The sequence below is a fragment of the Pithys albifrons genome, chromosome 1, assembly GCF_047495875.1.
Source record: "Pithys albifrons albifrons isolate INPA30051 chromosome 1, PitAlb_v1, whole genome shotgun sequence".
Classification (NCBI taxonomy): domain Eukaryota; kingdom Metazoa; phylum Chordata; class Aves; order Passeriformes; family Thamnophilidae; genus Pithys; species Pithys albifrons.
This window is the reverse complement of record NC_092458.1, coordinates 23,409,116-23,464,850: the sequence shown is the minus strand read 5'-3', so window position 1 is coordinate 23,464,850 and position 55,735 is coordinate 23,409,116. Positions and strand designations below refer to the sequence as shown.

The window sequence follows — 55,735 nt, the reverse complement described above, 5'->3', positions numbered from 1 at the left end:
TGCTCACCCGAAGGGTTCCAATACACACAAATCTCATCACAACCGGGTGTTGGCAAGTCCTTTGAGTGACTTGTATCAGTCTTAAGAGTGTTCTCCTCTCTGTTAGAGGAGTATTTAGAGCTTCTTATCCATGCCTTTTCAGACTTGACTGCCATGGTGCAGCTATGCTAAAGTCTAACCAAAAAAGTCCAAGGATGTGTGTGTATGTATGGCCAGCCTTCATGAACGAAGATTTGGGAAGGGCTCTCCCCATGTGGGTGTCCCCTTCCAGCCTGCACAGTGGATTTTTTAGGTGAGGCACAGCGTGCACAGAACTGGCCCCACTGTTTAAATCCTGAGGTCCATCAGCCATGGCCGAGGGAGCTTGGACAGTGACAGTGAAGTCCTGGGGACTGTCACAGCACCTGGTACTAACCGGGGCTGACCCTGCTGAGCATCCGAGATGTGACGGGATGGGATGGCAGGGAGGCATTTAACTGCCCAGGCAACGGTCCCTACTGAGACTTGAACTCAGGTCCTTCGGATTCAGAGTCCAGAGTGCTCTCCTTTACACCACAGGACCACCCCTAGTCCAAGGATAATGCCATTGGTATGGATGCCATGGCCAACCTGTGGAGCAGAACAGGCTAATGCAAAAGTTTTAGCAGCCGTGTGTTCAGTGCTAGGCTGACTGCTGCTAGCCTCCAGTGAGGCAGCAAAAGTGTAGACCTCACTGGGAACCAGTGGCCAAAAGCCAGTAATCAGAAACCCAGTTTTCTGCCTGACTTTATATTTGTTTGTACCACCACTTTAGCATACCACATTCTTGTGCCTCCATTCCTCTACCTGTAAAGTAGAAACAGTGATAAATGGCATTTCATCATGGCTAGGCTTTGCAAATGAAGATTTTGGAAGGGCACTACCCATGCTTGCTGAAAGCATGCTGGTGGCTAAAAAGGCTGATATGGGATAGGCAAGTCCAGTTGCAAAAGGCACAGCAGAAAGTCTGCCTTAGGCGATATAGGCAGGGAATGGTTCTTTCTATGTGGTCTTTTCTCCTCAATACTGACTCTCTGTGCATTCTCAAAGGAAGCAGCAGTGTCGTGAATGGTGTGTCTCCATGAATCTCGATTGGAGGCCAGAGTGGACCATTGGTGGCAGTCAATATGGCCAAGGCTGAGGTGTTGTTTCAGGAGTCCTTGTATCTCTTCTTCGGGTCTCCTCTCTTGTGGCCGCCGGTGGTGAGTTCACCATAGAGCACAACCTTGGGGAGGTGGTGATCCTCCATCCTGGAGATGTGCCCTGCCCAGCGCAGCTGTCTTCTCATCAGCATGGCCTCGATACTGCTGATCCCTGCTTGTTCAAGAACAGACACATTGGTCACGTAATCAGACCAGTGGATGTTTAGGATTGAACGGAGGCAGCACTGATGGAAGCATTCGAGAAGCCACAGGTGGTGGTGGTAGATGACCCATGATTCAGACCCATATAAAAGAGTAGACAGTACAATGGCTCTGTAGACACTGATCTTTGTACTTTTCTTCAGGTGTTTATTGCACCAGACTCTTTTATGGAGTTTTCTGAAAGCTTTGTATGCCTTTGCTACCCTGTTGTCTATCTCTTTGTCAGTCTTACTGTCCAAGGAAATGATGCTTCCCAGATAGGTGAATTGCTGGACTGACTTAAGCTCTGATTCATCTATGATGATGTGGGGATGATGGAAGACTTCCTGAGGTGTAAGTTGGTAGAGAACTTCTGTCTTTTTCAAGCTGACTTCCAGCCCCAAAAGCTCAGCAGCCTCTGCAAAGCAGGATGTTAAGCGCTGCAGAGCTGTTTCTGTGTGAGCAACGAGGGCAGCATCATCAGCAAAAAGCAGCTTGCAGACAAGGTGATTCAGGGTCTTGGTGTGGGCCTTCAGTCGCCTTAGGTTGAATAGGCTTCCATCAGTACAATATCGAATGTAAATGCTGTTTTTTCATCAAGGTCTGCTGTGGCTCTTTGGAGCATCATGCTGAAGAAGATTGTCAATAGAGTTAGTGCAAGAACGCAACCTTGTTTCACACCATTGGTTATTGGAAAGGGCTCAGAGAGTGCATCGCCATATCTGACTTGTCCACGCTGATCCTCATGTAGCAGGATGATCATTTTGAGGAACCTGGGGGGACATCCTAAAGGTTCCAAGATCTATCACAGGCCTTTTCTGCTCACAGTGTCAAAAGCTTTGGTGAGGTCAACGAAGGTTACATAGAGACCTTTGTTCTGTTCCCTACACTTCTCTTGCAGTTGTCTGAGAACAAATACCATGCCTGTGGTACTCCTATTGGCTCTGAAACCACACTAGCTTTCAGGTAGAAGATCTTCTGCAATAGTGGGTACTAATCTGTTCAGAAGTATTCTTGCAAGGATTTTACCAGCAATGGAGAGCAAAGTAATACCTCAGTAAGTTGAGCAGTCTGATTTTTTTTTCCTTTCTTCTTGTACAGGGTGATGATGACTGCATCACGGAGATCTGGTGGTAGTTTGCCTTGTTCCCAGCAACACATAGCAAGCTCGTGAAATTTAGCGGGGAGTGCTTGACTTCCATGCCTCCAGACTTTGTGTGGAATTCCATCAATCCCAGCTGCCTTGCCAGTTTTCACCTGCTGTATGGTCTTAAGTGTCTCTCCCATAGTAGGGGCTGCATCCAATTCGTTTTTCACCAGTTGTTGTGTAATGTGCTGAATTGCTGAGCCTTGGGCTACACAATTGCCACTGAAGAGAGTCTGAAAATATTCAGACCATCAGTTCAGGATGGAGGTTTTATCTGTGAGAAGCATTTGGCCATTTGCGCTGAGTAGGGGGCTTTGAACCTGGTGTGTGGGTCCATACACTGCTTTCAAGGCCTCATAGAAACCTCTTTGGTCACCCAAATCTGTGCATAGTTGAGTCTTTTCTGCTAGGTCAAGCCACCATTTGTTCTGGATGTCTCAATTTTTCTATTGGAGCTTACTGCATGCAAGACAAAAGGTGTCTTTTCTTACATGGCAAGATGGCTGAGCAAGGTGTGCTTGGTGAGCAGTTCTCTTTTCTTCAACACTTCCTGGATCTCTTGACAGTTTTCTTCAAACCAGTCTTTGTTTTTCTTGGAGGATGTATTGGGAATTAAAAGTTTTGAGATTTTAGTCTGTGTTTTTGCTTATGCCACCTGTGAAAAGATTTATCCTTTTTGTGCCCAGCTCTAGGGAACAAAAGCTGATAGAGTGAAGGCTTCATCCTTGAAGACAGAGTTTGCATAAACTAAAGTTTCTTGAGTCTCTCCTATTGGTTGATAGTCTTTGAAGGAGAGCAGAGAGAGAGAGAGAGAGAGCAAGGAGGAAGAAAGAGAGCAGAGTCTGAGACCTCTATCTGGGAGGTGCTGGCCACACCTTCCTGGGTAGACGTCTCTACCAGGCTCAATAAACTGAGAGGACTCATGCTCTGGGGGTTTGGTGGTTTTTTTCCAAAAATGACAGCAGGGATGCCTGGTGTCTGCTAATGCCTAGAGAATGTAGCCCCTGCCTTCGGGGCGGGGGTGGGGGTGGGGGGGTGTCCTGAGTTGTAAGACAACCTTACATAAGTAACCTCATGGTGAGTGGGGTGCTTGCATGTTTGGGCTTATTGCTTTAGTCTCTTTCCCTCTCTCTCTCCCCCCTCTCTTTGGGTTCACACTATTCAGTCACTTCTGTTAATAAGGATACTGTGTTGTCTGAACTCTCAATAGTGCTCAGCTTCACTTTTCCAGCAACTGTAGAACCCACCCTGTTACAGAGGAGAATCCTAAAGATTCTTCAGAGGACTGCAGGATGCAATTTTTAATATGTTGCCAAAGTGCTTCAGGAGAGGGATCTATGGGATTATCTCTAAGTCTAGTTTGAAGGTTTACCTGGAAGCTGTCTCTCACTGTAGCTGTTTGAAGATTGTTAACTTTGCAGCCTCCTCCTTGGAATGCCACCTCTCTTAGGTTTAGGCTTCAAGTGGAGGTTAAGTTTGCAACATACAAGGTGATGGTCTGTTTGACATTCTGCACTAGTCATCATTCGGATATGACAGACATCATGAACATTTCTCTGTTGCACTAAGATATAGTCAATGAGGTGCCAGCGCTTGGATCAAGGATGCATCCAGGTTGTCTTCAAGCTATCTTTCTGTTGAAAGATAGTGTGATGGTGATGGTGAGCTGCTGTTCTGCACAAAACTCTAGCAGGAGGCGTCTGTTGTCGTTGCAGTTTCCAATACCATGCTTGCCCAGTACTCCTTTCCAGACTTCAGAGTTCTTACCTACTCTGGCATTGAAGTTGCCAAGGATTATGGTCTTATCATCTTCAGGAACCTTTTGAGTGAGGTGGCGCAGGTTGGTGTAGAATTTGTCTTTTTCTGCTAGGTCAGCTTGGAGAGTTGGGGCATATACACTAAAAAGAACAACATGTTGCTTGTTGTGGAAGCATAAGGACATAATGCGACTGGAATGACCTGTCGGCAAGTGTTCAAGTTTGGAGGCAATAGAGCCAACTCCTGAAAGGTGACTTTTGGTTTTGGGTTTTTGGGTTTCCCTGACCAGCAGAGTGTGTAGCCAGCACCATGTTCTTTAAGGCTGCCTTCCTCATGAAGACAAACTTCACTGAGAGCAGCACTGTTGAGTCGTGACAGTTCGTGGTCAATTAGAGCAGAATGACGCTCAGGACATTCACTACTGCACTATCAAGCACGGTTCTGATGTCCCAACATGCAAGTGTCAATTTGAACACACTTTTGGAAGCAGGTGTATGCCTTTGTCTCTTTGTTTGACCACATCAGACGATGTTGGTTGGCCGCAGTTAACCAGCTGGGTGAGGATGAGGAGATGAGCTTCGGTTAGGCCACCTTTGCTAGGCCCCTCTCCGTGTGGAGCAAGCAGTGCTGTCCCTAGAAAAAGCTGCTTGGTCATTCAGGATGCTGCTGCAAGGGACTGTCATCTCTGGGATCAGTCTCGAATGACCAATATCCTGAACCACCTGCATGCAGGGTTGGGTCTGCGGCTTCCAGCTGCTTCCTATCACCTGCCGTTTTCGACCCTCACCTGTCGCTACAGGGCTTTGCAATGTGGGTGAACCCTTCAAGCCTGCGCAATGGATTTTTTAGGTGAGGCACAGCGTGCGCAGAACTGGCCCCACCCTTTACTCCTAAGGTTCATCTGCCATGGCCGAGCGAGCTTGGACGGTGACAGCGAATACCTCAGGACGTAGGTTTGGTTAGAGTATCCTTCTCTTAGATGGATGGCCTTACAGGGCTAAATGAGCTCCATCTGCCTGGGTTTGGAGTTGGAGTTGTCCTTCTCCTAGGATGGGTTGCCAGAGGGCTAGCAAGCCCATCCTGCCCATGGACACACTTTGACTTTTCAGCTGAGACCTGTCTGGCATGGTAGACCCTACCAGAGGCACATACCACTGCCAGCATAGCACACAGCCTCATGAGGGCACACAAGCTTCTCCCCCATGACAAGGCGGTGTCCCTGGAGAAGTAAATGGCATTTACTTCGTTGGCAAAGCACATTGGATATCCATGACTGTCACCGGTTTGGGTGTTGCACAGGCTAGGAAGTTGCTCCTTTTTTCAGCCTTCAGAGTGATGACTACAACTGCAGCCATGCACAGATTTATTAATAAGCTCTTTCCAGCTATGGAACCAATTCCTGTCAGATTATCAGGCTCAGCTCAAGAATTTTAACCTTTCAAGTATGTTGTTACTGACATGTATAATAATTAATCCAGTACAAAAGAAACCAGTTTTCCAAACTAAGCACAGTTAATAAGCTTTATTGTCAGTAATTGGGCCTGAAAGTGTCTGATGAAGTCGAAAAATGTGTTGCATAGGCAACTGTAGTGTTGGATTATGCAGTCACTAGTTCAGGCCACAGGATGTTTGCTACTAATAATGTGAAATTGTAGTGGGATTTAGTGCTTTAAATAGGCAGCAGAATCAATGTTTTGGTGTGTGTTCTTCTTAATATTAGAGAACTTTCACATCGCCAAAGCCATGCAAATGCTAATTGAGCTGTCGAAAAGTCACTCTCCCCTCTCTGGGACATTCTAGAGGGACTTACTGAGAGATATGCCTCTGAAACCAATGGAAGTCATGCACCTACTTTTTCTTTAAGGACATAGACCTAAACCAAAAAAAATCATCTTAGTAACATGTTCAATATTTATGCCATAAAAATGTTTTTATGTCCTAATAAAATATGTCTTGTATAACTTTATTCCAGGTTTGACATTTCTCCTGGAAGATTCTTACTTGCAAAAGATCAACATTTGCAGCTTGGCCAGTCAGGGAGGACTAGGTGTGGCACTGGACACATGAGCTGCAGGAGTACATTCAAGCATTTTAAGAAGCTGTTATCTGTCAGTGGCAGGCTGTCTTGACTACCCTTGGTGTGGGTAACTCCAAATAGCATTTTAAGCACTGAAATCTTTAAACGAGCCACTCTCTTGGACAAGATAAATAATCATACATACTGTAGTTTACATTTGAAGCCATTCAGCCTAATCATACTGAAAGGACCCTTATTTTCCTTGACCTTTCAAGCTCATCCTATTCGGCAGAAGCCTAGGCTTGCCCATACTTTTAAACTTATGCTATGTTTATTTTTTGCCCTTTGCTGTTATTTCAGGTTTTAATCCCAGGCCAATTACTAGGATTAGTCTTGGCAGCCCTTTTAGTTGTGCTTTGTTTCCTTAAGAGCTGATCTTAAGACAAGTCACCTGGTTCAGCACTCAGGAAGAACAAATCTTATTTAAATCAGCAGGAAGATGTGCTTTTCCTAGTGCAGTGCCATTACTAGTAAAATCACTGATCTGCTTCATGACTGCATTTCTGAAGCATGACCGATCACCAAAGGATTCACCACCAGATTCTGTCTTTCTCTGGAATGTAAGGGAGAATATTTAAATATTGTTCTGGTTGATACAAGATGGAACATATAGAATACTTCATGGCCTCTATAGACACTATGAAACCCTGCAGAAATGAAAAATGAAAAAAAAATCAGGCCAAGGAATACAAGGACATACAGCCTCATACAGATGTAGGATTTACTAGTAGGCCCTAAATGTAATACATAAAGTAGTATGTATTTCCTGGATTATTTTTTATATAAAATAACTTCAACAAGAAATTACCTATAAAGTGCATGTCAAAAATAGCTGATGCATAGCAATGATTGAGGTGTGTGGAGTTAAATTGTTAAATCCTTGTGTATCATTATCCCATTGGGTGGTCCCGTGGTGTAAAGGAGAGCACTCTGGACTCTGAATCCCAAGGACCTGAGTTCAAGTCTCAGTGGGGACCATCCCCTGGCAGTTCAATGCCTCCCTGCCATCTGATCCTGGTGGGACCAGTTCTGCACACGCTGTGCCTCACCTAAAAAATCCACTGCACAGGCTGGAAGGGCACACCCACGTGGGGAGAGCCCTTCCCAAATCTTTGTCTGGCCATACTTACATACATTATCCCATTTGATTGCCCTTTGATAAGGAAAAAAAAGTTTAGACTGAGGTAAGTAGGTCATTAGCTGAACTATCTAGTTTATTTTACATTCTTCAGACACTAACTTTGAGCTGGTAGTTTGAAAAGCAAAAACAGCTTTGTGGGGTTTATTAATAGCAATGAACCAAACCTGCTGCTAGGACTGGGCTAGAGTAGCTAAGAACTACATTTAATTATCAAATCAATGTCAATTAAAATTGAACTCAATGATTCAAAATTAATTATGTAGGTCACACAATGAGTGTAGCCAACAAGCAAATTATCATGTCAATGTAGCAGGGTAAGTCAATTCTTTAAGTAAAAATCAGAAATAACAATAGAGTTTAAAGTCCCAGTTATGGGTGTTTTCTGAAGTAGAGAAATTAAGACAATTAACTGAATCGATTAGTGTTCAAAACAAGTTATTGTACTTCAAAGTAAGCTGCTATCCTCTTTTAACCCTCTGCTTTCCCCATGACCTGAATCAGACAGCTGGATTTACCAGCTTTCAGTTCTCTCTGTGACTGGCAGAGTCAAACTGGCAAGAAGCTGAGTCTTCAATTCACCTGCTGCATTCACCAAGAGACAATTTCCAGGTGAGAAAGTTGCTGTGATACTGCAGGTACAGTGCTCACCATTGCATCTGTGACTTAGGCTCCAGTGAAGGCAAGCTGCATGTACCCATGCACTGTGCTGTGCCTCAACAAGTCATAAGATTAGCGTTGCACAGACAGAGAGCACTGCAGTTGCTCTGTGCTCAGATAAAGAAGCAAAACAGGTTTGTAAGGTTTGGTCGTTTGTTTCCATTTGAGGTTTTGTTGTTGTTTTTGTTTGTGTTTGTTTTTGTTTGCTTTGTTTTGGGGTTTTTTTTGTGGAGGCAGCTGTGCTACTCTGAGCCAATACTCTTCCAGTATTTGAGATCACACTCTCAAATGTTGAAAAAAACACATAAGGACAACATGGTAAGCCAAAGACACAATTCCTGACTGATCTGACACCAATAGTGCTACTGTAGCAAGGCTTGGGAGAACTGTTGTCTTCTGTTTGATTATCACCACCTTAGAAAACTGACCAATTTGGGTATAAGCAGAAATAGCTGAAGGAAATTGAGGGTGACTTGGGTCACGGGAGTTTGAAGAAAAAAAAAAAGAGGTGGAGTCAGGCACAGAACCTGGGTCCAAGTTGCTAATCAGCGTGTGTAGGATCAGAGCGTTTTACACTAAGTGGAACAGCTTTCACAGGGACATTGAGTCCTTCAAATAATTTATAACTTGCTGGTTGCCGCTGGCTCTTGGGAGGTGGCAGATATGGTATCTATCAGGAGGAATGTGAGCCTTTTTTTTCCCATATACCAGTAGCTCAGTAATTAACTAGGAACAGTTACTACTCTTGTGAAGGCAAGAAAAAATGTTCGTGCCACAAATTCTAGGAGTTGCAAGTCTGGAAAGGTTATCCTAAAATGACAGTCATTGCTCTACAACCCAAACTGAGGAAGGCAAGTCGGTGAGAGCTGGGACTTCACTGCTCTTGACACATCCTCCTGTCCAAGGCAATGCAAAGGCAGACTGTGCTCTGGCCACAGGCACTCTCCTGCCATGGAGGGCCCATGTCCTCCTGTACACCCAGTCTCTGTACCACACCCTAAGACCGTGGTCCTCTGTGGGCATGCTCCTCAACTAAGAATGATTTTGGAGCTATTTATGTCTGACTGTTTCCCATGGAAATTGAGAGTTTATCACTTTACAGAATCTTGAGCTTAATCCATAGTTTCCTTGATTCTTTTTTTAAAAAGAAAAAGAGAAACACAATGTGAAAATTACTTGTGTTTTTAGGGGATTATTTAGCTGCCTTCCTGAATGTCAGCTGTTAATGATGTTACCATGTGTCCTTGAACTTATCCTGCATGTTCACATGATACGATATTAAAAAGACAAAAACAGACAAGGAACTTTCCCAGTCAACATGTAGACAGACATAGGGCTAGGAGGAAGAATTAAGAGGGAGAAATTGGAATATTTAGAAGAACAGGGCCTTTGGAGTTGCAACACTGAGGTCAATAGAATTCTTCAGTCATTGAACCTTATATTGAAACTTCTTGCCTTTAAAAAAGAGATCCGGCCCATAATACCTAGCTTTGCCTTGATTCCCGGTGGCAAATTTTATTTCCTTCAGCTTAATGTTTCCCAAGATATTAGTGCACAGCCAGTCTTGGACTGCAACAATAAAATCTTGCTCTCACTAAGGTGAGAACACATGGGAGATTGTCTGTTTGAAAATTCTCATGTCTACGCTGAGTTTATTTTAACCAGCCACGGCAACCACCATCAAGAAGAGCCCTGAAAATATGAGGGGCTGGGTAAACAGAAAGTTTTATTGTCAGAGCTTTCAGCCTCACAACAAGGAAAGGGCTTGAGAGTATAAGATTATTTCAACATTTAATGTGATGCTTTGACATCTCCCAAAGTATAACTGATGGTTATCAACCAGTTTCTCCATTTATTCAGGTCACCCAAAGAACAGTTGATGTTTTGTAACTGCAGGACCACCAGCCATTCATCAAACCTTATGTCAGGACTGGCCATGATAGCTCAACCATGAGAAGCATTATGGCTTATCTCCAGGAATTTCTTCATCCAAAAAGAGGGAGAATGATTTTACATCTGCTTGCTATGTATTCCACTTAAATGAAAGAAGACTAACAAAATGAAATCTGTGTTCACAGATAATCTCTGACAAGTATTATAAGATACTCAGTTTGTCCTGGGTTGAGCTTGCAAAATGCCAACTGTCCAGGATAGGGTGAAAAGGGTTCTTCCTCCCCCACAACCAGCTAAGGGAAGAGAAGAGGGAGAGGGAAAAAAAAACTTTTAAAACCAGGTTTCTGCTGAAATTAACTACATGTATTTATACAGAGAAGAGAAAACTAAGAGAGAACGACAATATAACACACACTTACACAAGTTATGCATATATAACAAGGAATAATTTCCCACTTCCCAATTAATACAAAGCCCATTACTCTAAATTCATAAGCACTCCAAAAGACACTCAGCAAGAAAGAGAAAGTATAACAACAAAATATTTCTACTTCCCTGAATGCAAACAACATGCAAGCAGAGGCAACAGGAGCAGGGCCCAGCATAGTAGAGGAGCTGCTAGATGTCCTCCTCTTAGTGCAGCCATGAACTAACCAAGCCACTCCCACACACTGGATTTTACACCCCTTTGAGATGATGTAGTATGGTACGGAATACAATATTATTGGCTGGAAGAAGTCAGCTGTTAGCTAGCTCAGCCCTGCTTAAATCAGCTGACAATCCTAGGCCTAGCTGAACTTTAAAACCTAAGTTTAGGCCTACCTGGCTAAACCCATAACACAGTTACAAAGCACACAGTTAAATGAGTAAGTCACTGTTACTATTGCAATTGGTCCTTGATAAATGGCAGTACTGAAGGTGCCGGCTTTATACTTCAAGCAAAAAAAAAAAGTCATTATTGTTTAATACTTTATATCCATCACCGTAGCATTCAAGAAAGCATCATGATGTGTTTTTTCAGGTGATATTGCTCTAAATTGCAAAATCTACATCTGAGCTCAAAATGATGAAATGAAATAAAAAACACGTAAGCCAAGCCATGATGTAGTTTTCAAACGTGAACTAAATATTACCACAAAAATTTGATTAAATGTGAACTAAATATCATCACAATAAGTAGATTTTTCTCTTTTTTTGTGGTTCAGGATACCATCTTGTAGCAGAGATCCAACTGACAGGACTTTTTTTTCAGTTCCTTTATAAATATTGTGAGTATCCCAGATCAGCTGTATTAAGCATTCCTCCTCTTGCCATCTAATATCATAAATTCTTATTAAAGACAATATTTTTTAACCATTTGGAGCCAAACCTTTTGTTATTTTTAAGCTGTCAGGTCTTGCTAAAGAGCACTAGGTCCTCTGTTCATCCTCAGGCTCTGCTCACAAGAGTCTCTGAGAATCACAACTATTTCTTTTTTAAGCAAAAGGGGCACCCCAACCCTGCATTTGGAAGCATCTTATCATTTAGGCATGTTTCCACAGCAACACTGTCTTAATTTTAAGTTGGATCATCAGAAAAGAAGGAGGCTGCCATCCATCCACCCACTTACCAACTCCCTCTAGACATTCTGTCCTTTTGTATTTTACATCTAAGTAGTGGACTTTCCCTGATTTGAAAGAAAAAAAAACCAAAACACCAGACCAGTTAGCATGTACTTTATTTGTAACATCACTCTGGACAAATCCTTGATGAACCCTCAACCACAGGTATTGATTGAATTATGCTGTGGGTTGCCTAAACAAAGCAGCACGCTGCTTCTCTGTCCAACTGGGACAATACCAAATAAAATTAAGCCAAGTCACAGTTCCACGTTGAATATCTTTTCAAATGTCTCAACATGGACTAATTACACTGAACTTTCAGTGCACTGTAGCCCAGTACAACTTATTGCCACAGTCCTATTTCCATACAGCATGACCTAGTAGGTGAAAATTGCTTTATTTCAGAAGAATTTACACTTCCCTGCCTGAATGTAACAGATTGTAAATCATGTTTCTCCAAGAATCTAGGCAAGAAACTATCCAAAAGAATGTAAATGTTCAGGTTTCTGGTCTAGTTTCCTAACTTCCACATTGGCATTCATCCTCCATTTTGATGCTCTTGGTTAACTTCTTGTCTTTGAGCTCCTACCCTACAAGATATACTTTTACTGATCCCCTTGAAATATTTACTTATTGGCCTAATCAGCTTCAAGACCATGGCTGTATATCTGTAAAGTATAGCAATCCAACTACACAAATGTAAAAAGTTAACTATTCTTTACTTACTTGACATTATGACAACTGAATCAGCACCCATAGTAGATGTCAATTTTACAAAAGTCTGATGTGTGCTTGTAAATCAAAGTTTGGGCACAAAGCTCTGAGTGCTGGGTAGAGCCTTGTCCATGTAAAAACTAAAATGAGATAATCTCTCACCGCTTGGACCACTTGTCTGTGCTGGAAAGGTAAATGAATGTTAACTAAAACCACATTAAACACAGCCTTTTATTCAGCATAAGTAGGCACTGTCATATTAAATAGAAGACAAGTTCATATTAAATAGAAGACAAGTAGTGGGAGATCTCTGCAGGCTTTGTGGTAGGTTTACCTGATAAATGCCCTCCAGTTTCTTTGTCTTTCCTCATCTTTTCAAGCAAGTCATGAGTGAGGCATAAAAAGCCCTTAGAGCAGGATAATGCTGTGTAGCAAGCACTGTTGAGCTGTGGAGGGGGAGAGGCATGTGCAAGCAGAAGCAGCCAGTTGGGATGTCATTTTGCAGACTCTGTCCTTGATGTCTGTGATGACTGTTGAATTCATTGCAAGGAAAGGAAGGAAGCCAACCCTTCACCCCTTTTGCCCATCAATGCCAAATATTCTTCTTATTCATTTATTAATCACAGCATATTTTATACTAAAATTATGGGTGTCATAATATTGCTGTTGCTAAGTATATATCAAGACTCCTTACTCACCATGAAAGACCCTCATTGACTCCCCAGTAAAACTTAATTTTAACTCATTTTTCAGTCACTGCGGGCACTGAAATTCACCCTATTTCTCTCTCTTTACTCATGACCTTAAAGCAGAAATTTTATTTGTGCCGTAAAAGTGTGGCTTGTTAATGGGGCTTGGTGTTGATATATCCATTGGCAGAGCTGCACCTTAGTTAACTGCTTTGAAATAAAATGTACAGCAGCAGAGGAAGTTCTGATTTACAGAAGCTGAATGTGTTCATAATATTACATCCTCATCTATTTGAAATTTTAGTTTCAAACCCTTTTCCCATTCTCTCATACTGCACACACTGTGATAAAATATTATTTTCAGTTTGGTGATAAGTTGTACTGATTTTTTTTTAATAGAACTTGAATGAGTTAATTTTTATCTCATCTTTAAGTATAAGCCTCACTTGATGCAAATGAATAACTCCACAGGCTTCACTGGACCAACACATAGGCAGAACTTGCTGAAGGAAGACACAGACTACATTTAGGGTACTCCCTAGGAAAGGGTGAATGAAAGCAGCATATTGTTTATTGTGCATGAGAAGGAAGGAGAAAAGGTTCAGGTAGCATCCAGTGGTTTATGTCAGGAAGAGGTAGATTTTACGCAGCTAACATGATCACACACCTATGCTCTTACAAAAAAAATCACACTCCTAAATTAAGATATGTTTAAATACTTTGAAAGGGGCTGCCATATAACTGGCTGTGTGGGAAAGAAATGGGAATTTAGGCAGGTAATGAGTCAACTGAGAAAGAAAGCAACAGATTGTGTCTTTTTTACCATTCAGGGAAACGAGAACCATGTCCCATTACAGTGAATAATCAGTAGCAATCTGCTAATAATTTAATAGTATTATCTTGAAAAAGGGTAACAAATAATTAAAATTTAAATGTATTAGTATCTCATAAGCTAATACTAAAAAAATAGTAATAAACAGTGAATCTATAATAACTCTCTAAGATCCCATGTTTCTGCAGCATGGGAGTGATTTGGATGCAAAATCTGTGATAAACATGACAAGAGAAACACTGTTGATGAACAATAATTTTCACTTTGGTTGAAGTGTCAAAATTCAGAAAGAACTCGGTTAATACGAAAATGTGCAATCCTTCAGAGGATCTTTATCTTCTCTCATTTTACCATCTACCTCTGATGGGCTCAGCTCCCACTAGTGGGGCTCTGCTTTCACATTTCTGTGACTACATTGGCTTAAATGAAATTACACCAAACACGAACCTGCTTTTTGCTGCCATCAAAAATAAAATACCATCCTCCTTTCACTCCAGGATTTCATGGGCTTGGGTAGAAAGCAGGGTCGTTGCAAAATGGAGCTATGGGATTCCTGGAACCCTGCATCTCCTTGTTACTCAAAGCCTGTGAGGATTTGCTGGGAAAAACCACCATCATAAAACTCTGCAATCTGCTTTAGCTCCCATAGAGGATAAAAATTATACAGTCAGAGGGAATAATCTTTTTTAATACTATCCTGTCTTGAAACTCTCATTTCCAGTTAAAACAGTGAGAAGCTGATAGCTGAGTGTCTGCTATAGGAATGTCTGACCTCTTTTGAGAGCTCCTGTCTCAGATTATTGCCCCCAAAGGGCTCTGAGGAGGTGAAGACCACTGTTTCTCTCAGGGAAAGGAACAAAGGGTGAACTAATGATGCTGGGGTCACCCAGCTCTTCCTATGCCTCTTTATGTGCTCAGGACACACAGCTGTGCAGCTGACAAAGGCACAGGAAGTCTGGCTCCCCTTTTCTTTGTAAGAAAGCAGGTGCATCTCCTCTCTGACTGCTCTGAGATGTTCCCCCCAGGAACAGTCCTGCCGTCATCCTTTTAGTGTGCAGCACAGCCATTGAGGGATATTATGAGATGAGGTGGGCTGCTGTGACAATAGTACCTTCTGCAGCTTTTTATGTCTTATATCCCACATTGGAGCCATTGCCTCCCAAGCATCTTAGTACATAGAATCACAGAATCGTTAAGGTCTTGGAAGGGACCTTAAAGACCATCAAGTTCCAACCTACCTATGTTAGAAGCTGGAGAACTCATTATGTATTTCTTTAGCACACCCAAAGACTCTGAAAAAAAAGATGCTGGTAGGACTCTGCCTTTCTCAGTCTGTGATCTGTTTAGGAAGCACTGCCCTTAGAAGTCTCACAGAGAAAACCAGGAGTTTTCTATAGTCAAACCCAATGATTAAATAGGGGAGAATAATCACTTTTTTTTTTTTATGAGCAGATCTATGTCTCGTCTACCACCCTACCGAATATAAAATGAAATAAGACGTGGGTGGCTTTCCTTATTTCACGTGAAGGTAAATGTAGTAAGATTGGCCAGCACTTGTTCAATATGAAAGTTCACATTCCTTCTGATTAGAAGGCAAACTTTATTTCCCAAGCTGTCCCGAGGAGAAGTATTTTCCAAACATTGAGCAAACTGAATTTTCTGCTTAAAATGAAACCCCAGCAGCCCTGTCACTTGACCACGCACAGCGTCTTACTCTCTTCCTTTCCTCCTTCCTCTATATCACCTTTTCTAGAAAAGCAGTTTGACGGAGGGTTCCAGAGGGCGGAGGACGAAGTGCCTATTGCTAGACCTTCCGCAGGTCTAGGAGAGCGGCAGGGGGTGGCAGCGCCGTGGCCGGCAGCGGGGGCGACAGTGGAAGCGGTGCTTGGGACCGCCCCGACGCCCATTGGCTCGGCGGCTCCATATGGGGCTCGGCGCAGCCCCATAAAGGCAGCCAGCCCGTCCGTCTGTCCGTCCCCGTCTCGCCATGCCCTCGCTGCCGCCCGCCCTGCCCTGGCTCCTGGCCGCCTGCTGCCTCTGCGCCCTCCCGCGGGGCTCAGGTACGTCCCGGCACCGGGAGGGGGGGAACACAACAGAACTCCGAAACGTTGCCGGGGTCATCTATCCTTGAGGGGCGCCGTCGGGGTTGGGCTCCGCGGCATCCCAACGCAGCCGTGTCCCCGCAGGGTTCCCGCAGCCTTTCTCGCCCTACCGGGACGGTGTGGAGCTGCCCCAAAACCAGGTACGTCTGTCATTGCCGTCTCACAGCGACGTGCGGTGGAGAGGTAGGGCAGACACGGTCCAGCCCGAGATGAGCTGGCCGGGAGAGATAGGAAACGAGCTTCGCCCCTGGCAGGGGAACGAGTAGGAAATCGGCAGCGGACTGACAATACCTTATGAAATCCCTGGGGTGGGTGAAGGGGGAGGCTGGCGCCCTTTGCTGCCCTCAGAGGTAGGTGAGACAGGTATGGACAGGGGTGCGATGTGCAGCAGGGTGCAGAATAGGATACCTGGGTAAAAGTAGGAGGCAGGCAGACTAATAACCACCCAGTCCCGACTCCCTGAGGGAAAGCACAGGTCCGAAGGTATGAGAGACACACTGTTAATATCTAATCTTTACTTTTTAAAGCAACTGGCACTGTGTTTCAGTCAGTGGATGGAAATGTCCAATGAACCTCAGGTAAGCTGACTCCTGGTAAGGTGTTCGACCTCTATTCCAGACATAGTCATCGTCCTCTCTAATCCGGAGCACCGATGTCTGCAGGTGGCAGAGCCTCTACCAGAGATCCTGCAGCTCTGGAGAGCAGGGAGTTTGCTGGTGTATGTGCTCCCCTCCCTGCGGAGCTAACACAGACTTAGTGAAAGAAAAAGAAAGTTCTTTTCTTGCTATCTCAGTAGTCGCTAACACTGAAGCAAGAAGCACTGGACAATGCTGCTGGAGTTATGGGTCCTGTCTGGTCCTCCTGGCTTGGTGCTTAGTGGGTTCATGAGTTTTCTCTGGGATGCTCGGAGCAGAGGGGAGTGAGGGGAAGTTTTCACAGCTTGTTTCTGTTCTAGTGTCTCTGTCCCAGAGGCTGGAAAATGTTTAGAAAAAAAAAATCAGTATCTGAAAGCCCAGCCCTGCTGCACTCGATATTGAGCCCAAGGATCATTTTCAAAGCAGAGAGAAAAATATTTTCAAGATCAGGAAGCTTCTGAAAATTTTAAATATTTTGTGCTGATTTTTTTCTTTCTGAAGTACGTCTTTTATGTAAACCAAAACCTGTGGAAAAGAGTTTCCAAACCCTTTTGTTCAAGTGTCTTCCATTTCACGTCCTTTGTAGCTGTAGTTATTTCTCATCTAATGTGATTGCAATAATAAGCAAATCCCTGTCCTGTAACAGTGAGTATGGGACAGTGTATTTCAGTATATATTTAAAGATTATAGTACTGGTTGGCTGAAATGCTTGTAGATAAAGATGAGCATAGATTAAACATGCCAAAATTTTAAATAATTTTAAATATAAGAGGTTGATTTAGATCTCTTTATAGCACAAGACTGTATCGACAACAGTAATATTGTGTGTATTCTTCTCATAAAAATCCCAGTTTTCCAGCTCATAATAGCATCAGTAAATCTTGCACAGCTCTGAGTGCTTTTAGTGAGCTGTGTTCAATCTAAATTGTGCTGGGATCAGAATCAAGCCTGGAGAAGAGGAGACTGAGGGGAAACCTCATCTCAGTCTGCAACTTCCTTGTGAGGTGAAGTGAAGGGACAGACACTGATCTCTTCTCTGTAGTGACCAGTGACAGGACCTTAGAGAATGAATGAAGTTGTGTCAGTGGAGGTTTAGGTTGGATATTAAAACAAGGTTCTTCACCCAGAGGGTGGTTGGGCACTGAACAGGCTCCCCAGGGAAGTGGTCACAGCACCAAACCTGACAGAGTTCAAGAAACACTTGGACAATTCTCTCATGCACATGGTGTGACTCCTGGGGATGGTCCTGTGCTGGGCTGAGGGTTGGACTTGATGATCGTTGTGGGTCCCTTCCAACTCAGCATATTCTGTTATTCTGTGAAACATTATACACCACATCCTTCACATATTACAGTTCTGTCTGTTTTTTTCAGATCTCCAGCACTGTTTTGGATCTCTGTTATTCCATATTCAACAGCATGCACAAAAATGAGGTAAGGTGTGATATCCTTTCTTTGGTTCAAAGCACCCCCTTCTTAAACTTAAAAAGCAACCCCTCCAAAACCAACTTTTTGACCTACCTGTCTGAACAAATGTATAATCTAATATTGCCATGGTTTAAGAGATGTAGATTATATAAAAGATTATTTCTTCTTGTTAGTAGTTTGCATGTAATTCTTAACTACATTAACTATATATGAAATTACTGTTTTTCACCAATTCAGAGCTCAAGATCCAAAACATTATCTTATAACCAGAATCAGAATTTTAAACTGACTCTCACTTTTGAATAATACAGGGTTAAATATGGTAAAAATATACATAACACTGGATCAACAGCATAATTTAGATCATGCTGAACGTGGAGGTATATGAGTTTCTTTACTGATTTTAATACTCTATTTAAGCTTGGGGTTTTTTTGTGTTTCTGACTCAGATTAAAAAGATTAAATTGAGGAGTTATTGAGTGTAGCTTTTTTCGTTGGTGCAGTCATATTAGGACCCAGCTCAATGTCAGTTCTGCTTTATATCACTTTTTTATTATCACCACTCTATTAAGAACCTTTCCCATAAAATTCACTCAGCCTCTGGGTATGTTAAAAAGGCCAATTTACTTTTTCTCTGTTTCAAAACAGGAGGAGATCTTTCAAGACTATAATAGAAAGTATTTTGACATGCATTTCAATATCTCTTCTTGCTAGCGTATTTAGCTTATTATAATTCCAAGCACACTTTCCTAAAGCAACCATAAAACTCTACAATATTGAACTTGATTGTATAAAAAATTCTAATATTTCAGACATAAATGTCTAATAAATTTTTTTGAGTTCAGTATTGACTCCTATGTTTTCACAGCTTAGCTATTGAGGGAACATCCAGAATCATCTGGTGACTTTGAAGAGAGTTTTATTTCTGTTTTTCTAGTTTAGTTAATGCCTTGCAAAAAAATAATACTCTGTTATGTGTCCTCAAGATTGGGAGCTGAATCTCATACAATATCCTTTCAAAAAAAATCTGACCAATATCAGCACTATATTTGCAATATAATTTCTAGATGTGGTCTATGTAAAGTGAAATATTGAATATAAATATGAAATATGGAAAAAGAACTATGTAAAGTTTTATACAGCTGATCAAATCTATTACATGAGGTTTTACTTTCTTAGCACACAAGGAATCTTGAAAAGACAATACAAACAGGAGTCTATATGTAATGTACCCAATGAAACACAAAATCCTAGTGATTTCAGTTGAACTTCAATTTTCTATGTTATGCCATGTGACAGTTAAATGCCTCCCTGACATCCGATCCTGTCAGATCTCGGAAGCTAAGCAGGGTCAGCCCCGGATTAGTACTTGGATGGGAGACCTCCTGGGAAATGCCGGGTGCTGTAGGTTCTAGTCCTGAGGACTTCACTGGCACTGTCCAAGCTCGCTCGGCCGTGGCAGATGAACCTCAGGACTTAAACTTAGTTAAATTTAGTTTGGAACTGCAGGCTAAGTCATGAGTTAGTATCTATCTTTCCTTCATATGTAATAATCATATCAGAACAAAGGTGGCATTCACATTGTCTCCTTGCTGTAGTCTCCTCCTTTACATCCTTTAAATCACCTTGATTGAGCAAGCAGTTTTTCCTTCCACAGTATTTCATAGCCCTGTAAGTTGATATCAGTTGCTCTATACCACCATTGTCTTGAGGCTTGAACCAAAGAAATCGTCTTCTCATACCCTGACTCGATGATCCTTGTGGGTCCCTTCCAACTCAGCATAATCTGTGATTCTCTGAATCATGATTCCCTCCTTTTTGCGTGTATATTTTGTCTTTTTGAATTCCTTCTCTCCAGTTTCCCATCCACATCCTTTCCTCTGTTCTCACCCCCTGTCTTTATGTCATTGCTCATTATATGTGCTGTTTTTCAAGCCCCCCCCCCGTAACTAAATCCATTCACTGATAAGATTGTGGCTGTGGCACACAGAGCCATCCCATTCCTGGCTGGCTGGGAGCACATGGCCTGGTAGCTGTCATGGGCTCCCAAAACAGGCTGCAAGTTCAGGGCTGCATTGGATGCTGAGCTTAGTCTGCTCACATGAAGTAATGAGAAAGTTTCTATTCCTTGATGTAAGGCTGAGTAGAAAAATGAGCAATTTTCTGAAGAATAAAGAGTGCAAGGAAAGGCTTAAAACCAGCAATCATTCTTGGGTTAAAACCAAGGGCAGTCTGAAAGGTGAAGAGCAGCTATATTTTAACAAGGTAAGAGCTATCAGTACAATTCAAGCCTGAGGAGCAGGGCTGCTCTGTTGTCTTCAGGGTGAGTTCTGCTTCCCCCTGCCAGAGCATGACTGTGCTTCACTGTACAGTGAGGGAAACATATTGAATGATGGTAATGAATGCAGAAACATTGATAAAGACAAGGCTTCAAATAAATCTTTAAAAAGATCCATTTGCTCCTGTTTCCGTATCTGAGATAAGGGTAAGGTTATCTCTCTTCTCATGTGGAGGCATCAGCCTCATCAGTAACAGAGGGTCCATAACACACCAAAGAAATGCTGGCATCTCGATTAATTTACACTGTCTGCTTGCAGGAATCACAGATTGCTTCTGCAAAGTTTATGAAGAAGGTATGTAAATGTGAAGACAAGTAGCAATGGACAGGGAAGTATGTTCCTTTCCCTGTTTCTTTTGCTGCTTTTTAAAAGAAATCTTGGTGGGGTTTTTTTCCAGTGGTTGGGAAGTGATCTGCGCTGACCCTGTTTAAACCTACCCTATGTGTAAAGCTTTCTTTTATACCTTTTCTAAACCCCGTGAAACTTTAGTTGTGGTAATTTAGTATATTTACACTAGACAGAATGGATAGTTCTTGACAATGCCCTTTGGGCATTAGTTTTTAAACGGTGTTTCAGATGAATGGGCACTGGGGACTATCAACACCTTGTTTGTATGCTGCTGTAAAAGGCCCTGAAATACCGATAGAATAGCACTGAAATTTGTCAACAGATCTACTGAACTGAGATTAAAGGATTTTGTTATTGTTTGTGTTTTATTTTACAGGACAGTCATGGGACTCTGGGACGGCCTTTTTTCCTTTTCAGGGTATCTGAATCCTTTACTTTTTACAGATTCTGAATCACAAACAATGCTATATGTCCATAGATGAGCAGATGTTTCCCTTCACAAATTCTTACTGCAGTTGTTTTGAGTAGAGGCCAAATATCCCTTGCTTGAAAGCTTAGGGAGCCATTTGCTTAAAAAGCTTTGATTTGACTAAAAGACGACAAGATAATGAGCTCTGGGGTAGTAATGGATTAAGCACTTTTTTTTTTTGTTTGAAGATATGCCTCTGCAAATGTTTTATGTTGACCCAAGTCATCCATGTGGCTTGTATCTCTGAGACTGTCAAGGTGCACTGATGCTAAGCACATTAGATAGTGTGTGTCAGCTGAATGCCCACTTGGTCTGAAAGGTCTGGCCAGGAAGCGATGTCACACTGCATAACAGGGTGAAAAAACAAAGAAAAATTATCACCATTTCTCTCATGTTTTTCACCCATTGGATTGCTGAGCTATGATATGGTCTAATGCCAAATGTGCTGGTTTAGCCGCACTCTGATTAACACAAAACTAACTTCTAGAAATATCTTCAACACATTAAAAATATTAAAAATATTATAAAGTAGATCGTATCAGGTAAACAGTGTCCGAATTCAGTTGTCATTTGCATTTTAGCTTACTTAAGTGTGTCCAGCCAGGTCCTTTCAGTGCTGGCATTTATATGTTCCTTTTTAGGCACGTGCATATAGTACCCCAAGGAACTGAGACCAAAACCCTGAATAAGAATAATCAAAGCCAGAATGTTTAGCTGTTTGAACAGAGAGGTGAATGAATATTTCTCAAATTCAAAGGCACAACTCACCCTGCATGGATTCCCTGGTATTTGATGTGTTGTTGCTTTAAAGGAAATTTTACTGCAGTCTTTTTATACAGTTCTCTGCCTGCTTGATGGGGATGTATTTTGGTGTGCTTATAAATCTGGCATCCAATACTTCTGCACAATCATCTAATTAAATATTTTTCAGCCTCGAAATGGAAGAACCATTGAAGGCAGTGGTAAGTGGGCATCAAAAAGTGACAAGAATTTGTTCTGATTTTTTCAATAATGGTGATCCTTATGACAGAAGGCGTTACTGAGAAGCATTACAAACCTAGATAAACACATGGATGTTTCATACTAGGAGATGTCTGGGCAGAAATGTGATTTGTTTTTTTCATGCTCAGAGACTTCGACTGTACACTCTTGACAAAGATTGTTTTCTTATCTCTTTAAGGTTCAGTAAGGAGATAGAAATGGTGCAGAAACTGTAAAGTTTAAAAACCGAGGATGTAAATTGTACTTAGAACACAAAAGCTTTTTTGAAGGTAAACATTATCTAGAAAGAGCAAGGATGGGAATGCAAGGAAGGAAGAAAATGAGATCTAATAATATCACCTAGCACTTGCATATCCATTTTCGTAAGTGTCTATTAAAGGTCTGTGAGCTTTAATGGGAAATAGACAATAAAGTCAATATATAGGTGTCCCCTCCTTCAGTCTCTCTTCTTCCAATCTTTTATCCAACAATAAAAGATCACCTTTTCCTGTTTGCAATCTTAGAATTATTTCCAGCTGTTGACTGAAAGGGTTGGTTTGGTTTATTTGGTTGTTGGTGGTTTTTTGTTTGGTTGGGTTTTTGTTTGGTTGTGTGTTGTTTTGTGGTTTTTTTATGATAGGACAGAAGGCTAGAAGAGAAATCTGCCAGAAAAGCTCCACAAGTAAAGAATACCCTTGCTGCATATTCAGGATGAAGCCATTTTGGAAAGAAAGGAACCAAAGATTTGAAAAAGTGTCATAGAGCAGCATCACTAAGTGCTTGCTCTGGTCTTAGGCACTGCCCTGAGCATCTGTTGCTTCCCATAGATGCAAGGAAGATAAGGAGCTAGATGGATCTCTGATTTGAGCTGGTGCAGCTGTACTTATTGTTAGGTCAACATGTGTGTGGGAAATGTTTCATAGCTGTGAAGCTTGTAGGGGCAGGTAGTGCTATCCAGATCTGTTCAGAGTAACTGGAAGCATGATTTGACAACCACTAAGATGAACCAAACAGGCAGAGAGTCTCTATAGATTTTGGTCAAAACAGTTCAAAAATAATTAAACTTGAATGAAAGTTCTCTATGTGGAATACTCTGGTGTTAGCAGAATTGATAGACTGTCAGATAAATCTCTTTAAAATGCTGGTGTAGAAGCCATTCCTCTATACTCATGCCCTAGTCTTACATACAGCAGTAAATTTTACCAACATGTCAGGCCCCTGAGCCAACCTGGCTGCAAGATGCTCTCCATGCTTCCGTACTCTACAAGGAGGTCATCAGAGTTAGGACATGGTGGGGAGAGGGGAACTGTGTGAGAAGGGAGGATTTGTGTTTGAGTATGAATAACAGATTTGGGTACTTAGCTGAACTTTCAGATACCTTAATCTTGTGGTATTAGAATTTGAAGCTATTTAATTTCAACTTTGAGAAGTGATATTCAGACCAACAGCTCAAAATATGACACTGTTTTAATTTGTTTCAGAATACCACGGAATATGAAGTTCATGGGTTGATTTACCAGCTTGCTGACTTGGTTTACATAAAGAAAGGAGACTTCCCATTGCACTGGTTCTCTACTGTGTGACTCAGTTGTCTGGAATTTGCTGTTCCATGTAATAAATTTGCAATCATTAATTTTTGTTGTCCTTTTCTTATTGAAGCTTGTACTGAACTTCCTTGGGCTATAGTGTAGCATTGCCTGGTGCCAGCTCTAATCAAAGGAAATCAGTCATCTCAATATCAACAATTTTCAAATCCAACAGTGCATTTTATAACATCTTCTTTAATAGGGTCATAAATTATAAGCTTGTCCTTTTGACTAGATAATATATTTCCCCAGAATTTCAGAATATGCATCCTGAACAACGTGATACTAAAATCATCATGGACATTTCAATGATTTATTTCTTATTTTGAATAACTAAGGGCCTGAGTGTGATGATTGATGAATCCAAAGCACTTTGAAGGGGAACAAGTACTGCTGTTACACACAGACATTATTTGATAAGATGATGTGGGGGTTTTTTTCAGCCTTGCCTTATTTGTTATCATAGAGCACAAATGAGGTACTTTTAAGAGATATTCTGAACATCTGCCCTTTTTGTCTGAAATCATGCATTTAAACCTGCGGTGCAGCCAATTGTGCTTGTAATGCATGGAGTGTTTTGGTAGGTGGAGACACTTCCAGGCACAAAACTTAAAATACTAAGCAGTTACTTCCGTAGGAACAAAAGAACATAGTAAAAGCCAGCATCTGGGGATACAAACGAGGCTGCAATTTCTGAACACAGCATTGGCTTCCTCAAGCCCTTTGTTACTGTTTCTTCTCTTTGGCTACTCAGTTGTAGTACCATGGCAAAGTACCAACTCAATTATGCTGGCATAGCCCCACATGAACTGGATTTAGAGATACTTTGTCTTTAACTTGTTTTTTGTTGTTTTGTAGGCTTTTAAAAGGGTTTTTTAAGATCCCAATTCGGGCTGTATTAACATGAGTTTGGCTGGTAGGTAGAGGGAAGTGATGATTTATTTGGCAATTGTTAGGCTGCATCCAGCGTGTCCGGTTTTGAGCCCACAATACAGGAAGGGCATGGACAAACTGGACGGAGCTCATGGAGAGCCTTCAAGGTGGTGAGGACTGTATCAGTATCACATACCTGGGGAGATGCAGGGGCAACTGGGCTGATTCAGCCTGAAGGAGGGATGCCTTCAGGGGCACCTAATAGACTTTCCAGTGCCTGTGAGGGTCATCAAAGAGACAGTTGGGTCCTCACAGAGTAGGGTGGGAGGAAAAATAGCAATAGGCATAAGTTGAAGTAAGAGAGGTTCAAATGTCCAGGCAATGCATCCAGTTTTCCAGAGAGGTTGTGTAGTCTCCAGTCCTTGGAGATTTTCAAAACCAGGGTAGACAAAACCTGGTCTGAATTCTTGCTTGGGACCAGACTAGAGAACTTCCGAGGTCCCCACCAGCCTCAGTTATACTGTGACATGAGTACAATTTCATACTATGTATTTCAGCCTCGAACAGGGTCAAGACCTCTGGCTTCCCAGATATTTGGAGCCAGCTAGGGTATCCCTGTGGAAGAAACAACTAAGACAAATGCAAGTGGTGGGGATGCACTGTGGTGATGCAAATAAATATGAGATAATGATACAAAAGCATAGCAATGATATTTTTGGATTGTTTCGTCTCAGAAGCCAAAGCACAGAAGAGTTCTTGTTCACTGCTCAGTGGAAATATTTGCTCCCTGAAGCAATAAAAATGTCACCTGTGAAACAGGAGAGCTTAACAATGTTGAAATGTAAAGGTCATCCCTGAACTGAAACTCTTTCTGGACATCCCACTGCAAAACCCACAGCAAAAATTGGAGTGCAGAAACAGGCAACAACAACAATTAGAAGCACAGAAATAATTCTGCAAGAAAAAGAGGTGAAAGCTCAGTTCCCATTGAAAGCAAGAGAAGAGACAAATAATCAAGAGTGACATGACAAGGTACACAAAATAATGAGTGTGTTTAGAAGAGTAAAGTGGGTGCTTATCCATTCTCTGGTAATAAAAAGCAACAAGGAGGGACACTCAATTACACTGAGAGGCAACACACTTCAGCTGAATGGGAATTTTTTTCTTCCAATCAACTCTTGAAACCAGTTGTGGCAGTTTAGAGCATGTGGTCAGAGGCATCTCTGTCAGCTCCTGAGAAGGCAGGCATGTTCAAGAATGCACACCTTCGTGCTGCTGCATAACTTGACTTGAAAATCTTGTCATGCTGGCCCAGGACATTAAAAACCTGGCCTGGCAGAGCCGGGCTTAGTGAGGCATTGCTCAGCAGAGTGCACAGCAAGGGACCTGGAAATGCACTCACCTGTGGGGGAGCGAGTGCTGCCTGGCCTCACGACATGCCACTCACCAAAAAGAGTCAGAGCACGAAATACAAGAGGAAAACCTTGGTGTTTTATTTCACTCCCTCTGGTCCCTTCATGATCTTGTGCCTCAGACAGCCTCACTCCCTTCTCAGTTCCCACAGGGAAGAGCTCACTTACTAAATCTTCAGGTGATGGCAAGCTGGGAGGGATGGCAAGTACTGGAGGACAGAGTCCACATTCAGAATGCTCTTGGCAAAGATACGTATGGAAAAAAAATATGTACAGCTCATTGAGGATGAAAAGAAGTTATTACACCTACTGAAGAAAAATCAATTGCAGCTTTGCAGCAAAGGGAATGGGTAGCTGTGGACAGTCAAATATCACACGGTTGAGGAGAACACAAAATTAAAATGTGGAATGAATAAGAAGCTATAGGAACTATCACACAGGAGGTGTTGCACTGCTGACTATAGGTAAGACTTCATGTACCGAGCAATATAAGAGAAGAAAGAGGGGAACCAACAGCAGAGAGGAAAGACAGAGGCCAAGAAAAGGTGGTACCCTGAACAAAGTGAGGTTGCTTTGCAGAAGAAAAGTGTGAGGAGGGGAATGATAAAATGCTTCATTTTAAACTCACCACTCCTGGCAGCATCCATTCATGCCCATGGATGGATACTGCTGGGAGAGGTGAACTTAAAATGAAGACAGGTTCATATTAAATCTGACAATCAGGAGAATGAAGCACTGACTAATAGGCAGAGTTGTCTCTTCCTGGTCATAAAAATTTTCCAAAGGAACTGATACCTCATTTGGACTCTAAGTTACAAAGGTCCCAGTTCTGAAACAGCTGTAAGAAGCATTTTCTGTGTTCAGTGTTACATCGTGGTGCAATGTTTATTCTTATGTTTCATTTAATGAAAGATCAGTACCATTGTATTATTTAATATAGAATAATAGAATCATTTACATTGAAAAAGATCTTTAAGATCATTGAGTTCAACTGTTAACCTAGCCCTACCATGTTCATCACTAAATCATGTCCCAAAGTGCCACATCTACATGTCTTATAAATACCTCCAGGGACTGTGACTCAACCACACCATTGGGCAGCCTGTACCAATGCTTGGCAAACGTTTTGATGAAGAAATTTTTTCCTAATGTTTTGCACACTTCAGATAGAAATTATTCTGTCTGCTTCTGGAGAAGTGGAAGTTTCAGTCTTGGAAAGCCCATCCCTTACACTTCACATACTTTTAATTCATGGTAACACCTGTCACACTAAGAGCTGTGAGAAGTGACACTGGAATCCCAGAGCTGCAGGGCAGTCCTGGGAAGGATAGTGTCTTTGCTTCTGATTTGCTTGAGTAAAACAAGAGAAAACATCCCAACATGGAAAAAGATTACAGGATAAATGGAAAAAACTATTTGTGGTCTGTGAACTCAGACTGCACACAAACTGGAGTCCTTTGCAAACACATTGAGAGGATTCAAATCACAGTGAGGAACGGCCAAGTACGTGTGACAGGAAACTAAAACCACATCAGCTGACTGCTTGTCTCATCATCACAATTCTCAGCAGGTAATGTGACTGAAGTAGCTGCAAAAATTGGAAATCTACCTACTGCAGATTAAAAGCCATAGCCAGTTGGGCAGAAGATACGGAATTGCCTGACAGGTTGGCCAAAAACTCCCAACATCCCATTCCAGATTTTCTAATGCATGTTAGGCTGCTGAATGACATCCAGCTCCAAGATGGATATGCTAATTATTCTAAATGTTTGTTTATTTGGGGAATCTTAGAGTCAAGCAGTGATCCCAGAATATGTACTGGATGCTTATGTGGAGATCACTCTGAAGACCTGTCTTACTTACCTGTCCCAGAAAACTGACACATAGCAATTAGCACCCCTCTACTTTATTAAACAGAGTAAAATCATATCTTACTGGGCTGGACTGCATAAACTGTCTTAATCTATACACTTTGATAGATTTCTGCACTGAACAACTAGAAGACGGTTCTAAGTCTTCTTCTCGAGCCATTTGTGAATCTACTTTTTTCACAGTGCTGAAACAAAAATGTGACTGATCTTGTAGCTGGTTATGATTCACCACCTAACATTTTGACATTTTGCTGGGGCAAAGAATCTTGTACACCAAACACCATCTGTCTATTAGCCTGCAACCTGGAAATCTGAATGTATGGCAAACTTGAAAGAAAAATATTTTGCATATCTTTACCACAAAGCTCCTGCACCCAGCGGTTCCTACACAGCAGTTCAGATACTACCTGCTGGATTACTGCATGGGGGAGATGTGCACACATAAATACATGCTTCTGGAGTATAGCTACCTAGACATCAACCAGAAAAATACCTAAACATGGAATACTACTTCCAACAGAAGAGGCAAAAATGTGGAAGGCACATGAACCAACCGCAGAGCACAGACAGGGAATCATGTGCAACCCACCAGAAAATATACAAAATCCAGGAGCCTCCGTGTAGCACCAAGGTCATATTTTTTTCTCAGGGCCCCAGAGGGAAGTGACTTGCTGCAGCCACCCACTCTGTGGGGCAGTGTGACCTCTCAAGGGACTACACCAGAGATTCTGCTATGTGAATAAACACCAAAACCAGACTTTGATTATAACTTGGAAGTCTTACACCACGCCTTTTCCTTCATTTTCACAGCTCTGTATAGCACAAAGTATAACCTCAGATTATAACCCAAATCCACTATTTTGTTATTTGCAATAGAGCACGCACTTGACTTCCAAGAGGACAGGGGTGTTTAGGAATTGCAATATTGGAATCGGCCAGCAGAGGGCAACGCCAAGACCAAATTTGGGACGTGAAAAGCAGATGTGGCACCCCGGGCCCTATCCTGCTCCACCGTGTGCTAGGCTTGACCCCCTCCCAGCACAGGTAACGAATGAGTTCAGGATTCCTTGCACTGACCCTCAGAGGCAATAATTTGGGATATTTCCTCTCCTTACAAAGAAAGTGAAGGTGACAGAAGATAGTAACCTTATAAACACACAAATCTCAGCCCAGAGCAAATTACAAGCACTCTGCACAACTGAGACATCTGTCAACAGCATCCAGTCCTCTAGACAAGTAAAGGAAGAAGAGCTTTCCCAGGCATCATTTCACCTCCATGCTTCCATCTGCCCAGCACTTCATTGAATTGTACACGCATTTTCTAATGGGTGTTATTGAAAACATCCATTTTCCCTGACAGACAGTTGTGCCATGCCGTAACTGAGTTAGGAAAGTAACACTACATCAAGATAAATGTGTTTTGCAGCACCAGTAACAAGAGAGATGCCACAGGAGCTGTGCTTTGAATTTTTTTTTGCTTTAATTCGCACTGTCACATGCCAGCCTCAGCTACATGTGGCTAAGTTGAAACCAGTAGCACAAGATATAAGAACTAGTCATGTGAAAAAGTACTATGCAATTATTGCCTTGTTTTAAAAAAATAAATGAGCACCTTGGTGATCAACATGTTGCCGTAGAAGTCTGTAAAAAAGACTCCAAGCCAAGTTTTTGTAGGAGATAAGACAAAGGGTAGTTACTTTAATTAGCAATCCCGCTCATCCAGGAATACATCGACATGCACGGGTGCAAGCTTTGATTTTCATGGCTTTTATAATATAATTTATCCAATCACTACTTCACACATGTCCAGTTCCACCTCTGTCCCCTCCCAGTCCCCATCCCCTGCTGAATTGAGGCTGGGGTCGTTGGGACCCTCTGTCTTCATCCACCTCTTCTTCAGCACGTAAAGGTCTTCTGGGCTCTCTCCAGTGCTCCGGGTCACTCTGCTCTGTGTTTATATTTCCCTCTGATATCCTCCAATCTTGTACCTTGAGAAAGAGACTAAATAGTTGGCAGATCTTAGCTGCCTGTTCTGGAGCAGGGGTAGAGATAGAAGAACCTTATATTTAAGCTGCTAAATATTAACCCCCTTAAAATCTACATTGCTACATCTACTGTGTTCCTAAAATCTAAAAAATATGAAAATTGAAAAATCAAAAACCTCTTTGGCATCAAACAGAACAAGCAAAATTGTTTCTATTAGATTTGTACTTTGAGGAGGATCTCCTACATTGTATTAAATGAATGATAGTTTTAATTACAATTCCATTAGTATAATCTCATGCTGTGGCCTTTATTTCACTCAGGACATATGTCAGAACTCTTTCCTTTTCAGAGCTACCTATTTCCATGTAACTGGTAAGGAATCAACTTATAATTTCAGCTCTCCATATTTGCCTAGAACTGCCAAGCAGATTCAGAAGTTAATAGATGAGGACAGGTGAATAAGCAAGAAAATGGTGTACTGACAAATACTGTTTTCTTAGGAGAAAGACTAAAAACTGAAGGGAGTAAGGCAGCTGAGTAGGGAATGCACAAAATGGGAAATAGGATTTCTGAGCTCTAGTTCTGGCTCTCTTCATATATAACAGTACCCTACATTTCAGTGAATTACCTAAGGGTATGATTTTCATACTTACCAAGTCCTTTACTGAACAAGGGCTTACATGTGGGTATGAAACTAAGCATATATATTACTAAGACAGCAACTTTTTACCTTCCTCCTTTGTGAAAAAAGGGTGTGTCTACTTAGCCTCAAAGTTTTGCTATGATACCCTGTGCTTTTCTGTTCATAAATAGCTCCAAAATCATCCAGAGTACCTATTAATCAACTTAGATACAACCTAAACTTTCCAAGGAAGCTAATGTTGATGACCTGGGTATTTATCTGAATTTGCTCCCAATCCCCATCTTTAGAATAAATGACATTAATTAGCATAGTAGGCTAGTACTATTTGTTCACAGAATATACCTGATCAAATAAGAGAATTTATCCTAAACTAAAACTTGTTTTCTGGTTACCCTGATGCATCATTTTTTATCAGCACAATTAGTGCAGTAAATGTTTAAGTACTCCTCAGTGGACATTTTGCAAAACTAGGTGCCAAAACAGAGTTCTGCATTTTTCCCTGTCAGACTAGCAACATCTCTAATAAAACAAAAACCCCAACCAAACAAAACCTTTTCTCATTGTTCCGTCTCCAGGTTTCTAGGTACCTACACTTTCTCTGCTGAGGTGTTGCAAGGCAGTAGTGAAGTGCCTGGACTCTGTTTCGTCTGCAGCAGCAGAGCATTTGATCCGTAGTGGCCCTTCCACCAGGGTTGGTTCAAAGCTTAGTGAGGTGCATTCACTTTGAACAAGTGCTGTGGAAAGAAGAACATGTCTAGAAAATATCAGTGGTCCTGTTGTGTAAGTAATGCAACAGCCAGAATGGCCAGAAAGTATCCTGGCACTCTCTTTAGACTAGAGGAGAGGAGGCTCAGAAGTGACCTCATCACTGTCTATAACTACCTGAAGGGAAGTTCTAGCCAGGTGGGGGCTGGTCTCTTATCCCAGGCACTCAGCCATAGGACAAGGGGGCACAGGCTTAAGCTCTGCCAGGGGAAATTTAAGTTGGATATCAGAAGAAAATTCTTTCCAGAGAGAGTAATCAGGCATTGGAATGGCCTGCCCAGAGAGGTGGTGGATTCACCATCCCCGGAGAATTTTAAATGCAGATTGGACGTGGCACTGACTGCCATGATCTGGTAAATGGACTAGAGTTGGACCAAGGGTTGGACTCGATCTCAGGGGTCTTTTCCATATGGGCCACTCCCTTAAGAGTTGGACTTGATGATCCTTGTGGGTCCCTTCCAACTCAGAATACAATGTGAAATTTAAAAAAAGTATATGGATTCACAGAGGAAAAAATATGGACTGGCAGGGTGGCGGGTTGGGGAAAAGGAGTAGACACCTTCATAAGTTCTTGATCATTTGCATACTCATTTTTACCATAGACAAAAACCAAATTTGTAACCTGTGTTGAGAGAAGACATGGCTTCACCAGTTTCTGCATCCTTTACCACAATATAGACTTAGTGTCATAATGGAGAAGCCTAAAGAAAGGCAGATGCTCACTACAGTTTTATGAGCAATAAGGCTTTAAAACAGAGGATTATTAATTTCTAAAGCAGAGTTAAACGACCTCCAAAGCACTGAATTATTGCACTATCACTGGTGTAAGAAAGGTCACAGGAACAGTAGTATATGTCTTGACTCTCCAGCTTGCTTTATAACTGTTGCCTGTAATATGTTTTCAAAATTAAGCATTTTACTTTTTGAAAAAAAGAAAAACATGAAGAGTTATTTAGGTGCTATGCTAGGCCTTTTTTTTTTAATATTTTCTCTGTTCCTCCATCTCTGAGAAAACAGGAAGGACCATTGTTGCATACTATAAACTTTATTACAAGCTTCAAAAATATCTTAATATTAGCAGAAAAAATACTTGACAAAGAAGCATCATGTACAAATTAGTGCACCATTCATAAGTGCACACAAGAGATCCAGAAAAGCAAGTTTCGCTGGCTACCATCTTTGTTTCTGAGAAGAACCAGTATATCTGCTAGTTTTTTTGGGAAAGAGTTCCAGAAGGATATTCAGCATAACCCCACCTTCAGCAATGGTCATACCGGCACAGGACTCACTCAGGTTATCATCATTTCTCACAGCCAGCACAACGTGCCTGGGCAGAATCCTTGTTTTGTTGTTTTTGTGAGAAACAATCCCTGGTGCCTCCAGGACCTCTGCTGTCATGTACTTAATTACTGCAGTCAGGTAGATGGCAGCACCAAAACCAATCCTGTCAGCCTAATGCCCTCTTCAGAGGAGTTTATAGACATGACCCAGAGGAAACTGCAGACCTGCCTTTGCTGATTTGCTTCTCCTTGATGCAGTTCCAGGTTTGTCAGCCACTGCTTGCTTCTTTCTACGTCTGGACGTTCTGGCAGGGTCAGAGGTCTTAAAAGTATTCGGATACTTGGGCTACAGTTAATGGACAGCAAGAGGAGACAACAGCAAAGTCAGTTACCTTTTCTGCTCTTCCACATCAAGAAAGTTCATTCTTTTCTTGAGGAAAGAGCAGACCACAGTTCATCAATAGCAACTACTACTACCCTTTTACAGTCTGCCTTTTAGGAGTAGCACTTCATTGCCAAACCTGTCAAGAAAGGCTTATTGAAGTAGATATGAAGATCTCAAGAGAGGTTTTACCCTGCTACTTGGAATGTATTTGAGATTAAGAGACACCAGGTCTTCTTCAGTAAGATTTTTTAAACACCATCACTGTTACCTCAAAGCTAACTTGAGGCCAAACCTGCCCCTTCTTCCAAATGTAATCTGTTCTAACTCTTCTGTTGTAAAGTTACACCTTCCTTTCATTTTAAACCTAACAATTGAAAAATTCTTGCAGTTCACAGCATCTTACACTCTAATCACTCCAAGACATTTTTATGTGGAGTTCTAAATTAGTTCCCCAAGTGGTACTCTTCAGCAGCTATAAGAGTACTACTAGAGGTGTTCAGCACCAGGAAAAGGACAAATTAACTTGGACAGCACTATGCAGACTGGAGAATAGAAGTTACCAACTGCATCCTTAAGACAAATGAAATTCAGCCTAGTTAGAATACTCTTACAGTGGAAGGAAGGAAAATATTCATTTAAATAACATGTCTGATCTATGACTAAATAGACCAGTTGGCTTCCAGCACAGCTGCTTGCAATACACAAGAACATCACTAGATAATGATGTGCAATTTCTTTGGGTAGTTTTTATGGAAGCATTTAAATATTTCAGAAAAATCCAAAAAAAGCTTTGAGTAGAAGGAATAAAAAAACAAAACCAAGAGCCAGCAAATCAAACCATAACTCCTTATGCCTGTTACCAGACAATACTTTTTCTACTTTGATTACTCACAGCACAGACATACTAGGCTGCATAAGCCATGAACTTACAAAGTAGCATGAAGTCCACAACAACCCCAAATATTTCACAATGCATTATGAATAAAAACCATATCCCACTACCTTCAAAAATTCTTCATTTGTGCCTTGCTATAACCTACACCCAATTACAGAAAGACCACCAAAGATCACTCCCCCTACTTTTGGGGCATAACCTTTTATATGAGCAACATTTCTCCTCATCAGTGGGTGGCCTGGATAATTAATGAATGATTTGCACATGTGCTTCAGCTTTCTTCACCTAACCCCTGATTTGACGGAAAAGGAAGAAATACATTACAGCTGCTCAGGAGCAAATTCTCTGGAGTGAAGGGAAAGAAGGCAGGCTGTCTCCAGGAGCTGAACCACAGCTATGTTTCAGTCTCACTGTGACCCTATCAGCTCTCACTCACTCTGGCTGAAGTCCTTCTGTCTGTACACTGTATGTAAAAACAGTCTTTTCCTTCCTCCTGAACATTGGTAAAAAAGTACATAGGGAAAATGGGCTTTAAAAATACAATGTATTTTCAGTTGGGTGGGATGGGGAAACTGTCTATTGCTTTATGTGCATCCTGGGCAGAGTTATGCTTGGTTCACTTTGTGTCTGAGCCCCACCAAGTGATGGGATGTGGCTTCTAAGATTTAGGCTTCTGCCCCCTCTCCTGGTAACTTACTGTCACAGATGGGGCTCAGGGTTTACTGTGGGAACAAGGGGGTCTTGGTCCTAAGGGTGCTTGCTAGTTCCTCTCATTTCCTCTGGGCAAAAATCTCACCTAATGCAAAGGAATATTTTAAAAAAAGAAATGCTCGGTTTCTGCTCGTGCTCTTTTGCTGGTTTTTTTTCTGGCATTTAGAATAGGTTCTAACCAGCATCATATAGAAGCCATGGGTTTGAACAGTGTCTCAGCCACAGAAGATGACTATTTAAACCAGCAGGTTCTCCTGAAAGCCCAGCTCTGGCAGAACATTTGGACAGCAAAACTGACACCAACAGCTCAGCCTTCGGTTCTGTGTGCCAGGTACTAACTGTGGGTCAGAGACTCACAGCACCTGTATTTGTGGCTCCATCTATCAATTACCCACTTTTCCCCCAAGGATGAGCGTTTAGTCCAAGCTGAGTGAGATTGCATTTTCTGTCACCTCAGGGCACTAAACAACCAGCAAGGGGCACCCTCTGTGCATTCAAATAATCACCATAAGGATTGATGTAATCTCAGAGCACAGCTGTTTGTTTCTCCTAATTCAGAGACATAAAAGTTGGCTGCGCCTTCCCTTCAGTAACCCAGACTTAGCACAGGGTAAGTGCCCCAGCACACTTCAAGATAATCTGGATGTTAATGGGATGCCCATGATGTTAAAATGTGCTGCACTGGGGCTGCTGAATTTTTTTTCAGGCCCTTATTGGACTCGTTTCTTCACATGCCCAAAGCAAACACACTCTTAAAGTGTGTCTGCTGGCAGATTATGTGGGGTTCTTCTCCAGGGACTCACTGCTGGGCTCCCCCTTTCTGAGGGAGCATGCTGTCCATTGGTCTAGAGCATAAAAGGAGGAGGAGGGAGGTGGGAGCAGGTCTCTTTCCTCCTCTCTTCTGCATGTTTTTGAGAAGCTCAAAAGGTCTGCTCAATTCTTTGAAAAGGGCAGAGGTGCCCATTTGTATGGAATGGGGTGTTGATCCCAAGTAGATTGGGGTCACCACACTCAACGCACTCCTCAGTGTTTTCTGAGTGATACTTTATACAGACTCAAAAATAAAACAAAAGTAACTATCTAGAGACAAATTTCCTGTAATGCTCATTGGCTATGACTCATTACTAACAATAGGTGAAGTACTACTAATTACACTTGTTAAGAACAGATAATATAGGCTTGATTGCTTTATTTTATTTTATTTTATTTTATTTTATTTTATTTTATTTTATTTTATTTTATTTTATTTTATTTTATACAGCCCACAAGCCAGTGGAAAAATAAAACAGGGTATGAAATGCAAATAGATAAAAAGAGGCTCAGTGAAGTGGAAAGAGAAGAGTTACAGAGATTCACAGAAGGGGTAAGGCTGGAAGGGATCACAGTGGGTCAGTTGGTCCAACCTCCTGCTCAAGCAGAGCTGTCACAGAGCACATAGTACAGGATTGGATCCAGTCAGTTCTTGAATATCTCCAGTGAGGGAGACTCCACAACCTCTCTGGACAATCTGTTTCAGTGCTTGGTCACCTGCACAGAAAAGTTCATTCTCATGTTCAGGCGGAACTTCCGTGTTCCAGTTTCTGCCCATTGCCTCTCACCCTACTGCTCGACAGCACTGAGCAGAGCCTGGCTCCATCCTTTTAACATGTTCCCTTTAGATACGTACAGACACTGATGAGGTCCCCTCTCAGTCACCTCAAGGCTGAACAGGTCCAGTACCCTCTGCTTTTCTTATGAGAGCTGCTGCACTCCCCTAATTATCTTCATAGGCCTCCTGGACCTGCTCCAGGAGCTCCATGTACCCCCTCTACTGAGGAGCCCAGAACTGGACACAGCACTCCAGATGTGGCCTCACCAGGGCTGAGCAGAGGGGCAGGATCACCTTCCTCAACCTGCTGGCAATGCTCTCTGTGATGCACCCAGGATGCCTTTGGCCTTCTTGTCCCCAGGGGCACACTGCTGGCTCATGGATGGCTTGTTGCCACCAGGACTCCCAGGTCCTTCTCCGCAGAGCGGCTTTCCAACAGGTCAGCCCCCAGCCTGTGCATGGGGTTATGGAACGTATTTGAGACTGAGACACTGCAGAAAGTGGTGATTCAGGAGGTTCCTTTCTGCCCATCCTTCCAGCCCGTCCAGGTCCTTTTGGATGGCAGCACAGCACTCCGAGGTGATGGCTACTCACAGGCCGGGAACAGGGGGATTGGATTCCCCCCGGCCGCTGGGGCTGGCACCGTCAGTCCCGGCTGCTCCGGCTGCGCCGCGTAGGGCAGGGCAGGGACGGGCAGGCGGGGAGGAGAGCTCCTAAATCCAGCTGCTCTTCACAGCGGGCATGGCAGGGCTCCACACACGGGGAATGGGCTGGGATCCCAGTTAGGAGCAGGACCTAGACTTTTGCGTACTGAAAGGGAGCTTCTAAAAAAGAGAGAGAGAGAGGGATATTTACACGGGCTGACAGTGGTACAACGAGGGGGAGCGGTTTTAAACTAGGAGCAATTTAGATTACATTTTAGGAAGAAATTCTTTACTGTGATGGTGATGAGGGACGGGAACAGGTTGCCAGAAGAGGTTGTGGATATCTCATTTCTAAAAGTGTTCAAGGTCAAGCTGGATGAAGCTCTGAACAACTTGGTGTAGTGCAAGGTGACCCTGCCCACGGCAGAGGAATTATGATCTTTAAGTTCCCTCCCGACCCAAACAATTCCGCGGTTGTTTCACCCCCCGCACACCCCCGGCGCTGGGACCAGGACCAGCCTTATTAGGCTGCCGGGGAAGCGGCCCCGGCGCTGTGCCCGCCCCGCCGGGAGCGCCGCCTCCTCCGGCCGCGCCGCCTCCTCCGGCCGCGCCGCGCACGCCGGGACCGGCCCCGCCCGGCCTTGCCCAACCCCGCTGGCCCTCACCGGGCTCCGGCCCCGGCAGCACGATGCAGGTGAGCAGCAGTGGTGTCCCTGCACCGACCCGGTGTGGGGCCGGCGCTGCGAGGGGACCCGGCCGGGCGAAGGGCTGGGACACGCTCTGGGCTCGGGCCCCGCCGGCAGCCGCGGGCCGCCCGCACGGACGGAGCGCCCCGGGGTGGGGACAGCCCAGTGTCGTCCCCTTTCCGCGGGCGGAGGTGTCGGTCTTGTGTCGGCCTTGCTCGAAAGCTTCGTGTCTGCTTTTGTGGTGGTTTGCTGCTCTTTTGCAAGCGCGGTGTCTATTTTGCCGCTATAGAGAGCGGCCGTGCGGCTCAGGAAACGAGGGTGGGTGCAGTGGAATGCCGTGTCGAGAGAAAAGTGACCGTAGCCAGAACATTTAAAAGTATTAAAAGTCTGGTGTTCTGTTTGCTGCGCTACTTTACTTGCTTGTTTTCTTTTCTGTGCCTTCCTCCCCCCTACCCCTCCCCCTTTCCCCTCTCGTCTCCCCTGCCCCTCGCAGTGCTGGGGTTTGGTCTGAGAGGGGTGTGGTTGTGTAGATGTGAACAGACCTAATGTAAATTATACTGACATAAGCCATAGCGAAACAGTAGGTGTGTTCAGTTTTCAAAGGGAATTTAGGCCAAGATAGTAAGGAACCACAATCAGCCTGTGGATGCTTATCACTTGAGATTTCACGTATTTAAAAGAAATAAAATTATCAATGAGATTTCAAAATTTGAAAAAGTAAAATTGCTAACAAACTTGAAAAATCATCTCCTGAGCTTCTCAACAATACACAGGTGCCTATTGGCCTTATTTTGCAGGATTATTTCAACTGTTTTACAGTGAAGTCTCTCTTTCATTTTCAGGAGTAGTGTAGGTCTGATTCTCTACCAGTGGACTTGGCTAGCAGAGACAGTGCTTGCTTCTATCTAATCACTTAGGTAGTCACACTGGCTTGAATCTACCAGGGAGAATTCCGGTATACTGAGAGGTTGGTCCCTGTGTGTCTTGTCACTGGTGCTTCCCAGTGCAACAACCATGCATTTGGTGGCCTGTTCTGCTGAGGCTAAGTGATCCCTCTGGCCAGTGTACTTCCCTGTCATCCAGCTAATTTCCTCCACATTTGCTTCACTTTTTGAGACATACAGTGATGGTTACAATGCTTCAAACTTTGGTACCTTACCAAGACCTGTGCATGCTGTGAGTGGGATGGAATAATGTGAACTCACTTTTCAGTGCACTGGTCTAGGCTGCAAAAAAGCCTCAGCATCAGGAGGGTGTGCACTGTGACCTTGTGGTACCATCCATCCAGTTACCAGTTTAGCAGCGTGTTGTGTCTCTCAAAAAGCCTGCCTGTTTTAAGTTCTGGAAGTGGCAAAGTTCTTGAAAATATAGCATCCATTTGTTGCTCTGTTCTAGGACCCAAATAAAGACACGGAGTGGAATGACATCCTGCGCAAGAAAGGTATCCTTCCTCCAAAGGAAAATGTGGAGGAACAGGAGCGTGCAAAGGAAGAGGAGCAGTTTGCCATCCTTCAGAAGTCTCTAGGTAAGTGACAATCCAACTCGGGCACCGGCAGCAGAAGTACAAGCCTTCCTGGGGAAGCTTATAAACAGAAGTGGCCATCAGCAGTGTTTATATACCTGTAAAGCAATGTGTTTATATACCTTTGAAGTCCATTGGGTTGCTAAAGCATCATCCATGCAGGGTGATCATCTGTTAGTGGTATCAAACAAATACATTCCTGAACACATGGATTATTCTAGCATAGGAAAGCTTTGTTCTTTTTATTTTATATTTTTATAGAAATCAATGTTTGAAAGCTGAAATAAGAACAGTGCACAGGTAGTGTGCCAGGTGAATGTGGAAGTAAACCTGTCTCACGACATTTCCTGTTGTATGCTTCCTTTGTTGTTCAGGCTACTGAACAATGCATGTGTGTGGTACATCTTTGCTGCAGCTGCCAGACTTGAAAGCTCATGCAAGTACTTGTGGGCTAGTCTAGGCAACCTTCAGCTTAGAGACCTTTACATCACTGTCTTTCCATCTGTATGTCTAAAGCGTGTAATATTTTCTAAAAATCCAGTAGCAATAATGACAGGCTGAGAGAGCTGGGGCTCTTTAACCTGGAGAAGAGAAGGCTTTGGGGAGAACTTGTGGCACCTTTGAGTACCCAAAGGGAACTGACGAGAGAGCTGGAGAGGGACATTTTAGAATGATGGAATAGAACCGTAGAATATCCTGAGTTAGAAGAGACCCACATAGATCATTGAAGTCCAGCTCCTAAGGGCAACTCCAACTGTACAAGAGCATGTAGTGATAGGACTAGGGAAAGATGTCCCTGCCCATGGCAAGGGGGATTGGAATGAGATGATCTTTAAGATCCCTTCCAATCCAAATCATTCTGCGATTCTAAGGTAATACTTAAGAACAACCCAACCCATATTTCCCATTAATCTGTCCTTAAAGTTAATGAATTCTGTAGGACTGATAATGTGGTTTTTGCTGATTTGATGTTTCTTCTATTCTAGTGAAAACTTATGAGGACATGACTCTGGAAGAGCTAGAAGAGAATGAAGATGAATTTAATGAGGAAGATGAGAAAGCTATTGAAATGTACAGGTCAGAGCAGCGGCAGAATTTGGCTTTAATGATAATTGGAGGATCTTTCTTTTATATGCTTTGAAGTATTCTTGAAGAGATAAAGGATGTTTTTAGGCCTGATGATGGAAAAAGGGGCCTGTGTTTCTGGTCTCTTGTAGAGCTTTTAAGTGTCTTTAATAGGATAATGGCATTTGAATTCACTGTTCCTTATCTACAACCTAGTTTTGCAGAGATAATGTGCACCTGCTGAGTGCATGGCTGGGGATTCTGAAAGCTTTGAAAATCACATCCAAGTTTTTCTAATTTTTACAGGGAGTGACATAAAGGTGCTGCAGATTTGCATAATTACAGTATGGGTTTCCCCCTATCTCAGCCTCTGTCATGGTTCTTGCCATTTAGTTTGGTAGTGTATTTGGAGAAGAAATTCTGGTGAGGCCAGAAATGAGGAGCAAAAAGAGTTTCATGAAACATAGTTGTACTTCTCGCATGTTGGTAGTTTTAACTTAGGATGCAAATACAAGAACATCTACTACGTCATTTTGCTTTTGTTGCTCCTTCAAGTGTTGTTCTGTCAAAAAATGCATCTATTCACAGGATGTCTTTTCCATTCCCTGCTTTTCAGGCAGCAAAGGTTAGCAGAAATGAAAGCAGCACAAATGAAGAATAAATTTGGGGAAATTTTAGAGATTTCAGGAAAAGATTATGTTCAAGAGGTTACAAAAGCTGGAAAAGGTATATGGGTAGTCCTGCACCTCTACAAACAAGGGTAAGAATTTGTTTTTAACCATTAAACCTTTCACTGTCAATAGCTAAATATGCTCTAAGATACATGTGTTGTTATTGTGGACTTAAAGGAACCGATTCTGGTGTTACAAGGAAAAAAAAATATTAGTAATTTCAATACTGTTGACTCAGCACTGCTTAACTTTGCTCTAGACTGATGTTACCATGAAGTGGCTTTTTTATACATCTATATAACACAGCATCATGTGTACCAACCAGCTGCTGTAGAGGTAGCTGCTGCCACTGAAATGCCTAAGCTTTGGAAATTAGTTTAGATCAAGTGCAAGGGCCTGTGAATGAGAAGGATCACTATGTGTATTTAGCCTGATTTCTAGTGGCATAAAAATGGAGTGAACAGTTTCTAGTCCTGTCACAGTGATGGAAAAACTCTTAAAAAAGGTCTGTTAAGTTGCTAGAGCTTTCTGGAAAGGGTTATAAATACTTGCTGTTGTTCATGGTCTCTAGTTGCCTCACAGGTGTTGATTGTCATTTTGATTACTTTTTTCCAGGAGCTCCTTTTTATTTTGCCCTTGCAATTTCTAAATATCTTAAATTCATAAACAAGTTTCTCTGTATGATGGAAGAGAAAGTTGCATTATTGATATATTAAGAAATCTCCAATGATCTTGATGTCCTTTGAATGCTGGAATACTGGACAACAAAAGTATTCAGAAGTTGTTTCTGGTACATTTTTCTTTCCAGAAATCCTACTCATCATGCTGATATTTCTGACTTTTCTTCTGAAGCAGTTTATTGTTTGTCTTTTATTTTTAACTTACGTTGTGTTTGTTGCTGTTCTTCACAGAATTCCACTCTGTGCCTTAATAAATCAACATATGAGTGGGCTTGCAAAAAAGTTCAGAGATGTGAAATTCATCAAAGCTATCTCTACCACCTGCATTCCCAATTACCCCGATAAGAACCTGCCTACGATATTTGTCTACCTGGAGGGAGACATCAAAGCTCAGTTCATTGGGCCTTTGGTGTTTGGTGGCATGAACCTGACAAGGGATGGTGAGTGTCTGCATCTCCAGTCTGCCAAAGGCAAAGCAAAACTGCTTTGCAGGGAGTGAGGGAAGTGAGGCTTAGGAGGAGAAGGGAGGTACTAAAATTTGTATTAGATTCTATTTTTCACACTTATGGCTCAACTACATGTGATTAAGGCTATCTTGTAAAAGCAGTGTGTTGCTGATAGGCCAACATACAGATATTTATCTTGTGTGTGCAAGTATTCGTGTCTTGTGTTGAGTGAAACAAATTTTGCTGAATATGTTATTAAAGGGTTAACAGTACCCACATGTATTTTGGGGGCTCCTTTACATGAACAACTGGCCTTTCCTGCCATAACATAATAATCTGCACTTGCTAACTGGTGCTTCCCCATGTCATTGTAGGGTTTCTTGTTTCATTTTTAAGACAATTGCATGTTTGTCTGTTTCTGATTGAGCCAGCTTAATTCAGTCATCATAGAAAGCTGCACACTGAAATTCTGCACTTTCTTTTATTTCTTCCTTCCTTCTCCCCTAAGCCCGGGTGACTTCCACTGAAGATTAAAGAAAGTGTGAGGTTGTATTTATTATTCTGTAATGTCTGAAGGAAATTAGATTTGATGATAGGGTTGTTGGCAAGACTAGAAGAAAGGTTTCAACTGAATGTGTTGTGTTGACTTTCTACCACTTCTGGGAAGCAATTCAGTTCAGTTTGGGCTTACTGCTGATGGTGAAGTCTCTACCATCTGGTTAAGGAACTAATAATCAGAGTGATGTAAAGGCAAAGGGATGAATTCTGCTTACAGGGTACATCCCTGAGAAATACCTGTAATTCAGATGTGTAAATGGAATTTCCACTTTTTTTTTGCTCCTCTGTAAATTTATTCTCTGCCTCTTCTGACTGTGATGAACTCAGACTATTATGGAAAAAGCTGTAATATATGAGCAGTATTCCTTTACTGTCAACAGATGTGCAAACATGTCTTCTGCCCTTTCGTGGTTAGAAGGAGGTAGAATTCACTTTCACTGGGATAGTTACCTCTAAAGCTGCTGCTCTGTATCCATCATCTTGTTTGCACTCCTGGTTAAAGGGAGGAGGGTGGTGCTGGGAGTGCCGCTGGTGGGCTGCAGAGCAGTACCCTCAGACCTGTGCCAGCACTAGAGGCTGTGAAAGGAGGGCTTGGCTGGAGCTGGAAGCTGGGCATGGAAGAAGAATGGGTGGAATAGAGCAGGGCTCTGGTTGTGTGGTGGTGTTGATGGTAGAGTGACAAGAGCAGTCAACTTGGGAGTGAAGATGGGCTTTTTACAGTCTTCTCCCCTGCATTCATTACTGTCTTGTTTTACACTGCACAGAACTGGAGTGGAAGATTTCAGAGTCTGGTGCCATCAAGACAGACCTGGAGGAGAACCCCAAGAAGCAGATCCAGGACCAGCTCATGTCCTCAATCAGGGCATGTGTGCCAGCCAGGGGAGAGAGTGACTCAGAGGATGACTAAGTCCTGTGACTGCATCACGACTGGTGCAGTACACTCACAGGCAGTGTTCCCATTTCAAGCACTGGAGACACTCATCAAGGCCTTGCTGAGCCTCAGAAGGGTAGCATTTCAAGACAGTCACTTATCTAGAAACTTCTGGAAACTATAAAAGATTTTGTTTTTAAAAATTTATTGCAGCTTCACTTAAGATGCTGAAAGACATTTTGTATTATGAAACCTGAGTAAATATTACTCAAAACTTTTAAAATACAGAGATCAGTAGAAACGGAAGTCTCTTGTTATTATTTTCTTAGTAGATGGCTGACTTCTTTAAAAATCTGAAATATGAAGTGGCCTTAAATACACTGTTTTGGACAAGCTTAAATTGTATGAATCAAATCTAAACAGCTGGTCTTGAACAACAGGTTGTAGCACTTAGGTGGACTGTCTCAGCTTGTCGTGCCTCTGACCTCTGACAGCCTGCACTACATGGAGAGGTAGCAGGGGTGGCCCATGATGTGGGTGCTACTGTAAGTGGTGTGTGGTCCATTGCAGAGGTGTGCTGGTAGGAGGAACAACACACTCTGAGCTGGGACCCCAGATACCTTGAGAGAGGCCAGCATCTTAGTGGTAGTCAGCATCTCCTGGGACCTGCTGAGTCCAGAACCTCCTCATTTAGCAGCAGTATTTTGCCTTTCTCAAGGACCGAACTTCCTGCAACATATGTACTGTTTGTGAAAGAAAATTCAAGGTGGTGGTGATCCAGTGTGGAACTGCTGACTTTTCCACAACATCAGAACTCTGCTATGTTACTAGAGCAGTGCCATTGCAAGATGGGAGGGAAGATGTTTGAAGAACTGATGTCTTTCTATATGAAAGCCTTCCATCTTCTAGGTACAGTAATAATAATTAAAGCCTTAAAAGAGGATAAACTGAAATACTGTCTTAATTATAGATCTGCTGTCACTTGGAGCTGCTTGATTATTTTGAGTTGGATTTAATGTCCACCTACACTTTCAGTTTGCCTACACTTGGGCTAACAAGCTTCAGGAGTTTAACAAGGCTGCCCCAAGGACATTTTGTCGTATTCCTGGTGGATTCTGTGGGTGGATAGTACAGAATGCAAAACTCAATAAGCAGTGATATTTATTTATCTTTTTAGCTTTGTATTAGTTCATAGGGACTTCAAGCACACTTCCTGCACTCTGTCTCCCTAGACAAATCAGTGTGCAGTCCAAACAACAAATTAAAGTGCCTTAAACTTCAGGTGGTTTTAAGATCCTGATAGAGCTTCATCTTTGAGATCTGAGTGGTGATGTGTGTCACTTACCTCCTTCCTTTCCTCTTTTGTGTTTTTTTGCAAAATAGTAACAAAAACAGGGTTTTTTTTTGCAATAGTAACATTGTGCAAGTAAGCCAAATGCAGCAGAATACAAGCTGATAGCAGCACACTTCTCATGACGTTGGACTATCCCAATTGCTATCAGACTTGATGCTTTACTGTATTCACCTACAACTTTGTACAAAGTAGGAAGAGAGTTACTCTTCTTCCTCTTAGAAACCTACACTGCATATTTTGCTTATATTTTGCTTGTTCTCATTTAATTGTGCTTTGGAGTGATGTCAGCACTGTGGTTTTTTTGAGGGAAACTCAAGGAGTAGCCCCCAAAGGGAAAGTTGGTTCAAAGAGCTGGGCTTAAGCTAAACTGAAATAAGACCCTCTAACATGTAGAGAGGATGTCACATCTTCTGTCTCTTCCTCCAGATCTGTTGCAGTTGAGCCATCTGGATTGCTGATGGAGACACAGCTGCCATACTCTTTTCATTCTTAGTTTAAAGTTTGTCAAACTTTCTCCAAAAGGGAGATGGAATCTGCAGTTCATCTTGTATCATTGCTGTGATATCTTCAATTTGAAATCTAATTAAAAAATAGACAATGTCTTGGGTACTTTTTTCCTACTTCTGCTATTCCATCTTTTATTGTCTTCCATTTCAGAACTTCTGTGGAGGTAGCAATAATACTGCATCTGCCATTACACAGTCTCATAGATCACTGATGACTCATGGACCACAGTAGGCAAGGAGCAAAAAGCAGGATGATTGCTGTATTTGGATAGGGCTGATGAGGCCTCTGTCCTGGAGTATCTTGGAAACATTTAGGAATGAAGACCCCTCGAATTGTTCTAGTGCTTGATTGGCTCCAGGCAGCCCTCACTTCCTTGCATCTTTCACAGTCAGCAAGACCTTGAGGAAAAATAACTACAGACAGAGGAGTCTGTAGGCCAGAGCTTGTTGAGAACTGTTCTTTTGGAGACAGTTCTCTATCCTTGGGATAGACTCAATAGATCTGCTAGAGCTTAAGCAACAGAGAAAGCTTTAGGATAGAGCGCATCTTGTGACCAGGCCATACCAGCTTGCAAGAGCAGAGTCTGTACCTCCCAGCTTGGAATATGTGGCTTGAACTCCCTTCTGGTTTGCTTGAGCCCTCTACTCCAGAAACCCTGCAAGTCTTCCTCAAAAGCTTCCTACTTGCTCCTATTTACACTGCAACAGTGATTCTTTTTCCTTAATCTGAAAAGTAAGTCATCTTGGAGGGGGTAGTGTCCTCTCACCAGAAGGGCTTATGCCTGGTGAATGACATGCTGCCTTGGTGCAGGTTTGAGGGCCTCAGGAGTGAAAATCAAACTGAATTGCTGATTGCCTTGGCATGTGGTGTGGTAGACTCTTGGACAAATACGAGCAGGAGTTTGGACTTGGGGCTGTTTCCATCATAGTCTTTTCTTCCAGGAGGGGCTTAAAAACCCTCACAGCTGCCTTACACTTCTGTTTGTGGTCTAATGCATTTTTTGAAGCTGTAGGACCACCCAGAGGACCAAGCTCCTGATGAGGACCAGGGTTTTGTGCAGGTGTTGGGTTGCCTCAAACTGCTTGGCTGTTGAGCCTGGCAGTGATACATATGGCATCCCCAGGCAGTAGTTACATCATCCCTCTACAAGAAATGGACCAGGTCTGCCTGGGAGATTTACCCAGTAGACTAGGTAGGAGGGGGGAAGATTACCTGCTCTTCTAGCCTGCTCGCTGCTGTCAGGGCTACAGCAGGGGCTCCTTTGTCTTTTAACAGGCTATACACTGGTACAGCAATTCAGGAAGAATGGAGACAGTTTGACTTTATACTGCTTTTTATCCTAAACTGCTTAATCTGTTGACATGTTGGGGGGATGCCATGCTGAAAGGGACAGGTGCAAGAATTATCACAAACCAGAAGAGACTGAATGTCCTGCCCAGCTGATGGGACTCATATGGCACGTCATTTCAAATGGTGCCTGTGCTCCTCAGTATTTAGCTAAGTGTGAAAACAGTTTCATGTAACCTTATTCCTGCCAATCATATTGCCCTGCTCAAGGCCTTTTGTAGAAATTAGGTCTCTGCAGGAAATGGATAATGAGGTCTGTTTAACCTTTTGGCAGAGCAGAAGCTATGAAAACACAGTTAGGTGAAATGAGCTTTAACTTGAAAGGATGCTGTCTGCTAAATAGCAAACCAAAACAGCCAATTAATATACATTGCAGAATGGGGCAATATAATGAGAGAAAACGAGAGCGTGAACTCTCATTTGCCAAGGCTTGGGGCACTGTTGCTAAATGCACTATCAATATTTTTGCAGCCTGTCAACAGTTAGTGTCAGATCAATGTTTGCTTCTTATCCATGTGAGAAGGGTCTGTCAGCTATCATGGGAGAAATTGGAAGCAGCAATCCTGTAAACAGTGCTGGAGGTTGTGTGGGTTACTGTCCTGTGTACTGCTGTGAGAACATCCTGACTCATCCCACGCTGCAGCGGTGCCAGCAGATCGTGGGAGGGGGAAAAGCAGCCATGGACCATAAATGTGGGCAGATGATTTGTTGTTAGTGGACAATCACTCTGGAGTTTTTTGTGTGAAATGTGAGTGCACCACTAGTAATCAAAAGAGTTTTATTCATGTTCTGAAGTCTACTGCTTACCCAGGTTATGTGAGCAGTCATGTTCATGTTTATGGCAGGTTGCCCAGATCTGGGTAAGTTACCATTCCAATTTGTTTTCCCCCAGATCTGCTTGCATTCACAATACGCAGTCACCAAACCCTGCCAAACCTGGAGGCCAGTGTTTTGCATCAGTTACACATGCAGAGGGAGAGACAGGTGTGCAAGCAGGGCAAGGTCATGGTCATGCTGATATTTCTCCAGATACTTAATCCAGTCATGGTCAGGACCTGTACACAGGCAGAAGTGTCTGCAGGACTGTGACTGTGGGAGGTGAAATGAAGGAGTGTTCTTTGGATACCTGTGCTGTCCTGTACCTGTTTTCGTCAGGTCCTACCTTCCCAGGACACAGCTCAGCCTCTTCTGCCTCCTCTTTGCAGCTGTCTTATCACCTCCCTTCCCAAATATGCTCAGGCGGATATTTGGTTGGCCTTGCTGCCAGGAGTAATTTAACTTGGATGAGATGATTCACTATGAGAAAGCTGCCTGTGTGCTTCCGGCTCTGCTGGATCGGTGTGCAGGATAGGCACATGATGCTAAGCTATGACTTACCATGGCATCTGAGCATCAGAATTTGTCTTTATTACAGAGTTCATGAAAAAGTAATTCTGATCTACAGCAATTCTCATGAAAGGTGAGGTGTACTTTCTATTCCTTTGTTACAAACAAGTTCGCAACAATTCGTCAAGCTCTGGAAAACTAGGGAAATCACCTTTTTCACAGGCTGTATAGCAATGAGAAATGAGACTTCTAATAGAAACTCAGTAACTTAGTTTGGACTAGCTCTTGTTTTGCGAAGGGGATAAAACCCCCCACCGTTCTGTGAACCTCTTGCAGCATATTAGTTGGGATCGGATCACGTCTAAAGAAACTTTGCTCTCACTGAGATCAAAGGGGAATGCTTTCCCTTCTCTGTTCTTTTAAACCCTTTCATTGCTAAAACTAATATATTCCCTGTCAATTGTTTGGGAGGCTGTTCAACTCAGTTTTCATTACAGCCCATTATAAATCACTCCTCATTTCAATCTCATTTACTTAATTCAGTCATCAAAGGATTGTAGGAGGCATAAAGTATTTTATTGATGCATTTAGCTCTTCACAGAATTAAAAAGAAGTATTGAACTTCTTAGGTGTCTCTACTTGCAGATGGCTCTTGTGATTCAGGGAAAGGCTTCATTCCCTCTTGTGGAAGGCAGAACTATTAAAAAATGAAAATCCAAACAGCCAGAGACTCTCTCTAGGCTTGTGTGAGAGACTGATGGACGATCTGACTTGTTTTCATACACCATGTTAAAAATTCCATCTCTTGACGCTATGCCAAATTTTTCATGACTTCACCAAAATAATTTTAATTTACAGAGCTGACTGAAGAAACTGACGTCTGATAAAAGATGGTAGGGAAAATACTAAGTAATTTTTAGTTTGTTTCTATTTAACACTCAGAATATTAAATAAAGAAGAAATTATATGATCTAAGGCAGAACAGTCCATGTAACAGGTATTAAAGAACAATTAATGAGATGAATGTAATTATATATATTTGAAAACCTCTGGTTCAATAGGTCTACAATAGGAAGTAATGTATCTTCCAGTATATGGAACAATTCAAACACAAAAATGCTTCTTCTGAAGGCAAAAGTTACAGTATTTACTAGCAAAAGCAAGTCTGTTCTTCAGACAACCATTGCTTACTGCCACAGTGACAATGATTATTGCATGTGTCATCCTGATCCCCCTCCCCTCAATATCCGTGGTAATATTTGCAAGGAGGCAGCAGAGCCAGCTACTGAACTCTTCTTGCCTGATTGCAGTTTATCCTTCTGAATTAGTACAGACTGTCCGGGGGTGTTGGGAATCTTCATTAATTGTCTGTCCATATGCAGCCACAGGTAGGGATGTCCTGGATCTTACAGTTGACTACCACTTTGCATGGTTCAGTTGTTCCTAGCCTCAGGTGATTAGAAGAGCAATTATAAAGACCACTTCCACAGCAGAGAAGCCCAGAAATAGGCACTTGCAAAGTATCACAGAATCACAGACTATTCTGAGTTGGAAGGGACCCACAAGGATCATCGAGTCCAACTCTTAAGTCAATGGCCCACATAGGGAATTAAACCCATGACCTTGGCATTATTACAACCAAGTTTTAACCAACAAAGATTGATCTGTCACAGCATTAAGGCATTGACTATATTCTTTAACAAGAAAGTGCTGGTGGTAAAAGACTGCAAAATTTGGTGGGATGTAGCAAAACCAGGGTATTAAACATCCCCAAAATTCTTCAGCTGAGGTGCATTTCCTCTGATTACATCTACCTAGCAAACTTATTAGTGCTGAGAAGTGGGATGTGAACCAGATCCTGTGGCATGAACCAAGTCCCGATCAAAGGAGTGATCATGGAAGAAATGCTTGAAGAAGTTTCTTCTTGTCTTCTTTCCCCTCCTGAGAATAAAGGGAGAGGGAGAGCCCCTGAGACAGTGGAAGCGGTGAAGGGCAACAGTCACAGTCAGGATAAAAGGAGCTCAGATGGGAGGCTTAAAAGAGAAGCCTGACCACTGCTAGAGAGGAAGGGTAAAGGTGAGGAAGATAACAAAGAAAAAATTGAGAGTTTGCATTATGATGAAGATTCGGGGATATTTGGTGTCAGATATACTAAGAGAATCACTGCTCTTCGCAAGGAATAAACTTTGTGTAGCTGGAGACTGTGCACTGAGGATAACAGAGTGAATTACAGCATTAAACTACAGACCAAGAGGAGATCTTTGAGGCAAACCCATGAAAACTTCATCCCTGACTTCAGTGCACAAGAAGAAAAAAGACAGGTAAACATGGATGCTCTGATCCATAGAGAAATGAGGGATAAACTGCAAATAAGTGCCACTGAGAGCAGTAATCAGGCAGGTTTTCAATAAGTAAAATTGATTGGTAAAAAAAAAATAAAAATTGTGCAATTCAAGCCAGGAAAAGACACTGCTGTATTGTTTGCATACTAATAAGTTGTCTTTAGCATTAGCTCAGAAAAAGCTATGAATCTTTCAGGTGAGAGAAGTTGTTTATATCCAGTTTTACAAGACACATTAAGCACTAGTGGCATTGTGTCATCTGTCACATGTTACAGATCCAGCTCAGTGGATGGGATAGGCTTTCTCTCTAGAGTAATATGTCAAATGGCACTTTCAATTCAACAGCACTACTGCACTGTCATTTTCAAAGTTAGTTACTGCCCTGTGCATTTGTGTTGTATTATAAAAGAGGTATCGAGGCAATTTAAAAAATGGTTGAGTAACAATCCCATTGCTGGCTTATCGCTAGCAGACCCATGTTGAATGCAGATATATAAAAGGGAGAAGGAGAGACAAAACATCTCTCTTTTTGCTGACTAGTTGCTGACAATTCAGGCTTTTACAACCTCAGGCTGCTCCTGCTGGGAAAATGGTGGCACCTCTGCAAAACTCACAAACCCTTGTTCTTTTCCTCTCTTGGTGGTAGGACAACGAGCTAGCATGTGGACATCCTCTCAGCTAAAATACTGTCATGCTTCCATTACTGTGGGCTTCGGCTAGGGAAAATCTTTACCATCAAATCCATACCAGCTGTAACTGTCACTCCAAGTCTGTGTGGAGCATATGGGATTTCCTAACGGAGTTATCTGAAAAACCAGCCCCTGCCCCATCCCCTGTGCTGTACCTCATGCACCTAGTTCTGAAATGCAGATAGTGTCCTGAAGATCTAAGCACTGAGCTCAATACAGGCATTCATTGCTTGAGAAGTTGGCAGAGGGAAAGTGAGAGTCTTCTGCAGTCTCAGCCTCCCTCCATAGAAGTCCCCACAAAAGGCCAAGCAGTTTTCTTCTGGTGCCAAGGACCCCTTGGAATTGTGCATCTCTGTGCAGTGACACAGGAGTTGCATTATTTCTGAAAATGCTGTGGATTTCACTCCATTACCTTATCAAAGGGGGAGCATTTGCAAACAAAAGTGAGGATGGTATCCGGACTGAGAGCGAGCAACTGATGGGGCTACACAGGATGGGTGCTTGGGATTCAGGGAGTGCTTGGAATCACTGGCTCACCCTCCAGCTTTGCTGGCAGTAAGACAAAAACTTACCTGGAACAGAGCTTCCCACATGCAGATGATGATTAAAAGACGTATGGATGGAGGCAGCATAGTGAGGAAATCTTGAGAATTATCTGTATCATATGAGGGATGAAGTGCCAGATCTTTCACATACCTCTGCAGGAGGACTCCCAGGCTGCTGGGATATACATTGTTCTGTGTTTTACAAAGGACATAGTCATGGATGAGGAATAGAAGTGGGACCAGCTTCTCCCTCTATAGTTGTGGCAGCTCTTCCTCACATAGACAACATACCTTCTCTGGGTCTGATTCCTCAACAGGAGAATTCACGTTTGTGTTTAGTGACCATATATTGGTGTTTCAAGGTTTTTTGTAATTTACATCTGCAGTGAGCTATGAAGCACTATGTGAGGGCAATTGCTACACTAGGGTACTCATAGGTTTGTCTTTGTCCGCCCATATCAGATTTGCCTGCACAAGAGGTCTCTACTGTTGCTGTGCTTACTGTGTGTCTGCATGGCTGCCAGCACTAGCAGACAGTCTGTGAGTAAACACTGCCATTCTGCTTAAGAAAAAAAAAATTTAAGTACTTTTTCACCTCTGCTTTTCCACTATTTTATTTATCTCACTGTGATGCAGCTGTCTTTGTCCATTAAATACACTTAATGAAGCGCTTCACAAAATCAAAAGGAAAAATGTGCTAGCTAGAAAGCAGTTCAGATTTTATCATTGCTTGAGGATTGGAACAAGCTGGTGCTATTTAGGGAGACTTTTCCATTCAAGGGCTTGAACTCTGCTTCAGGCAGAGTTTTCAAGAGAGGCAAGAAGGGTGAGCAACTTCTGCAGTATTATCTCTCACAAGCCAGGCACAAACTAAATGCAATTGTGCACAAGGTGGCAGTGTTCTCCACGAAAAGGACCTTTCCTTCCTTGCTTGCTGTAGTATGTCTGTGTACTTTTAGACATAGTGCTGGCTTCAGTGAAATATCAATGGCAGCACTTGAGATGTTCAATTCTGCTGTGTGGGATTGAAGTTTCTGTGAATACACAGGTATGTGTAAACCTGTTCCACAGGTTTCTAACAGCTTCACTGAATGCACCAGACAGCAGCTAGTTTTTTCTGCATTCTCACCTGAATGTTATTACACATAAGTGTGGTGTCTATAGTATTAACTCTGCAAGACTGTTCTTTGGGAAGAATAAGTCTGCACATTAGTCACAATAGCTGACTGTAGATGCTTCTTATTCACCCATCACCACAGCTCCAGACATCTTGTACACAAAAACAAACATCGCATCTACATCAGTCTGCAGAGAGAACTTGGATCCAAATTCAGAAGACTGAGAAGTGGGCTTAACCTGTCTGTAGCAAGGTAGTCCAATCTTAGTGCATGAGATATGTGAAAGTCTTCACAGGACTGAATTGTGCCAGTTTCTTGTTGCTGTTCCTGTCTGAGGTAAGATCATTTCCATGTCTTTCTCTAGGATTGTCTACATTTCTCTGGAGAAACGTCTTCATAACTAAATGACTTTCACTGGGTGAGCTACATGGGTTACTCATTAGGATTCATCTGATTTAGAGAGTAGAGAGCACCATGGACCAAGAGTGGACACCTCTAGACTGAGAAAACTATCTTGAGTGCAGATTATGAGGGCTAATATCTGTCAGAGGTGTTAAAAAAAGACCCAGAAATTTGAAAACAACAGCAAAAAATGTTTGTATTTGATACTGTTTTGGTTTGAAAGAATATTGATAAATAGCAATCCAAATTGATTATGCAAATATGTGAGAGTGCCTTCACAGAACTCTGATCAACCTTGGGATCTTCCCTGGCTTGGCATTGCAGTTACCAGTCTGGGTGTGTGGCTGCCATCCCACTGGAGAGACAGCCTGGGAAGAGGCATGTGAACCTCTTCCTGGTCCCTGCAGACATCTCCCCCCTGGTAGGCATTTCTCACTCAGTCTCCTCATAGCTGAGCCACATGCAAGAATGTTGCTGCACAGCTGACACCACTGCCTATCCCATTTCAGCTGCTCACTTAAGCTGTGCAGAGGCACTTGAGAGGAATTTGCAGGAGAGCAGCAGGACTTGCCTTCTCCACTAACAGCTGATTTCTAGACTTAGTGAGGGCATGTCAAGGCACAATCCTGTGTGTTACTCAGTAACTGAGAAACAATCATCCTCCCCCTGCATGAATAGCACTGCATAATCATTTGAGGACCTTTTCAGTGTCTATCACTCATGAGCAGACTAGGAGGGATTTTAGTCCTAATGTGATCCTTCTTATAGGGCTCTTGTCCAAACTCTCTGCTACAGGTGGCGATCCAGCTTATCTTCATTGATTCATCTTCCTCTGTTCTTTCTGAAGACACATTTGTGCATAATAGTATTGTTTCGAAGCCTTGTTGGCAAAGGAAGAAAATACCCAGGCTGATGCCCATTCTTCATGGCCAGTAATCCTTCATCAGGTATGATGATGAGGAGAGCAATAAAACCCAGTAATATTCGTTAAGGAAAGTGATGGATAGATGCCTATTCAAGGAGGATGTGTAGTCTTTCAAATCTAAGCACTTTGTGCTGTGCTTTGCAAAGCTGTAGTGCTGCTCTGTGTGATTTCAGGATTCTGTGTCTTGGTTGTTTTTTATTGCTTGGAATGTAGATAGTCATTTAGAACAAACAAAAAGAATTTGCAAGCCAGAAGTGAAGTTCTTTGAGATTAACTTGCTACTGGGCAGTTTGTCCTCTCCTTCAGAGCCCTGCCCAGGTAGATTTTGCAGCTTAGGTTTCTAAGCTTAGTTTTCTAATCTGCAGTAGGCATAATCCACAATTTATGCTGTTCACATGGGACAGAAAGGCTCTCCAAGGAAACATAAAAGCCACAGGTGTGCACAGTGGGCCAGGAAATTTCTGGGTTCACGTACATGCAGTGCCCATATAAGCCTACCGCCTGTGCCTATGGGCAGAGCACCCAATACATCTCTATTGCTGTATGTGACTGACATTCTGTTATTAGAACCTCCATAGAGCTTTTCAAACCTTAAATAACCCAGCTATGTAATCACTCTGGGAGGTAATTAAGCTGCCTGGTTATCAACAGTGGAACTGAGATGTGGAGTTGGGATCTAGGTTTTGGATAAAATATCCTTTGAATCTTTTGCAGATCATGTCACAAAACATTAATACAAGTGGTATGGAGCTGGATTTCTGCTTCTGTCATGGTTCAGCATCAGTACTTGAGTTAGATGCTTAGGAAGCTCCACTATTCCAGCCCTGTTCTCAGAACATCTTTCCATAAGGCAGAATCCCAATGTATCTTATTAGAAAAATGAAAGAACAGGATTTTTTAAAAAATCTAAACTGTACCTAGATCATGGTGATTTGGAGAACATCACAGGCTTGTTTCTGTGTCTCAATGAAATGCTAGTTTCTCTCTTTGTATCAGGTTTTAGCATAATCTGTGATGGACTGAACTTTTTTTTTTACCATGGCAACCTCACTATGGTGATTTCAGGGTTAGGGAGCTTTATATTTATCTTGACCAGCATGAAGAAGTCTGAGCCTCATTAGCTGAGGAAGGTGGATGGATAGCATATGGAACACACTGCACATGAGACGACACTTCCCTTTCCAGGGCAACTGGGTCATTTGTATTATCTACATGAGCTGCGAGTTTCCTTTTCGAAGTACTGAGTTGCTAACTGTTCTCTCTGTCCCAAGGGAAGACAATCCAGACAGATGGCTTCAGAGAAACCTTGCATCTTTAAGAGAAGATATCCTCCTGAAACAATAATTAATGCTGGTGGGATTTTTTTTTTTTGAGAAACTTGGAAAGAATTCAGTATCACCAGAGGGCATTAACACAGAGCCTAGCAGAGGACAGAAAAAGATAAAGAGGAGAAAAAAATAGCTAGCGCAAAGCAATGATCCTATTAAAATGACATTGAAGAATTCTATTAGGCCTCTTTGCCCCCGTGCCTGCTGCCTTCGAAGATTCTGCAAAACACAAGCGCTTGTCAGTCAGACAAAGCCTACTAATAATCTCTGCTAAAAGGTGACATTCACATACTGCAGAGGGATACACAGGGCTCCAGGCTGACCACATCAGGAGGCTGCTGGCACAAAAGCTTCCTCTGGCTGTGGGTATCAGCAAAGCTGGCTTCAGGGAAGGGGTCGGTGGGGCAGATGCAGGTTTGGGCCACTCCCCACCCAGAGGCTCAGCAGCTCTGGCTGTGTGAGTGGGGCCAAGCAGCAGTGACACAATGGCAGTTTTGCCTCTGCAGAAAAGGAGGCTGGTGTTATGCAGGCTTTATGTGAGGA

General features: G+C 42.5%; 2 protein-coding genes across 2 annotated transcripts; both read left to right on the top strand.

Annotated features, from left to right (window-relative positions):
* Nucleotides 1-15,857: 15,857 nt before the first annotated feature.
* On the top strand, nt 15,858-23,742 carry NMS (neuromedin S). The gene is made up of 8 exons (XM_071570019.1): nt 15,858-15,930; nt 16,057-16,112; nt 16,500-16,550; nt 17,981-18,040; nt 20,632-20,667; nt 21,098-21,139; nt 22,122-22,152; nt 23,653-23,742. The coding sequence occupies exons 1-8, from the start codon at nt 15,858-15,860 to the stop codon at nt 23,667-23,669; spliced, it is 366 nt and encodes a 121-aa protein (XP_071426120.1). The 3' UTR covers nt 23,670-23,742.
* Nucleotides 23,743-37,396: 13,654 nt separating this feature from the next.
* PDCL3 (phosducin like 3) lies at nt 37,397-44,256 on the top strand. The gene is made up of 6 exons (XM_071570007.1): nt 37,397-37,504; nt 38,892-39,021; nt 40,005-40,095; nt 40,700-40,843; nt 41,666-41,874; nt 43,203-44,256. Exons 1-6 carry the CDS (start codon nt 37,499-37,501, stop codon nt 43,343-43,345), a joined length of 723 nt encoding a protein of 240 aa, XP_071426108.1. The 5' UTR covers nt 37,397-37,498; the 3' UTR covers nt 43,346-44,256.
* Nucleotides 44,257-55,735: the final 11,479 nt, after the last annotated feature.

Excerpts from the sequence above, each read along its gene's own strand:
- PDCL3 (XM_071570007.1), top strand. Across the intron at positions 39,022-40,004 it reads CATCCTTCAGAAGTCTCTAG|TGAAAACTTATGAGGACATG; the intron begins GTAAGTGACAAT and ends CTTCTATTCTAG. Across the intron at positions 40,844-41,665 it reads CTGCACCTCTACAAACAAGG|AATTCCACTCTGTGCCTTAA; the intron begins GTAAGAATTTGT and ends TGTTCTTCACAG.
- NMS (XM_071570019.1), top strand. The coding sequence starts at position 15,858 with ATGCCCTCGCTGCCGCCCGCCCTGCCCTGGCTCCTGGCCGCCTGCTGC. Across the intron at positions 16,551-17,980 it reads AAATGTCCAATGAACCTCAG|ATCTCCAGCACTGTTTTGGA; the intron begins GTAAGCTGACTC and ends TGTTTTTTTCAG. Across the intron at positions 18,041-20,631 it reads ACAGCATGCACAAAAATGAG|GAATCACAGATTGCTTCTGC; the intron begins GTAAGGTGTGAT and ends GTCTGCTTGCAG.